Source organism: Spinacia oleracea, chromosome 3 (assembly GCF_020520425.1).
Source record: "Spinacia oleracea cultivar Varoflay chromosome 3, BTI_SOV_V1, whole genome shotgun sequence".
Classification (NCBI taxonomy): Eukaryota; Viridiplantae; Streptophyta; class Magnoliopsida; order Caryophyllales; family Amaranthaceae; genus Spinacia; species Spinacia oleracea.
In genome coordinates, this window is record NC_079489.1 from 98,004,049 (window position 1) to 98,076,137 (window position 72,089).

A 72,089-nucleotide genomic window follows, 5' to 3' on the forward strand; every position below is an offset into this window, starting at 1 on the left:
TGTGTGACTGAATTTTTCTCTCAAAAACTCACTTTGAATACTTTTAAACTTGTTATAAATTGTGAGCCCTAGCCTCATATTTATAGGGGTATGGAAAGGGAATCGAAATCCTACTCAGATACAAATTAATTAAACCTAGAATCCTACAAGAACTCTAATTTAATTAATTTATCAAATAGAATTAGGAATTTAATCATTAACCGAACTCTGCATGTTTTAGGAAACGTGCACGAACACAAACACTTGTACACACACGCACGGCAGCCACGATGAGCCCCCATGCGTGCGCGCGAGCAGCAGCCCACGCAGCGCCCGCGCGCGCTGCGCGTGCTGTGCGCGCTGTGCGCGCTGCGCAGCCTGCTGGGCCTGGCCTTGCGCTGGGCCTGGCGAGGCTGTTTGTGCGGCGCGCTTGGCTTGCTGGGCGATGGCCTGGCTTCGTGCTGGGCCTCGTCCGGCAGGCCTCGTCCGATGCTTATTCGTACGATGCGCTTCCGATTAAATTTTCCGATTCCGGAATTCATTTCCGATACGAACAATATTTAATATTTCCGATTCCGGAATAAATTCCGTTTCGAACAAATATTTAATATTTCCGTTTCCGGAATTATTTTCCGATTCCGGTAATATTTCCGATTCTGACAATATTTCCGTTTCCGGCAATATTTCCGATTCTGGCAATATTTCCATTTCCGATAATATTTTCCGATACGTACCATGTTTCCGTTTCCGGCAACATCTACGACTTGGATAATATTTATATTTCCGATACGATCCATATTTCCGTTTCCGGCAATATCATCGTTTCCGGAGTATTCATTTCTTGCCTGTGACGATCTTAGCTCCCACTGAAACCAAGATCCGTCGGTTCCGAATATTCATAGATGGAGTATTTAATGCCATTAAATACTTGATCCGTTTACGTACTATTTGTGTGACCCTACGGGTTCAGTCAAGAGTAAGCTGTGGATTAATATCATTAATTCCACTTGAACTGAAGCGGCCTCTAGCTAGGCATTCAGCTCACTTGATCTCACTGAATTATTAACTTGTTAATTAATACTGAACCGCATTTATTAGACTTAACATAGAATGCATACTTGGACCAAGGGCATTATTTCCTTCACCCCAAGGCATCTTTCTCGAAAGAACCTACAAAAATCGTACGCCAAAAGAAAGCATCCCAACATGCATACTTGGGGGCTCCAAGCTACGAAACAACCATAGCAAAATAAAAAAAATCTCGAAGCAAATGTTTGAACAATCAAAAGGGCACGATGTTTGAGCCCACTTCATGAATGGGCCTGAACCCTATTAAGCTTCTAAGCAAACTATTCAAAATCAGTCATTGCTCAAAAAAAAATGAAACAATTCAAGCAGTCTGATTAATGGACCTCACACAACGGCCATTCTATGAACGCTCGTTCGCACATACATATCATCATTCACGAACACGTTCAAAAAATATAAGAGCGATCAAAGTCTTACACCTCAAGGTATGTTCCTCGGGCCATATAGACTCGCCCAACTATCGCAATAATTGTACGCCTTAAGAGCAACAGTTCCTTAAAATAATCGCCCCAAAGCGACAAGCACCGTAGTCCACCAATCGGCTACGGCTTCTCAAGAAAATCATCACGTTCTAAAAACAAAGAAAAACAAAAGAAAAGAGAATACATAGAACTTCCAAGTGAAATAAACGAATGAACAAGAGGCCGATTGTGTCATCAAAAGACCACCCCAAACAACACTTTAAACGCCCCACCTGGGCGTGAATTATTTCAACGCCGAGGCCTGGGCGCCGAAAATGAATCCAGGCTCAAAAGGCCCTAACTTCTATTGGGCCCTGCCATATTTCGGCTTGAAAATTGCCGATTTCTTCACTGGAAGTCGCACCTCACGGCTTTGTCAAGAGTAGCACACTCCTATAGAAGGTCGCTCGCACATACGAGCGTGACCCCAAACATGATTACAAGACGCGAAAAACAACCGACGAGCCCCAACACTTGGGGGCTCGCGAAAAGTGGACTCCAACAAAGAGCGCGCAATCAAAATCACATTCCCAGACTGCGCCACGCACCATATCATGTTTGGATATCTCAAAAAAATATATTGTTAAATATACACAGTGTGGACCCACTTATAGGACACATCTAAGCAGGAAATATTACGACCCACCAACAGGTTGTAATCACCAAAAGCTCTTCTACATAGGCAAAATAAGAAATTCAAAATGGGCTCGCCCACCCTCAGCGGGCGGGGTCTGCGTCACTAGCCGCGCAGGTCCTCAGTTTTTCGAAGAATAAAGTCTTCAAATTTAAAATAGGCTCGCCATCTTCAGCCGGCGGGGTCTACGGCGCAAATCACGTAGGTCCTTATTTTCAAAAAAAAAAACAAAAATTTCAAAACAGATTCGTCCACTTCTATCGGACGGGGCGTCCACCCTCAGCGGACAAGGTTCGCCACCTTCAGCGGGCGGGGTCTACGTCACAAACCGCGTAGATCCTTATTTTCAAAAACATCAAACAGATTCGTCCACTTCTATCGGACGGGGTGTCCACCCTCAGCGGACAAGGTTCGCCACCTTCAGCGGGCGGGGTCTACGTCACAAACCGCGTAGATCCTTATTTTCAAAAACATCAAACAGATTCGTCCACTTCTATTGGACGGGGGGTCCCCCTCAGAGGACAGGCTCGCCATCTTCAGCCGGCGGGGTCTGCATCACTAAAAACGCAGGTCCTTAGTCGCTGCAGCGATAACTTATATTGGTTTTCCCTTTTTCCAAAAATTAAAGGATTGGTTTGTTGGATTTTCCTTCGTTTTACTTCCTATAAAAACAAGGGGGTTTTATCGTTTAGCTAGCCCTGAAAATGAGAATCTTTAAAAACGTTTTACCTCATGATTGGGCTTGGCCAGGCCCAATTACACTTTACAGTTTTAATTTCGAAAACATCTGTAGTTACTCCCAATGACAAAGTGAGGGAGTTTTCTACGCATCTTTAGATCCTTCCAATGACAAAGTGAGGAAGTTTCTATACTACCAGTTGACAAATCCCAATGACACGTGAGGGATATGTCGACACTTCAAGTGATGACCCTTAAGTCAAATGTTATCACTCGGGGGCTCGTGAGACCCTTCGCAAAATAGGTCACATACACCATGGCTTGTGTGACGCACTCCGTCTAATACTTTGACCATCGTTTTACTCCAAGACTCAGTCAAAGTGGGGGCTAACTGTAGACACCTACTTTTGTCCCCATTCCCGCAAGGGAAAGGTTCGATGATGAAAGCATAAAAACTCCACTTGACAACGCATCTCCTATAAAATAAACGAATCTCGATTCCCCGTTTCATTTCACCCGAAACCTGCTATTTATGGAAACCTGCTAAAAATAGTAACTGCCGTAAAAGGTAGCTTCTAAAAGTGGCAAATCATAAAAGATAGAAACCTGTCAGAATTAGGTGTTGCATTCCAACATAAATCCTAAATGAGATAGAAAACTGCGAGAATCCTATTCCTAATAGGATTCGGAAATAAGAGTTACGTATTAATTAAAATCCTAACGAGCCTAGAGTTCGTAACGGGCCCAGACGCATTCCGTCACAAATTGATACGCGCTAAAAGACTCAAATTAATCTCAAACTCTACGGATTTTAGAATCCGAATCTGACTAAACAAAAAACTGCCCAGACCCTATTTTCAACGCCTGGCTCTGGGCGCCGAAATCTTCGGCGCCCAGGCCTGGGCGCTGAAAATACCTGGGTACGTCTCTTTTCCTAATTCTTTGTGGATTAGAACTCTGCAATTCTATCTTTCCACGAACTCTTCCCTATAAATAGACCCCTAGTTTCGACGTGAAAGAACAGACAACAACACATAATGTACTCCGAGTACTGACTCTAAACCCCTTAGCCTAAGCCTTTCGTTGCGAAACTGTTCACGCGTTCTGTCGCAATCGATCCATAAATCGAACCGAACGTATCCTGTCCCATAATCGAGATTCGTTAAATAAAAAGGAGAAATAGCAAAGTCAAAGTGGTTAGTTTTCTAAGAACCGTGACGCACCTCTCAAGGGTGCGTCGTAATGTGTCCCTTTTTGATGATTTAACTGCTTTCCTCGCCCTTCTTATGAACTGTTAAACTAACCTAATATGATTGTTCTATCACGCCTAATAAATATAATATTTTTGGGAAATCGGATTATCATGCTAGGTCCCTTAATGCTATTTAAATCAGATAATCACGATCGAATTAGTATTATATGTTGCATATTGCTAAAATCAATACAGATTAGTTTAATAGTTAACGCATGTCCCTTCAATTATTTATGCTGAGCTAGTAAGGATATCCTGCCTCTGGAGTTATCGACGAGCGAATTACTCCTCTCGGTAGTTACAGTCCCCCGAACCCTCAATCTCTACCTTGCGGGTGTATATTGAGAGATCCCCACACCAGGGATCACAAGGGAACCTACGGCCGTCGTGGTCAAACACAATTGCACTCCCTTTATGTCACGATAACCGGGTTTTGTCAGTTTTTCTCATTGTCGTTAAAAACTGAATGGCGACTCCTATATTACTAGTCAATTGGGTGTATACTCACAGGAAATCCAATTACACTTGATTGAATAAAAATAATCGTCACACCCACGAGGGACAGGTCACGCATTAGCCTCGCGCTTTTTCGACCCCCTCACACCGTGTCACCATGAATGCATAAAAACGTATGCAAAGCATTATAGCACCAAGCCAATCCCGTAGCTACAATTGGGGGCTTGAGAAAAACACTCTAAAAATGCTCGAAATGACGATTTTATCGCAAATTCTCGACGCTAATGCTATACATATGTCATAGGGGCTCAACCCTAAGCTTTAATCGTGCAAAATGAACCTTAGAATGGCTACAACCCCTCCCAAATTCTAAATCACTACTTAGAATATATAAAGTCACCCCACTAACTAGGGTAACTGAAAATCGCGAGTCACCAAAACTCCGATCAAACCACTGCACATAACGCTCGCCCTATAAAGCGCCCGTTACACAGTCTACATCGTACCAAAGCAAAAGAGAAAGAAAAAAAACAAAAAAAAAAACTGTCAAAGTACTGCCCAGAAATCATTTTCAACGCCCAGAGCTGGGCGCCGATATCTTTAACGCCCCAGCCTGGGCGCTAAATATCTCTGCTTGCTAAATCTTGCCCTGATATAAAAACAAGAAAGAAACACCTATGAATCCTCGCATCGAACGAAGTAATAAGCCGTGCAAACCCACGCAGAAGGTGCTACACTTATTCGAGCACCTGAACAAGGCATGATGAAATACTCCAATGCAAATGATATCCCAACACCTGGAAGAATGTTCTAAGACACGCCGTTAGGCCACACAAGCCTACGTCGCACCATAAGTTCAACCGTCCCACGGTACAAGTCTAAAAGAAGAGTAAGGCATGTTGCACTAATGTAGGCACGACCAAGAGCATGTGTAAAAGAGGCAAAAAACTACTTATCGCCCAAATTCAAAATGCAAGCCACACGATTTCTACATTAAGGATTAAAGGTAGCAAAACATTACCCAGCACGGAAGGGATAGCTCGCACCTACACGAGCGGAACCACAGGGCATCTTTCTCGAAAGAACCTACAAAAATCGTACGCCAAAAGGAAACATCCCAACATGCATACTTGGGGGCTCCAACCTACGAAACGACCCTAGCAAAAAAAAATCTCGAAGCAAATGTTTGAACGATCGAAAGGGCACGATGCTGGAGTCCACTTCATGAATGGTCCTGAACCCTATCAAACTTCTAAGCAAACTATTCAAAATCAGTCATTGCTCAAAAAAAAAAAAAGTGATTCAAGCAAACTGATTAATGGACCGCACACAACGGCCATTCTATGAACACTCGTTCGCACATACATGTCATCATTCACGAACGCATTCAAAAGAAAAAAAATATATATACAAGAGTGATCAAAGTCTTACGCCTCAAGGTATGTTCCTCGAGCCATATAGACTCGCCCAACTGTTGCAATAACTGTACGCCTTAAAGAGCAACAGTTCCTTAAAATAATCGCCCCAAAGCGACAAGCACCGTACTCCACCAATCGGCTACGGCTTCTCAAGAAAATCATCACGTTCTAAAAATAAAGAAAAAACAAAAGAGAAGAGAATACATAGAACTTCCAAGTGAAGTAGACGAATGAACAAGAGGCCGACTGTGTCATCAAAAGACCAGCCCAAACAACACTTTCAACGCCCCACCTGGGCGTGAATTATTTCAACGCCCAGGCCTGGGCGCCGAAAATGAACCCAGGCTCAAAAAAGGCCCTAACTTCTATTGGGCCCTGCCATATTTATTCTACTTGAAAATTGCCGATTCCTTTACTGAAAGTCGCACCTCACGACTTTGTCAAAAAGTAGCACACCACTACAAAGATCGCTCGCACTTACGAGCACGATCCCAAACACGATCAAGGACATTACAAAATGCATATCCCCAAAGAATCTCTTTGACAAGAACTGACCGTCAAGCACGAGTGCTTGGGGGCTCGAAAGGAAAATATATCTTAAAAGAAAGTATGCAAAGTTAAAAACAATATTCCCAGACTAACGCTGTACGAAGTCCCGTGTTTGGATGTCTCAAAAAATAAAACCGGTTTACGACCTCAAGACAAAGGTCTCCATTGACACTTATACATAGTCCCCTAATCAAGGACCCAGGTAGTGGCAAGATTGAGCCATAAAGACTAGCTCAAAACCATGAAAGATGATGACCACAAGACAATGGTCCGTCTAAGCACGTTGTCAACCCACATTCAGGTTACAACTAAATCCGAGCATCCCTCGAAAGAATTCGCTCTTGCAAGAATGAATAAAAGAAATTCTCAAAAGAAATCACGACTTGCCCACCTCAATCGGGCAAGATCGCGCCACGAACCACGCGAGTTCCAAGTCGAAAAGACGAATTCAGGGGCGTCCACCCTTAGCGGACAGGGCTCGCCCACCTTCAGCGGGCGGGGTCTGCGTCACTAGCCGCGCAGGTCCTCAGTTTTCGAAAAATAAAGTCTTTAAATTCAAATAGGCTCGCCATCTTCAGCCGGCGGGGTCTACGTCACAAACCACGTAGGTCCTTATTTTCAAAAAGCACAAACAAATTTCAAAATAGATTCGTCCACTTCTATCGGACGGGGTGTCCACCCTTAGCGGACAGGCTCGCCATCTTTAGCCGGCGGGGTCTACGTCACAAGCCGCGTAGGTCCTTATTTTCAAATTTCAAAATATATTCGTCCACTTCTATCGGACGGGGTGTCCACCCTAAGCGGACAGGCTCGCCATCTTTAACCGACGGGGTCTACGTCACAAGCCGCGCAGGTCCTTATTTTCAAATTTCAAAAACAAGATTCGTCCACTTTTTCGGACGGGGCGTCCACCCTTAGCGGATAGGCTCGCCATCTTTAGCCGGCGGGGTCTACGTCACAAGTCACGTAGGTCCTTAGTCGCTGCAGCGATAACTTTTTCTGGTTTTTCCTTTTCCAAAAATTAAAAGGATTGGTTTTCCGTTTTTTCAAAAAAAGAGCGATGTGCTGGATTTTCCTTCGTTTTACGTCCCATAAAAACAAGGAGGTTTTCTCGTTTAGCTAGCCCTGAAAATGAGAATCTTTAAAAAAAAATTTACCTCGTGGTTGGGCTTGGCCAGGCCCAATTACACTTTACAGTTTTGATTTCAAAAACATCTGTAGCTACTCCCAATGACAAAGTGAGGGAGTTTCTACGCACCTTTAGATCCTTCCAATGACAAAGTGAGGAAGTTTCTATACTATCAGTTGACAAATCCCAATGACACGTGAGGGATATGTCGACATTTCAAAGTGATGACCCTTAAGTCAAATGTTATCACTCGGGGGCTTGTGAGACTCTCGCAAAACAGGTCACATACACCATGGCTTGTGTGACGCACTCCGTCTAAAACTTTGACCATCGTCTTACTCCAAGACTCAGTCAAAGTGGGGGCTAACTGTAGACACCTACTTTTGTCCCCATTCCCGAAAGGGAAGGTTCGATGATGAAAGTGTAAATCTCCACTTGACAACGCATCTCCTATAAAATAAACGAATCTCAATTCTCCTTTTCATTTCACCCGAAACCTGCTATTTATGGAAACCTGCTAAAAATAGTAACTGTCATAAAGGGTAGCTTCTAAAAGTGGCAAGTCATAAAAGATAGAAACCTGTCAGAATTAGGTGTTGCACTCCAACATAAATCCTAAAAGAGATAGAAATTGTAAAAGGAATTTTATTCCTATCGCAGTTCGATAAAAGAGTTAACGTATTAATTAAACTCATAACGAACCTAGAGTTCGTAAAGGGCCCAAACGCATTCCGTCGTAAATTGATACGCACCGAATAACTCGGATTAAGTCTCTTAATGAACTCCGTACTCTAGAGTCTAATCTGACAAAGAATTCTGCCAGACCCTATTTTCAACGCCCAGCCCTGGGCGCCGAAATCTTTGACGCCCAGAGCTGGGCGCCGAAAATACCTGGGACGGATTCTCTTCCTAATCCGTTTCGTATTCAAAATCTTGAAAAACTATCTTTCTACGCCACTCTTTCCTATAAATAGACCCCTAAAACCGACGTGAAGAGGACACAACACACAATTCATATTCTGAGTATTGACTCCAACCCTTAGCCTAAGCCTCACGCTGCGAAATTGTTCACGCGTTCTGTCGCGATCGATCCATAAATCGAATAGAACGTATCCTGTCCCATAATTTGAGATTCGTTAAATAAAAAGGAAAAATAGAAAAGTCAAAGTGGTTAGTTTTCTGAGAACCGTGACGCACCTCTTAAGGGTGCGTCGTAATGTGTCCCTTTTCGATGATTTAATCGCTTTCCTCGCCCTTTTTATGAACTGTTAAACTAACTAAATCTGATTGTTCTACCACGCCTAACAAATATAATATTTTTGGGAAATTGGATTATCATGCTAGGTCCCTTAATGCAATCTAAATCAGATAATCACGATCGATCTAGTATTATATGTTGCATATTCCTAAAATCAACTCAGATTAGTTTAATAGTTAACGCATGTCCCTTCAATTATTTATGCTGAGCTAGTAAGGATATCCTGCCTCTGGAGTTATCGACGAGCGAAGTACTCCTCTCGGTAGTTACAGTCCCCCGAACCCTCAATCTCTACCTTGCAGGTGTATGTTGAGAGATCCCCACACCAGGGATCACAAGGGAACCTACGGCCGTCGTGGTCAAACATAATTGCACTCCCTTTATGTCACGATAACCGGGTTTTGTCAGTTTTTCTCATTGTTGTTAAAAACTGAATCACTAGTAGAAAAAACCCCTGTTGCAGCCCCCTTGTTGCAGCGTACATGTATAAATACGCTTCAACAACCAGTCGGTCAACGCGGGTCAAACCCTTTAAAGGGTTATCGCAGCGTACATTTTAGTTGTTCGCAGCAAATGTGTTTGTTGCAGCGTACAAAATAAAAGCCCGCAGCAACAACCCGACTTTATTGCAGCGTACATGTTATTGCCCGCTGCAACAAGTCCGCGTTTCAAATTTTTTTACTTTCCTAGGTTGCAACAAACCGCGCTCAAACGAGCGGGCTCAAACGTACGTTGTTCCTTCTCTTCTAGCTCCAAGCTTTTTCCCTTAAACAAATATCCAATAAGCCGTCGAACTCAGCCCTGCGTCGCCGTCGAACTCAGCCCTGCGTCGCCGTCGAACCCAAGCGTTGCTCAGCCCTGCGTCGCTGTCTTCGCCGGTGTGTGGTGTTCTCGCCTCATCTCCCCCATCCCGTTCAATTCTCGCGCGGCCTATCACTGAAAGATATATTCTTGGTCGGCAGGGGGTTCAGCATCTCCCCGTCGCGTCGTGGTTCCGGTGGTTGCTCGGCGTCGTGGTTCCGGTGGTTTCGGTATGGTGTGTTCAATTTCTATTTTAGTTTTTTATTTTCGTTTTCAGATTAGGGTTCAATTTTAGTTTTTGATTTTCGTTTTCAGATTAGGGTTCAATTTTAGGTTTATGATTGACAAAATCACATAGTTTTGAGTTCGATGATTTATGGGTTTCTTAGGGTTTGTTCAAATGATGTTTATGGGTTTTTAATCATTCATTACTTCATACAAAATCTTGATTTGTGCGAAATGTTGGATATTTAGGGTTTAGTTTAAGAATAGTATTGGAATTTTGGATGTTTTTGTTGTTTACGCTTGTGAAATGAAGGAGAAGTTTTGAGTGGTCAAATGAGGGCTCTACAAGATTATAAGAAGGTGATTGTGTTTGAGTATAGTTTGTGTGAGTTGTTGACTTCTTTGTATGTTGCTATATTGGTATATAATTAACAAGTTTAATGTTCCGACTCTTCTGAGTATCTTAACATGCTTTTGAAGTCCTTGAGCTCGGGTAAATATTAATCATCTGCCATTTAGTTGTATGAACTGAGAATGGTTTCACTAGTGGAAAAAATACCTGTTGAGGGGGGCATTTTGGGTTTATTGAGGCGAACAAGGCCCGCTGCGACAGACGTAGCTTCAACAGCTCAGTGATCTGTTGAGGCGGGCTTTGTTCGCCTCAACAGGTGATCTGTTGTGGGGGGCTTTCAAAAGCCCGCCTCAACAACCTCTACAGAAATGCGAAAAATAAGGACCTGTTGAGGGGGGCATTTAAGAAGCCCGCCTCAACAGCCTCCTCTGTTGAGGCTCACTTCTTAAATGCCCCCCTCAACAGGTCCTTATTTTTGCGCCAAAAATTCATATGTTGTTGAGGCGTACATTAAAAGCCCCCTTCAACAACATTAATTTTTTTTTTTCCAAATTCTTTTAAAATATAAAATAGGCGGCAATAACCACAACTAGATATATACTCCATTGAGTATTGAAACCTGTACCCAATCAACACCAAAATAGCAAAGGTATGAATCTGCTTATCTTTGATAAATAAATCATTACATTAACTTCATTTATATTAACCCAACAGAGCAAAGCGTATATATAGTACGTATGTTTACAATTTTTAAACACCTAGCTAGTCTAACAAATTACAACTAATATTAACAACTAAAGACAAAAGGCTAGAGAGCTAATCTAACAAATGTCTCTAATCCAGCCACTTAGGTCCCTTTAGATCATGCATTACAAACCTTAAGTAAGGTCGTGTTGACTTTCTTCCAATCGACTCGATCCCTAGCCTGCAAGTTGCATGGAAGGAAAATATATATGAGTACCAAAGTTTACACTCACGATATTGTCTTTACATTCCATTGAAGCATAAAATTAAAAGATATAGTTGCAGACTATAGAGATAATTAAGTACGTTGTTGACCTATAACGACCCAATGAGCCTTAAATGTGCATACGTAGATTAGAATGAGTTTTAGAAAGTTAAAGCTATGTATATTAGTCATGTAATAAGAATCAAATGAGTCCTTAGGTTCTTTAGTTCAAAGTTGGGAGCGGAATCTTGACGGCCTCTAAGCCTAAGGGATTCGTCAATTTGTTGGCATAATAGGCAGAGGTGGGAATGTCATTGCCATCGGGAAACCAAAGACCTAGTCGTTTCAATAATTTCGTGAAACTTTCTTCGGTCCAACCACTCTCCGCTTTCAAGTTGGAAAGTGATGCCACACATTCTAACAATTTGAATTTTGTACACCCAGGGTACAAAGGCGTCTCAGCAGCCTTTAATACCTGCTCGAGTATGTGAGGTCGTCCATTCAAGTGATCTTTCACCGCATCCATCATTTCATTTATTTCATTATCTTCTTGCTCATCATCATCCATCTCATTATTCTCAGAAATATCAGAATCACTCTCATCACTCTCATCACTCTCTGCCAGAACATCAAATTCATTCACACTAGAACTTGGACGATCAAGTATTTTCTCACCATGCCAAAACCAGACATGGTAATCTTGCTTAAACCCACGACGAAATAAATGATCCTCAATTTCATCAATATCACCTAACCGCCTTACATTGTTACAATCACGGCAAGGACAATAGATCTTTGCGGCTTTCGTATTCCGTTGGTGTGCTAAAGCACATCTAAGGAACTCCTCAACCCCACTCAAGTATTCCACCGTAGTATGGTCACCGTACATCCAACGACGACTCATTTCTAATAACACAAGGTTTTACACAGAATTAGATAAATCAAGCCACAAATTCTTAATTTTGACACAAGAACTATACATCAGAAAAATGGTAAGACCTCATCTCAATTTTAAAACCAAACAAAACAGGAATATGTCTCAACATTAACATTTATTAGCTTCACATAAGATTTCACAGGAATAAACTAAAATCGATTTAAGTATAAACTAGCTTGGCATAAGATCTTTGTTCTCTAATGATGCAATCTTATCCAAAGATAAAATATCAGTAAAAACCATCCTCCAGTACTCAATCAATAGATCCCAGCGATGCTCATGTTTAGGTTTTAAATTAGTTACGAAACCCGCATTCAGTGTAAATAAACCCATTTGCACATTAGGTTAGCGGAATTGGGAGACTACACTTTGAAACACTAACAGGGTAGCAGAAAAAAGGCAACGTATTCACTTGGATTGGGTTCTGTTCGGGTTAATTCGGTTTACTTCATATTCATTCAGCTAAAATCAGATCAATCTAGCGATATCCTCAAACTCTGACTACCTTCTTTCAAGTACAATACAGGTCCAATAAGAAATCTTGAAGTAAATAATCCAGTGAAGGCCAAGTTTATTACCACCAAGTCATATACAAGTAACCTCGTAGATGTCATTTTAGCATAATATCAAGGCAATCTGGCAGACAGTCAGTCAGCTCTAAGTATCAGAGAATAGTGATATTACAAACTAACCAAAGCAACTAGCAGACTGATCACTAAATAGATACAAATAGGTGCAAGTATTTGGGACGAAAACACTGTTTAAGGTGCGAGATTTTTTGTAATTGAGCTATTTTCTTTCCTTCTTTATAAATTGGAGCCAAAATAAACAAAAGAAAGGTGCTACCTCATAAACAAAAGAAAGTATCAGAGAACCTCATAACCTACCTCTACAACGGGTGCTATAGCATTTGAGCCACTATTTCCTCCCTTCCCAACATCAAGTTGAATTGAGATGTTGGCCTGAGACAAATCCACCCCAAATTCAGTCGCTCCTGGGTAATTAAGTCTCTTTAGTAGTCTGTCCAATGCCAAAAGCCAGACATTAAATCAAATGGCATTTCACCAAAAGCCATGTAATCCAAAACAGAAAACTAACCTAGCACGAGAAATTCAAACAAAAATGAAATTCAAGCAGGAATTCAAACAAAAAACAGATGGAGTTAGGTCGAGCAGGAATTCAAACAACAAACAGGGGCAATTAGGTCGATGAACAAGGGAAATCAAACAAAAATGAAATGAAGTGGAAAATGCACGAGAAAAAAGAGGATTATTACCCAAATAATTGCAAATAAAAACTAACCTAGCTTCACAAATCGATTGTGTGAAACAGATGGAGTCGCGCGAAGGTAGAAAAGACGACGGTGGGGAAACTCTCCTTCAGATGGTGGTGGTGGAGCCGCACGGTGAGGAAGGTGGTGGTGGTGGTTATGGTGGTGGTGGAGTCGCGCGGTGAGGATAGGTATGCGTTGGAAGAGATGTGAAGTACGACGAGATGTGAAGAGAAGCTTATCTGTTTGGCGGTGGTTGTAATTGATTTAAATTTAATGTAGCCTATTGAGGCGGGCAATTAAAAGCCCCCTTCAACAGAAGGACCCTATTGAGGCGGGCAATTAAAAGCCCCCTTCAACAGCTTCTCTCTATTGAGGCGGGCAAGGAAAGCCCCCTTCAACAGCTTCTGTAGAAGCGAACACCAAAAAAGCCCGCCTCAATAGAATAGTAAAATATTTGACCCGCGTTGACTAAGTAGCTATTGAGGCGCGCTTATGTATGCCCCCCTCAACAAGGGGGCTACAACAGGGGTTTTTTCCACTAGTGTTTGTTTTTAATTTATGTATATCCATATGCCCTGTACCAGTTTCACTTTCAATTAGGAGATGAGATGTTCCAACCTCTTTGCCTGCAGAATTTTGAATGAAATAGTCTCACTCATCTTTGTGCATCCATTGAATAGGAAACTGTTATACCACAATCGACAAATTCAGGAGCTAGGCTCCTCTTTTCTGATGTATTAAAGCATCATTGTCAGAACGCGGTTACACACTCTCCTAAAAGACGGAGAACAAGGATGCCAAAGAAGGATTTAGAAACCGGAAATTTCGAGAATCTGATAGTGGAAGTGACTCAAGGGTTAAGTCCAAACATTGGAGAAAACACAAGCTTCATTCAGAACAATTTACAAGGCAAATATCTTTCTGGTTCAGATGCCGCTCAACCTGATATCCAGTTGTCTGCTGTACAGGTATGATTCAGGTGTTTAAGAAGATTTCCTACACTAGCAGAATAATGTTGAATTCCCTCGCCTTATTTGCTGCATTTTTCTAGGTTTGCAGCAAGTTACATTTTAATTGCCGCATTTAAGCAGTAATGTCTATGTCTATGTTGCTGTTACTTTACCCTGAATATGAAATATGGAGAATACATTAAATAATTTCCTGTATGAACTTTTGTTGCTAATATGGAACTTGTATCCCTTATATTTCAGCATTCAGAAGCAGTGAAGCTGAAAATGCAGTCTGCTGTAGAAAGAGAAGGAACTCCTGGTGATGCTGTCAATTTGCAAACTGTCGAGAATATATCACAGGGAGATGCTGATATAGATATGGAAATAGATGATACCAACAGCATAGAAGATACAATCTTTGCAATGAACAATCATAAAGACCAATCATCCACAAAGACCACAAGCTTAACTCTGACGGAGCTGGCTCAACAGATGGCTGTTGATGATAAAGATGATGATGACATTGTGAACTCTATATGTGATAGCAGTCATGTCTTCGTTGGGGGTTATAAGGTAAAATCTGAAGACTCGGGCCTCCTCGGCTCTATTCTTTCCAAGCATGGGGATATTGCTGATAACTGCAATTTCAAAACACCATCAGTTCGTTCTCTGTTCAAACAACATGTATGTGACATTGTTCAAACTTTGAAGAAGACTAGTATTGCATTCATCACTACGAGTGAGCTTGAAAAGATGGCAGCTGGCCTTAGTGATATTGAAGGAGCATGTATAGAAGTTGGATGGCTCAAAGAGAGGCTCGTTGAGATTTACGAAGCAAAGAAAGCTATCCCTATGCTTGGGCCATCATCCGAATTGAGAAAGACTCAAACTGAACGGAAATTCAAGATTCAGTGTACAAAAGCACTTGTGGAAGAGTACAAGAGAGAGATTGTTATTAGAGAGGAAGAACTTCGCAATTTAGAGGAAAAGTTGCGCATGGCTGAGAGTGTACTTTCTGTTGACGAAGAGGAGGCTACGACAGCAGAAATGGTGATTGGTGAGTACAAGGACAAGTTGAGGCGCATTGTGGAGTTAGGCTCCTTGCATTGTGGTCTAGTATGATTGTTACTTTCGACAAACAGTCACATTCGGGGTGAGTGACTTCTCTTAAAGTTTTATTTTTCTATTTTCCTTCTTCCTCTCTGAAATTTGGGTGGTTGCTCCTATTTGAACGTGTCATTGGTGATTTATTTGTATTATCTGGTGCTTGGAAACGTACGGTTATGTTTGTGTTTCTATTGTTGCCATTCAGAATCTTGGTTGCATTAAATTCTGTTCCTGTTTGTTAATGGCTTCAATAGGAACTATCTGCCATATGTTTGTGATAAAAAGATTATTACCGGATCAAAATGTCCATATGTTTGTTCTGTTTCCAATGGATTTGAAGTGTCAGTGGATTTTAGGATAAAATAAGGCATTTTCGATCCCAACTTTAAAATATGCTTTATATGCTTAGTTTTGACTTTCTAGAACTCATTCCAATCCATTTATGCATATTTAAGGCTCATTGTGTCGTTATAGGTCATATTTAGGCTAAAGTGCCATTTTCGCTCCCAACTTTGAACTTAAGAACCTAATGACTCATTTTAAACTTATTATATGATTAATATGTTTAGTTTTAAGTTTCTAAGACTTATTCTAATCTGTTTATGCACATTTAATGCTTGTTTGATAGTTATAGGTCATATTTAGGCTAAAATGAGGCATTTTCGCTCCTAACTTTAAAATAAAGAACCTAAGCACTCATTTTAAACTTAATACATGTTTAATATGCATAATTTTAACTTTATAAGACTCGTTCCAATCTATTTATGCACCTTTAAGGCTCATTAGGTCGTTGTAGGTCATATTTAGGCTAAAATGACATTTTCGCTCCCAACTATGAACTAAAGAACCTATACTCATTTTAAACCTACTAAATGTTTTATATTCTAGTTTTAACTTTCTAGGACTTATTCCAATCCATTTATGCACATTTAAGGCTCATTGTGTCGTTATAGGTCATATTTAGGCTAAAATGACATTTTCGCTCCCAACTTTGAACTTAAGAACCTAATGACTCATTTTAAACTTATTATATGATAAATATGCTTAGTTTAAGTTTCTAAGACTTATTCTAATCTATTTATGCACATTTAATGTTTGTTTTATCGTTATAGGTCATATTTAGGCTAAAATGAGGCATTTGCGCTCCTAACTTTGAACTAAAGAACCTAAGGACTCATTTTAAACTTATTACATGATTAATATGCTTAGTTTTAAGTTTCTAAGACTTATTCTAACTACTTATACACATTTAAGGCTTGTTTGGTCGTTATAGGTCATATTTAGGCTAAAATGACATTTTCGCTCCCAACTATGAACCAAAGAACCTAAGGACTCATTTTAAACTTACTAAATATTTTATATGCTTATTTTTAACTTTCTAGTACTCATTCCTATCCATTTATGCACATTTAAGGCTCATTGTGTCGTTATAGGTCATATTTAGGCTAAAATGACATTTTCGCTCCCAACTTTGAACTTAAGAACCTAATGACTCATTTTAAACTTATTATATGATAAATATGCTTAGTTTAAGTTTCTAAGACTTATTCTAATCTGTTTATGCACATTTAATGCTTGTTTGATAGTTATAGGTCATATTTAGGCTAAAATGAGGCATTTTCGCTCCTAACTTTAAAATAAAGAACCTAAGCACGCATTTTAAACTTAATACATGTTTAATATGCATAATTTTAACTTTATAAGACTCGTTCCAATCCATTTATGCATATTTAAGGCTCATTGTGTCGTTTTAGGTCATATTTAGGCTAAAATGACATTTTCGCTCCCAACTTTGAACTTAAGAACCTAAGGACTCATTTTTAAATTATTATATGATTAATAAGCTTAGTTTTGAGTTTCTAGGACTTATTCTAATCTACTTATACCCATTTAATGCTTGTTTGATCGTTATAGGTCATATCTAGGCTAAAATAAGGCATTTTCGCTCCCAACTTTAAAATAAAGAACCTAAGGACTCATTTAAAACTTATTACATCTTTAATATGCATAATTTTAACGATCTAAGACTCGTTCCAATCTATTTATGCACCTATAGGCTCATTGGGTCGTTATAGGTCATATTTAGGCTAAAATGACATTTTCGCTCCCAACTTTGAACTAAAGAACCTAAGGACTCATTTTAGACTATTAGGACATTGTCATTAGTTTCTTGAATGTTAAAATGTGATATTTAATTTGTATTTAATCTAATGTTTAATTTAAATTTCTGTTTTTGTAAAGGTCTACACTCCGAGGATTGCGCCTTATGCGAGGAATTTGATGTGGTTCGTGAGCAATGGACTAAGTTTTTTACCAACAAGTATTTATTATTGGCTTTAGCGCGCTTGATCGAGTTGGTTTAGTTGTTATAGAATAAATTTTATATTAAAATGTATGTTTATGTTGAAATTGGGACATATATTTAAATGTAATATGTGCACTTTGGTTTTGGGATATATAGTATACAAAACTCCAGTTGTTGTTTTTATATTTGTTATACAGGTTGCGTTATTCTATTATTGTTTTGACAGGTTTCTATATTTGGTGCAAGGCACTCTAGGTATCCCTAAACAAAATTAGAATTTTCCCGCCAAAAGTGCTTTTTTGCAGCGTACATATATGTTGTACGCTGCAACAAGGGAAAAAAATTTCGCAAAAATTCAGAATTGTTGCAGCGTACAAATAAATGTACGCTGCAAAAAATTGAGTAATTCAGACTTGTTGCAGCGTACAAATAAATGTACGCTGCAAAAAGTTGAGTCTTTTGCAGCGTACATATATATGTACGCTGCAACAAGTCCAAAATTTTGCCAATTTTTTGGCACTTGTTGCAGCGTACATCTAAAAGCCCGCTGCAACAAATCACTTTTTGCAGCGAACATTGTACGCTGCAACAAGTTCAGACTTGTTGCAGGCCCCCTAGTTGCAGCATACGATGTACGCTGCAACAGGGGTCTAAAAGCCCGCTGCAATAAGGGTTTTTTCTACTAGTGAATGGCGACTCCTATATTACTAGTCAATTGGGTGTATACTCACAGGAAATCCAATTACACTTGATTGAATAAAAGAATCGTCACACCCACGAGGGACGAGGTCACGCATTAGCCTCGTGCTTTTTCGACCCCCTCACAGCTGCCTGTGCCTGTTCTTTCTCATTGAAGAGGAAATTCTTCATGATAGTCATGGCTACGGCAAGCTATTCTCGAGAAGGGAGTGGAGGTCTGCTAGTTGTTGCGGCGGTAGCCCTTGTCGGCTGTGATCTAGCCACTGATTACAGTTTCTCCCCTTCGTCGGATCTTGAATCCGCTTGGACAAGGACGTCGTCCTGGTTGTCATTGTTGGGAATTTCCATTTTTCAAGTGAATAATGGGGTGTTTTTCAAGGCTTTGAAGTGTTCTTCCCCACAGACGGCGCCAAATTGTTCCGATGTTGAAGTGGATAGAACAATGGGTTTCGAATGAAGTCCCTTTCGAGTGTGTTGAAGATCTTGCTAGCTTGAATGAGTAGAGTCCGAATTCACCTGCACAAAGACAAAGTTACAAGCCTCGGGGGTGTTTCTGAGGAAAGCCCCTCCGATGCCTAAGTAAGAACAATGCTCGGATTCTAGAGAGAGAAGTTCTCTAGAGAGTAGTCTTAAGGCAATAAATTGGACGTACCTTGAGGTGTGAGCCTTGGCGGCTTATTTATAGTGTTTGCATAATAAATGCCCATAGGTCATTTATTGCTATTGGGCCTTGGGCCTTGGTTGATGGCTGAATAGCCTTTTGGTTGTGGCGGGTTTGATGTTGTTGTTTTGAGCCATTGGGCTTTGGACTTAGTGGCCCAATTGATATTCAATTGGGAGCCCAAACACTTATTACTCCCTTCGTATTTAATTAAAAGATACACTTTGATCGGTGACATAATTTAGGATAGTGAGTTGAATTTATTAAAATAAGATGAACGTCAGGTAGTGGATGAATTATTATTGTAGTAAAAAGAGGATGTGGGTAAGTGTAGGGACCACAAAGAAGAAGAAAAATATTAATATAATTGGAAGTGGTGACCATGATAGCCAAAAAAGGAAAATGTATCATTTAATTAAATACGGCCAGTTATAGAAAGTGTATCATTTAATTAAATATGGAGGGAGTACAAATTATATCAATCACTAAGTACTAACTTTATAATTACTTTCCATGCACCGCGATACTCTTATGGACTATGTTGCACGGAAACGGGTAGGGGGCGAGTACGGAAAACGGGAAAAACAAAATTGTAAAAAACGGGTACGACAAGGATTCGGCAAGAAAAGAAAATAGAATTTAACTAAATTAAACATCCATACATAAATAGTTCAAAGTTCAAAATACCAAAAAAACAACTAAATTTAATGTCTTAAAATAGATAAAGCTTAGACAAAGCACATCAATCTTCAAAGAGCAACTCATTTTCTAAATTCGACTCATCTAATGAGAGTTCCGCAAACTCTAGAAACCCAACATCCTCCAAAATCAAATGGATCTCCACCAATATCCCTCATCTTTGTATAAAGCTCCCGATATTCTTCGGAATTCCTTGATAAAAGGCGAAGATTGTTGTGGATGAAAATCAAATCTCGGGTACGACTTGGATTTAGCTTGTTCCTCCTAAGTGAGTGAATGAAGGAATATGTACTCTAATTTCGCTCACTACAAGATGATGAAGTAGGTTGCCCAATCACTTTAAATGCAAAAGATTGGAGGAGAGGAGTTTGTGCTCCAAAATTTTGCCCACCAACTCTTAGGATCCATAGAATGCATCCTTGAAATACAAGTTAAATCCTCAAAAGGACCACTCTTCATAGAGAATAAAGCATATTCATCCATCACTTTACCAACATCACTAGTAAGTGCAAATAATCTGCGAAAGCACTTCATTCTCTATGAGGAGCAACTCCAGATGGAGCTCCAAGTAGTCATTCATCACTACAGAACCATCAATATTTTAAAAAAGAAAAATTATAGATTTGTGTATTAATATAATAAGATAAAAAAAAATGTCAAAGAACATATACCTCGGGTTCAAGGAGTGGCTAGACTATGGAGAGGAGTATTTGTGAGGGGGTCGAAAAAGCACGAGGCTAATGCGTGACCTCGTCCCTCGTGGGTGTGACGCTTCTTTTTGTCAAATCAAGTGTAATTGGATTTCCTGTGAGTTTACACCCAATTGACTAGTAATATAGGAGTCGCCATTCAGTTTTTAACGACAATGAGAAAAACTGACAAAACCCGGTTATCGTGACATAAAGGGAGTGCAATTATGTTTGACCACGACGGCCGTAGGTTCCCTTGTGATCCCTGGTGTGGGGATCTCTCAACATACACCCGCAAGGTAGAGATTGAGGGTTCGGGGGACTGTAACTACCGAGAGGAGTACTCGCTCGTCGGTAACTCTAGAGGCAGGATATCCTTATTAGCTCAGCATAAATAATTGAAGGGACATGCGTTAACTATTAAACTAATCTGAGTTGATTTTAGCAATATGCAACATATAATACTAGATCGATCGCGATTATCTGATTTAAATAGCATTAAGGGACCTAGAATGATAATCCAATTTCCCAAAAATATTATATTTGTTAGGCGTGGTAGAACAATCAGATTTAGTTAGTTTAACAGTTCATAAAAAGGGCGAGGAAAGCAATTAAATCATAGAAAAGGGACACATTACGACGCACCCTTGAGAGGTGCGTCACGGTTCTTAGAAAACTAACCACTTTGACTTTGCTATTTCTCCTTTTTATTTAACGAATCTCAAATTATGGGACAGGATACGTTCTGTTCGATTTATGGATCGATTGCGACAGAATGCGTGAACAATTTCGCAGCGTGAGGCTTAGGCTAGGGGTTGGAGTCAATACTCAGAATATGAATTGTGTGTTGTGTGTTGTGTGTTTCACGTCGAACTTAAGGCCCTATTTATAGAAAAGAGTTCGTGGAAAGATAGAATTGCAGAACTCTAATCCACGAGGAATTAGGAAAAAACACGTACCAGGTATTTTCAGCGCCCAGGCCTGGGCGCCGAAGATTTCGGCGCCCAGAGCCAGGCGTTGAAAATAGGATCTGGGCTGTTTTTTCTTAGTCAGATTCGGATTCCTAGAATCCGGAGTATTTGAGATTTAATTGAGTCTTTTAGTGCGTATTAACCTTGTGACGGGATGCGTCTGGACCCGTTACGAACTCTAGGCTCGTCAGGATTTTAATTAATACGTAACTCTTATTTTCGAATCGTATTAGGAATAGGATTCTCTCGCAATTTCTATCTCATTTAGGATTTATGTTGGAGTGCAACACCTAATTCTGACAGGTTTCTATCTTTTATGACTTGCCACTTTTAACAACTACCCATTACGGCAGTTACTATTTTTAGCAGGTTTCTATAAATAGCAGGTTTTGGGTGAAATGAAAAGGGGAATTGAGATTCGTTATTTTATAGGAGATGCGTTGTCAAGTGGAGATTTACGCTTTCATCATCGAACCTTCCCTTTCGGAAATGGGGACAAAAGTAGGTGTCTACAGTATTACTTTTTGCCCAATGAGCTACCAAGATTTCATAAACCACATGAAAAAAGGGACTAAACTTCGGATGAAGACGACATTCTTTCTTGTAAATCTCAAGCTTCACTTGTTCAATTATAGAATACCACATCTCATACACTAAGTGAAGGCATGGTTTATCGGTGCCACAATACCTAATCTTGTCATAGATAAGCCTTGTGATATCAACAATGTAAGCTAGTTTGTCCCACCAATCATCATTCACAATCTTCTCTTTCACAAAGTTTTCCTTGCCCATGTCTTCTTCTCTATAAGAAGTCCATTCATCACTTATAACCATGGCTTGAATACCTCGTTTGATAAGCATAAATCTCTTAAGAATCTCAATAATGGAGGCAAAGCGAGTATCTACCACAGAAAGCAACTTAAGAGGAGAAAATCTTTGGAACATGGCCAATCTCATGTTATGGTTCACGATGAAATTTTAATTTGAATGGCATCCCCATAGATTTCAGTGATCAAACTACACTCTTCATAAGTTTCATGATTTCTATTCACATTCCTTGCCGCAAAAATATTCTTCAAAGCAAGATTAAGGGTATGAACAACACATGGTGTCTAATAAATGTGAGGAAACTCACTCTCAGTGAGCTCCCTAGCCCCTTTGCAATTTGCTGCATTATCAGTTATGATTTGCACAATATTTTGATGACCTGCTTCTTGAATGACTTCTTTCATGAGATTAGCAATGAAATACTTATCTTTCACTTCACCAAAACAATTCACATTTTTAAGAAAGATTGGACCATGACCAAAAGTAGCCATGAAATTAATGAGAGGTTTTTTTGTTGGATCAATCCATCCATCAGTGACAATTGTCACCCCTTTTTCTCCCCAAGTTGATTTTATTGGTATCATTAGCCTCTCTACAGTAGCTTTTTCTTGCACAAGTAATGTAGTTTTAAGCTTGTTGTAACCAGGGGGTTTGTAACTTGCTATATTATGAGTGGCAGCAAAAGTAAAGGCCCTCATATAGTGTGGATTACTAGCAAGATTAAATGGCAACTCTCCTGTGTAAAACATCCTTGTAATTTCTTGATCCAATTTATCCCTAGTTTCAATACTAAAACATCTAGTAATTGGTGATTTAACATAATTCCTTTTCTTGAATGTAGCATCGTAGTCCAAATGAAAAATATATTCACTAGGCAAAGGAACTTCTCTAGGGCCCGAATCAAGTTTCTTATTCTCAAATTCGTCATCAAGTTTTTGCATTTCAAGTTTATCAACACGATAAGCTTTCTTACAACATGCAATTCCTTGACCCATAATTTGAAGGAAATGGGCCCTAACTCTTGAATAACTAGATGTTCGGATTTCATTACAAAAGTTACATCGATATTTTCATGTTCCACCAACCACCCCTTATTTTTCAATTCTTGTTACTAACCTCTACAATGAAGGAGAACCCTCACTTTGCAATGATTCCGCACCAATGGACACACTACCCATGCTACTACCAATATCAGTACTTTGTTGTTTAGATTGAGATGACATATTTGTCCTAATAAAAGGAAAAATAAACATATTCAGCACAACAATTCAACACTCAACACTCAAGTTAACTTAATAATTAACTTACTGCCTAAATAACAAAATCAAAGCAAACAGAAAAAACGAAATATAGAAACGCAACACTCAATCAAATACATTTGAGAACCGAAGAAGTGAGGAAAGGGAGAAAAAATAAAATAGAAAAAAAAGAATAGTCGTAATGGTTGAACCGTGACATACAATAGTCAGATATGTGCCCTATTAATGTATCTTATATATATATATATATATATATATATATATATATATATATATATATATATATATATATATATGCAGTGAAATTAAAAGTGTTAGCAAACCCCTTTAATATGTTTTATACGTGAACAATTTGATGGAGGTGGTGTAAGCTGCCTTGATTTTTGAAATGACCTTACGCAAAAGTGCAAAATAATTGCTCATTGATGACTGGTTATCTATGTACAATCATACACACTCTCTATTAAAATATAAGTACTTAATATGTAACACACTTGGTCGGTAAGACATCTTAGGCAGGATCCCCTAAGGTGATGAACACATTGGTGGTATGACACATCGTGACTTAATATTTTAGTCGGAGCTAACTAGCACGACCTAGGCTTATTCTACTCCTTTGAGTTAAAACCACTCACTGGGGGTGTGCACACTTAAGGACTAAGACCTATTTTGGTGGTTACACCCATTAGGATGGTAGTCTTGAACTACATTTATGGTGGAAGTTATCTTGTTCGCTTACCTCTAAGTAATTAATTGACTGCTAATTATGGACTGGGTGCGTGTGCTTGTTACGTGCTATCTGTGCATGAAATGTTTTAAGATAAAATGTTTTCCAAAGTAAGAAACAGGTTTTCGAAAATGTTTTACAAGGTGAAGTAGTACTTACTCAATTTCTCCTGATTTGTGGTTTCTTTTCTGTATATGTTTTTCGAACTTACAGGTATGCATGGCAGGTCATGAGCGACCGTTTCACAACAACTACTAGCAAGTCATTAATAACGTAGATCACCTAAAGACAATTAGTTTGGGTTTTATTTAATTCTTTTTGTAATGACATTTTGGGTAGTTGGTTTAATTTATTTATTTACGACAATGTTGGTTAATTATAACGGTTGAATGGTTGATGGATAATATAGCCTTACATTTGGGTTGTAGCCTAAATGTGGCGGTAATACCCTTAATTTATTGTTTTATGCTTCCGCTATAAGTCATAAACAGGTATGGAAATTGGGGGTGTTACATAAATGATTAAAAATTAAAATGTATAAAACTTGAAAATGAATTAACGGTGAGCTTAAATAAAAAAATTTGACTCACTTTTATACATATAACTCGACTTTTATTCATTAAAACTCAATGTTTATTCATTTTCAAGTTTATACTTTTCAAATTTTATTTATTTAGTTCACTTTTTTTTCCCGCTTTTCTCACCAATTAATTTACGAAAATGCTAACATAATCTTAAATAAATTTACTTTTAAGTCCGACCAAATTATTCATTTAAACTCACATTTTATTCATTTAAGCAAACAAGCTATGGAAAATTAATAATCAATCAAAGTGATTTGTAAGTGGAAAATAACTTGTTTAATTGTAAATAGAATGACTTAAAAATTCTATTTATTGATTTCAACTCGTAGGTCTGCACAAGGAATACTAATATGATAAGGAAAACTACAAACTGAACTGAAATCATTGGTGAATATTGACCTTTAATTTATATTTTTATTTCCTTTTTGTAACTCGTATTTTTAATATTTTAATTTTCAAGTTTCTTGATTCTCCCCTTGGCTTCATCTCGTGCTCGAGATCCAAGTCACATGTTCGAATGTCAACTCAAACTCGTGATTTATGTTGATAAATTTTTCCAAATTGTACAGGTTTGGTCATGTCCAGTACTATGTATGATCATGTCCAGTAAATTGATGTTTGTTTGGTAATGTCAAACCTAATGTTTGGTAATGTCCACAATTCATAATTAATTATAAAATCATGAATTGTCATCATCTTCTTCCATCTTAACGCATGTACTATTCATCATCTTCTTCCTCATAATCCTAGTAGCTTCCATGGCCTGTAAAATTCCCGAGGATAAGTTGAATTTAAAAAAAAAAGTAAATTATATTATATCGAGAAGTCATCATATATGTAAAAAAGTGGGATAACAAAAATAAAATTAGAAGCATTTAAGAGAAAATTTAAGCAAAATTGTCATTGATGAGAATTGAACACAAGATCTCCCAACACTCAATCTCAAACAAGGATGGATCTAACACTGCTCCAACAACATATTTGTGAAACTTATTACAAAGTTTAATCTTTAACCATTTCATGTCTCTTATCTCCTCTTTGTGCTTCACTTCCCCGTTCTTGTCGCGACCAACTAAGACGCGTCTTCCCCCGACCACCCACCTTCAACCCCTAACCGCTGCCCCTCCACTCTCCCGTTTCCCCTTCCCTTTCCTAGGCCACTTTCTACTGCCAATATCCCACCTCCCCTTTCCCTTTCTACCGGCACTCCTCCCTCTCCCCTTCTACCGCCATCCCTCCTCTTCCATCTCTCCTCTCCGGCCACCATAGCCGACAACCACCACCCTGTTGGAATATATCGTTGCTTTGCTGCTCTATTTACTACTTGCTGTACTGCTTGCTGTTATAAGCATTTGATGACTCAGCAATGCCACGTCATTATTCTGTTATAACCAACTCTTGGTTGTTAGAAAGTTTGTTATCATTAGCATAGAAGCTTCTAGATTATAGCATCACTATATATATGTATTAGATTAGCTGCTGTAATTACTTCAATATTGTGAACTACAAAATTCTGTTTTGTTGTTTTCCCCAAAACTCTAACATGGTATCAGAGCAGGTTCTTACCTGATTCTCTTCTTCCTGAAAAATTCCGCATCAAAATCACGCAAAAATATTTCTGAAATTCGATTGATCGAGCTAAGTTCATTCTTCATTCTAATTCTTCTTTGTTCTAAAAGTGTTTGATTCCTGAATTCTGTAATCAGAAATGTGTTTCTGTTGCGATTTGTGTTGCAATTTATTCAAACTGAATCAATCTAAGCTGGTTCATAATCCTGGAAAATGGCTGAGATTATGGGAGATTCAAGAAGAAACCTACCACCAAACCAAGATCCTTCGAGCATTTACTATATCCATCCTTCAGATGCTAACTCAACTCAGCTGGTTTCTTTTAAATTTGATGGAGAAGGTTTCACTGGTTGGAGGAGATCTATGCTGCTTGCTCTCTCAGCTAAAAACAAAATCGGATTTGTGGATGGTAGCATTGCCAAACCTGATGTAGGAACTGCAGAATGCAAGGCATGGGAGAGATGCAATGATCTGGTTTGTTCTTTGGTTCTAGGAAATCTGAGTGAGGTGATTACCAAAAGTGTGATGTTTCTGAAATGAGCTAGAGATGTGTGGCTGGATTTGGAAGACAGATTTGGATATGCTTCTATGGCTCAGGTGTATTCATTAGAACAAAAACTGGCTGAGATAAGTCAAGGTGACAAATCTGTTTCTGAATTTTTTACTGAGATCAAGTCTGTGTGGGATGCTATTGAGGAAGCACATCCAATGCCATATTGCACCTGCAATAATTGTACATGTAATGTGACTAAAAAGTTTTTTCAGAGACAACAGGAAAAGATGGTCATGCAGTTTATGATGAAGTTAACAGACCAATATGCCACCATAAGAGGAAATGTGTTTATGATACCAACACTACCTAAGGTCTCAGAAGCCTATAGACTGTTTGCTCAAGAAGAGAGGCGCCAAGAAGTGTCCAAGAACATTCATCCACCAGAGTCAATGGCTTTTGTGGCAGAAAAAAGGAGGTTTGGTGGAGATCATTGGAACAACAGAACCTACAAAACTCAGGTCACTGGATCACAACAAACTGGTTTTCAAAACAACAGGCAAGGAAAAACAGGATCAAGCTACTTTTGCACTCACTGTAAGATACCAGGACACAATATTGAGAGATGTTTTAAGATCCATGGATGTCCATCTGGTTTCAAACATTTCAAAGATCAAAAGACAGCAGCTATGTCACATGGCAATGAAACAAACACAGAAATATCAGCACATCCTACTAGTGAACCCAACACTACTATCACAGTGGAACAATATCAACAATTGATGGAGTTGATGGGTAAACAACAACAGATCACTGGAGCTCATAATTCTGGAGCCAACAATTCTGTGCAACAACATAATTTGGCCATGATGGCAGGTAATATCTGTCTGCTTTCTGCTAAATCTAATTGGCTGCTTGACAGTGGTGCTTCAGATCATTTCTGTCATGATTTGTCTTTGTTTTCTAAATATAAATCTGTTGCAAATCAGTATATCACAATTCCTGATGGCAGTAAGGTAATGGTCAAACACATAGGTTCAATTACTTTGAATGACCAAATTACTTTACAAAATGTGTTATATGTCCCAGATTTTAAGTACAACTTAATTTCTGTCCACAAATTGTGTAAGGATTTACAGTGTGAGATGCATTTCACTCATAACAAGTGCTTTGTTTGTTGTCAGAACGGGACATTGATTCCTCTTGGTGATGTCAGTTCTGGATTATACAATGTGGGAGAACAACAACTGACAGGAGCAGTTTCAGTGCCTTCACATGTTTGCAATACAGCATGTTCTTTAGATATAAATAATGCCAAATTGTGGCACTTAAGACTAGGACACCTACCATTCAGTCAACTTAAGCTAGCACATCCTAGTTGTGAGGTCAATTCTTGTATACAGGATACAATTTGTCAAGTATGTCCTGCAGCTAAACAAGTTAGAAAAGCTTTTCCTAGCAGTAGCATTAAGACTACAACACCTTTTGAATTGATCCACATTGATGTTTAGGGACCTCACTCTGTAAAGACTACCACTGGTTGTAATCAATTCCTCACAATAGTTGATGATTTTAGTCGTTTTACTTGGATTCACATGTTAAGAAATAAGAAAGATACAATCCCTGTGATGACTGATTTCTTAACTATGATGCATAATCAATTTGGTGTTTTTGTCAAATGTGTCAGATCAGACAATGCCAAGGAGTTGTGTGAGGGTGATTTAAAGCAATTATATCTGAAACATGGGATTCAAACTCAAACAAGTTGTAGCCATACACCTCAACAAAATGGGGTGGTTGAGAGGAAACATAAACACTTGTTGGAGACAGCAAGAGCTCTCTATATTCAATCAAGGGTGCCTGCTAGGTTTTGGGGTGAATGTGTTATGTGTGAAGCATATTTCACTAGTGGAAAATGACTCATTTGCATCGCACATTTAAGGTCATTTGCGTCGCACATTGCGCGACGCAAAAGGTCGCGACGCAAATGACTAAAAGTCATTTGCCTCGCACAAAAGTGCGACGCAAATAACTCTCATTTGCCACGCACATTAGCTTAATGTGCGTGGCAAATGACCTTTTGGCGCCAAAAAAAAAAAGTCATTTGCGTCGCACATTAAGCTAATGTACGACGCAAATGACTTTGAATTTTGTAAAAAAAAATAGGTTTCATTTTAATATATACATATATATATATATATATATATATATATATATATATATATATATATATATATATATATATATATATATATATATATATATATATATAAATGAAACCTATTATATAGTGAGTTCAGCAAGGCAACGAGCAACAGAGCAAAAATGTGAGTTCTGAATACGACACACCAGTACGTTTTAGAGATGGAAAAGGCTTCCAAGTGGCTGAAAGTAGCACCAAACACTTGTAACAGACACAATATATTCTTTTGGGGAACAGGCAAACCGCCACATATGGCTGTCTTAACTCATTCGATACAAGCATAACTGTATAATCACCTTGACTCATACTCTAGTGTTAAGTGTTAACAGAATAACTGATCTAGGCAAGAACCTAGAATCAAAATTAATCACTTCAACAAGAAAGCAATCATGTAACCATGTGGGCAAACTGAAAATAAAAGACAAAAAGAAGAGCAGCTGCAGCTCAGCCCTGGAATAATCAGCTGCAGCTCCTAGAATGGAAAGAAGAGCAGCCATCCCAGCAATCTCCTTCTTGCTACGAGTCCCAACAGCAATAGCAGCTCCAACTATAGCACCTGCACCTGCAGCATTAACCTGCACAAGAAGACCTACTCAATTCGTATTGGATCAAGGGTCTCCAACTATTTTCAGTGTAGGCATATGCAGACATGCAGTACAGAATGCGCAGCTGATAAAATGAACAAGTAACAATAAGGAGTACTCCGTAATGTTAAGACTTAAGAGCATCTGAAATATTCTAAGGAGGCGGATCAGCAGGACAACTGATTGCCTAGCTTTCACTAATTTGTTAAAAGTTGCTGCCTTGCAGCTAAACAGACAATAATTCACGGTTAAGTGTCTTGATCACCCCCATGTAGATATTCACGGTTCTTATCTTTTAATGTTACAATCAATCCATTTTGGGACTTATCACTCGAGACACGGATGTAATTACCAACAAACTCAACCTCATAAGTTAGGGAACTCTTTGGGTGGGTGGGTTGGGTTGTGGACGAAGTGATTTATCCTACGAAGAAACTCACATCTGAAAAATCGGATGTCCTAAACAGCTCTCCTAAGGCAAGCAGGTCATACATAAACGCTTCCAGAACAATAATAGTTCACAAAGAATATAAATAATGAACTTCAAAGTATAGAAATATTAAATCTATGCATATCATAAACAATTCAACAACAATTTTTTTTGACTTCAGCTGCTTGGTACAATTTCTTTCAGAAGAAACTTATTCTGGTTTAAGATCCAAAAAGAAAAATTATAGTTACTAATCACAAGATAGCAATGGCTAATTACCTGATTCAGTACATGTTTATGGGTTTCATACTCAGCTGCAACAAATGCAAACACCTGCAGCAAAAATTACAGAAGCGCAAAAATCAAATTGAATTCAATTACCCCCCCTTTTCTCCTTTGAATCCAATTGCACAAAAATCAGCAGTTCAGAGGAACCAAATTACGAAAATGCATGAGTAATTACATGAAATAAATCAATCAGATTAATCTAATTAAAAGATGAAGAAATTACGTTGTGCCCATCTTCTAAGAGGATGCGAGGGAGGGCGAGAGGTTCTGGGTTGTCGAGCAAGGCTGCACAAGCCAGGAAAGCGCGCGGGATCGCGCAAGTGTTGCGGGGATGCTTCGTAGTTACCCTGCTTCGTGCTGGTGGCTGGCTGGGGTGCTGGGGCCGCTGACGAACAGAGATGAAAGAGCAGGCCGGTGGTCGACGGTGAGGGTATAAGCGATTACGCCGGCGCTGCAAGGGTTGATTGGTTGGGTTTTGCGTCACCGCCCAATTGATTTGGGGGTTTTCTGGTGCTGGGTTTTGTTTTTTCAATCCCGCACTATCTCTTTTGGGGTTTTTTGGTTTTATATTTCGAGATCGAGATGAAGATAGGTTGGTTAGAGGAGATTTCAGGTGAAGTCGCCGTTCAAAATGGAGTTTCTAGGAAGAGGATGAGAGAGAAAGTGAGGAGCTGAGTGGCGAAATTAATGTAGGGTTCTATCATATCTGAAATAATGTTGGAGGAATATGGCAGGCACTGCGTCGCACATTTGTTAATCTGCGAGGCAAATGACTTTGGGATGCCCCCAGAGTCATTTGCGTCGCAGATTAACAAATATGCGACGCACTTGATTGAGTTATTTGCCTCGCAGCTTTGTTAATCTGCGACGCAAATGACTCTGGGGGGCATCTTAGAGTCATTTGCCTCGCAGTTTAACAAAATTGCGACGCAAATGACTAAATTTTATTCTAAAATTTGTCATTTGCGTCACATGTTCAGAATGGCGTGGCAAATGCGGGGATGCAAATAAGCGTTTTTCTACTAGTGAATTTGATCAATAGAATGCCCTTGAAGGCCATTCAAAATGATACACCCTACCTCAGAATGTTTGGTACTACACCAAATCTGTCTCACCTCAGAACATTTGGTTGTCTGTGTTATGTTTCCACAAGCAAAATTGGGAGAACCAAGTTAGACAAGAGAGCCACTCCTTGTGTTTTCATGGGGTATTCCACCTCACAAAAGGGATACAAAGTGTTGGAAATTGACACTAATAAATTCTTTGTATCCAGAGATATCACTTTCCATGAGAACCACTTCCCTTTCCACCTTTTCACCAAACACAATACACCTACATCTAACTATACCAATGCTATATTCCTTCCTACTTTTGTGTCACCATCCACATTTGAGGTTCCTGATTTTTCCACTCCAGAAACTACATTCCATCCACATTCTCCACTTTCAGTTTCACCATTCATTGCCTCTCCATCAGATTCCACTACAGTTTCTGATTCTACACATCTCTTTCCATCACAAGAAAACTCTAGTGATACTCATTCTTCTTCTCACTCTCCTTCTATTGCATCCATCTCTGCTAAATCCATCTCTACAGAACCCCCTATGGTCACACACCCACCTAGAAAATCCACCAGAGTACCCAAAACTCCATCTTACCTGAATGATTATGTCTGTCATACAGCAACAACATCTCCCACTGAACACTGGCGTCACCTTGTCTCATACCAGACTTTTCCTAATCACTTTCAAGCTTTTCTTTCACATGTTTGTGATATCACTGAACCACTAAGCTATGCAGAAGCTGCCAAGCATCATCTGTGGGTGAAAGCAATGCAGAAAGAACTACAAGCACTAGATCAGAATTTAACATGGGAACTGGTGGAACTTCCTAAGGGGAAGAAAGCAATAGGATGTAAATGGGTGTTTAAGGTCAAACTGAAATCTAGTGGTGCTCTGGAAAGGTGCAAAGCTAGATTGGTAGCTAAGGGCTACAATCAGAAATATGGCATTGATTATGAAGAGACTTTTAGTCCTGTTGTTAAAATGAGTACAATCAGATGTTTACTTGCTGTTGCAGCTAGCAATCGTTGGCCATTATACCAATTGGATGTCAACAATGCATTCTTACATGGGGATTTGAAAGAAGAAGTGTATATGAAAGTTCTTGAAGGCATTCCTAATCCTACAAACAAGGTTTGCAGACTGCTTAAGTCACTTTATAGCCTTAAACAAGCATCTAGACAATGGCATGAGAAGTTAATGACAGCCCTGGAAAGTCAAGGCTTTTCACAATCCAAATATGACTACAGCTTATTCATTAATAAGGATGGTACTGACATCAACATTGCTGCAGTTTATGTGGATGATGTGATACTCACATGAACTAATACTCACAAACTTGAAGAATTGAAGTCTTTCTTGCACAAAGAATTCAGCATTAAAGACTTAGGACACTTAAATTATTTCCTTGGGATTGAGGTTGGCTATACATCAGATGGGATCATTCTTAGTCAAAAGAAGTTCACCAGAGAACTCTTACATGGTTCTGGTTTTGACTTAACAAAAAAGGTGGTCACACCTTTGCCTCTAAACATCAAGTTGTCAAACACTAATGGGGATCTTTACTTTGAAGCAGAAAAATACAGATCATTAGTTGGGAAACTCAACTTCTTAACTCATACAAGGCCTGATCTGTCCTATACAGTTCAAACTCTTAGCCAATTTCTGCATGCCCCTAGACAACCACATGTTGCTGCCCTACATCATACTTTGAGATATTTAGCACACACTGAGGGGCAAGGAATTTTGCTCAAAGCTTCTGACAAGATACATCTTCAAGCCTTTTCAGATTCAGACTGGGCTGCTTGTTCAGATTCTACTGGTTTTGTGTTGTTATTAGGTGGTTCACCTATATCATGGAAATCTAAGAAGCAAACTACTGTATCTAGGTCTTTTGCTGAGGCTGAATACAGGGCAATGGCAGCTGCTGCATCAGAAGTGACTTGGATTGTCAATCTTTTATCTGACTTGGGGGTCACTGGTTTGAAACCAATCACTCTCCACTGTGACAATCAATCAGCTATGCATATAGCTAAGAATCCTGTGTTCCATGAGCGCACAAAACACATTGAAATTGATTGCCACTTCACTAGGGACAAAATCCTTGAAGGTTTACTGCATCTTACTTATTTGCCTACACAAGAGCAGCTTGCTGATCTTTTCACCAAACCACTTCCTTATGCTCAGTTTCAGATGTTGCTTTCCAAGATGGGAGTGTTTGCTTCTCAACCCACTCCATCTTGAGAGGGGGTGTTGGAATATATCGTTGCTTTGCTGCTCTATTTACTACTTGCTGTACTGCTTGCTGTTATAAGCATTTGATGACTCAACAATGCCACGTCATCATTCTATAATAACCAACTCTTGGTTGTTAGAAAGTTTGTTATCATTAGCATAAAAGCTTCTAGATTATAGCATCACTATATATATGTATTAGATCAGCTGCTGTAATTACTTCAATATTGTGAAATACAAAATTCTGTTTTGCTGTTTTCCCCTAAACTCTAACACACCCTCTGTGTCTCTTCCATCTCCTCTTTCTCCCTCTCCCGACCACCACCACCATGTATGTTTCTCTCGATCTCCTTTCGAGTTGAATCGGAGTGGATGAATTATATGTTCGAAGGTGGATGGTGATTTCGAGCCTGTCGGACAAATTCATTTTGGCAGCCGTTGGTGTATATTTTCCGGCGGTCGGTGTGGTATTCCGGGCTCATATGAAAATTTAATTAGAGTATGGTTTAGTGTTTTAATTTTTTGGGAAATTATTTTTTTCAGAAATATATAAATTTAGAAAAAGTTTTAATAAATATGACAATCATTTAACAAAAATAAGAAGAAGAAAAAGTATTGAAATAAAAACAAAGCTAAAATAAAAAAAACACTAAGGTGGTCCTCAATTGGAGTATGACCTTAGAATTCTCAATGCAGTAAACTACTCTTTCTCTTTTTAGTGCATCACTTTAATAATTGATTGTTACTTTCAAGTGCAATACTTTACATCAACTAATCTACAATTGCACGTGTACATGGATGAGTTAAAAGTAACAAATTTTTTCAAGCTTTTATAGTTTTAAAATAAAATTTGTAAGACTTCTCATTTCAAACTCTATAAATAGATAGTCATTCTATTGTTTGACAAAAATGATAAATATTTAATTTATGTGAAATAGGGAAATGCACGAAAAATATGAATGAATTTTAATTTTAATTTTAATTTTAATTTCATGATTAAGAAACAATATAATAAATGGTTCATGGAGATGATGTAAAAAAGTGTGAAAGTGAAAGAAAGAACGTTAGATTGACGCTGGTGAGTAATGAACTAGATCTAAAAAATGGGTTGTTTAGATCGGATTCGGATTGAGTTCATTCGGATCTGGTCATTTCAGGTCATTTTTACTCCGGGTCTGATCCATTTGGGTTTCAAAGTTAATAGGGTTTTTTTTAATGTTCGGATCAGCTCGGAGTTAGGTCATGACTTTTAGTCAAAATCGGATCGGGTCAATACCGGTTCGGTTCATACCGGATTGGTTTTTGTCGAATTGGTTTTTTTAGGTTAGATCGTTGTTCGGGTTAGAAAGGATTTTTCAGGTTTCAATTTTTGATCAGTTTATTTTAAGCTTTAGATTTGGTCGTTATTCATAAAAATGTTCAATTATTTTCAATATTATATCATGGAACAATATTTCTTACAAGATATAAGGGGTAAGCGCATGTTGTGCAGAGTTTAATGATTTATGGTAAGGGAATTATAGCAAACGATAAATGCTACATTGTCACATTGTTCCATGATAAAAATATTCAATTATTTTTAATATTATTATCATAGAACAATATTTCTTACAAGTGTAAGGGGTAATCGTATATTGTTCAGATTTTAATGGTTTATGGTATGGGAGTTATAGTAAATGATAAAGGTTACATTTTCATATAATTACCAGTGATAACTTAGGCCATTCTAGTCTTCTACTAATGTATGATTAAGCAGACAATACATGAGACGACGACGACAATTAATGATATTATAATAATAATAAAGTTAAAATACTTGTGTTATTTAGTTGAACTATTGAAAAATTTAAATTGTTCTTCGGTTCAGATTGGTTTCAAGTCTTCAATTTCGATCGGTTTCGGATTTGATTCAAATTTGACAGTTATTTTCCGTGTCGAGTCTTCGTTTTTCAATCAGTTTCGAGTTGATTCAAATTTTATAGTTAGTTTCCATTACGGTTAATTTGGTTTCTAGTGAAGATCAGTTAAGGTTACTTCACTTCGAGTCGATTCAAATATCTGGTCATTTCGGTTTAAATCAACTTTGGATCGATTTTGGTTCAAATCAATTTGGATTTTAGGTTAATTTGGGATCATCAATTTTAGGTCAAAATTGAGTAATGAATTGGTTATCCGTGTTCGGTCAGTTTTGTCAGCTCTAGTAATGATGCTCTAAACAATACGAAATGTCTCGGAAAAGCATAGCCTTGGAGACCAAGTAAGAATTTGTACAGCAACAGAATTGACGACAATAGTTGACTGACCTTCTTCATTGAACCATTGACAATTCAATTGGGTTAGAAACTTGTATTATGGGCCCATCATGTTGAATTTTCTTGGAACCCAAGCCCATATATTTATCTATAAATAGAAGTTGGTTTTTGCTAGTTGACATAATCTTCCCCGTCTCCTCGAACTACCCAGCTCATTCATAATTTCATATTCATTTACAAATAAGAGCCGTGAGTCGAATTTAGTAACGCTACAGAAAAATGTCACAAATTGGTTCAAGTTTTGCCGAAATTTACGTGTTGCGAAAGCTTGAAAAGCAGAAAACGGAGGAAATCAGGAAGAGGGATATGCTGAAGAAAACTAATAATCCTGAGATTGAAGATGATGGTACACATAAAGACGAAAGTAGTAGTAAGTTGCAAAATGGTTGTTTCTCATGCTTCCAAAAGAAGATACATCCGTCTTCTTTGTCTCCCAAGTAGCAACCCCTAAGCTATGAGGCTTACACTACAATAATTTTGAATTTTTGATGTCATACTTTTTTTTTTCGAGTTTTGCTACGTTGATATTGAAGAAAATCAACTGAGTATTTGTGTGTTTATTTTGTTGTTGGTCTCCTGTAGAACAGAAATGCACAAACTAAAGGCTAAGAAGTTTACTTAAAACACTATTTACTAACAAGACAAAGATTATAGATCAATGTATTCCCTACCTAAGCACCTACCATTGGCTTGTAAAAATCTTCACCCTGATAAATTTTTAAAATATATAGGGACGAAACAGGGACTGGCGGTGAGTAAATAAATTAGTAATCAAGATCAAATTTGTATAAATATGAGGGTTAAAACAAAATCAAGGTTTCCCCTTAATAGCTTTTGAAATATCCCGAATAGTTCCAGGTGATGTCCTGCAACAACCGCCAATAAGTTTAGCACCTGAGTCGCGCCATCTTAAAGCTAATGATCCAAAATCACTGTCCTTTGAACATTGGGGTGGCTGCAATGTTGAAACAAACAACACAATGGAAATCATTTAGAAACGTCTTTGCGATGCAAATGCCAGTTTATGTCATCATTAAAGTTAAACAAAAACATCATGCATAAATTAGAGGAAGCTCAAGCTTGTGTCTCACCAGCCATATCTTTGCTTTGCCATCCCATATCTCGCCACTGTTTGGATAAACTGCTATCAACTTGTCTGTCAACTATAATTAGAAAAGGAAGCCAATTAAAATCCCATGTATAATTTTTAACTCAAGCAGGCTTTTCAATTAAATTGGGTGCAGTGTTCACCTTCTTAAATTTGCGAATTAGACCATCAACATAGAGTGGTGGTGCACAGTTTATTCCTACAATCGCAACCTTGGTACTCTTATTTATAACATTCAGACATTCTTCGAAGCATTCTCCTGATGAGGCGTGCTTACCATCAACAGAGCTAAAGCAGATCCATGAAGGAATGTGGACATTTTCTTCCTCAAGCAACTCAACAATAGCCTGCAAATTAATATTGCAATTAAGAGAATTCTATGAAATAAGTACATTTCCTCTCCTTTGCAGGAAGTCGAATAAAACAGTCTTGCAACCATATACTAGCATATATATAGACATATAGTAGTATGATGAAAATACCATCACTGGTAGTTTCTTCTGGAAACTATCTATTAACAAGAACATGTAATGTTTAAACTTTAAAGTAAACGTGGAGATCTGCCAAACGGGAGATTCTGTTGACAACTACAACTCAAGCCTTAAGATAGAACAATTCACATGAAGCTTTGAGTAAAGGGAGTGTATTGTCTCAATGACAAAGGCGGTGATTTCAAGCAGTTAATGCACCAACGTAAAGGGAGCAGGACCTCCTGTCTATGGAAATTCGCTTTGTGAACATCTCATGAACCCCATATTATATATAGCCAACATTGGGACTTTATCCCTTGGCCTTGATCTACAGGAGTTCCAGGTTATTTCTCTTAATTCTCACAGAATAACCCAGACCTTCACACATATTTCCCCTCACGAATTTCACCAAAGCACAAGTTTCATTCCGTAGCTTTCATTACATATTTTAATTTTTTCCTTAGTACCACATATCCGATTTTGGTCAGCCAATGATGTAAGACATTCCTTTGCGAATGATCTGCATGGAAAGAAAACAAACCAGAAACCAAAGAGAGAACAAGCCCTAGTCACAGGCTCATTCGGAATTTTTTGTCAGAGGCTACAGAAGCTAATACAAGGGAGCTAAACATGACTAGCTGGTTAGTGTCTCTGTTATATGAAACGATGACATAAAATCCGGTAAGTGATGCGGTACACAAGCGTGGTTCTTATTCACATAGTTATTTTGTCTTGTGTTTTAGCTAGCACATTTTTACCATTCACTTGAGTGGGTTTTTCGTGGTTTTAACTCGCCTTTATGTTAGGAATTGTTTTTCAATTCAGAGTAGATTTAATTTTAGTTTGGGACAATGTTTGACATGTGTCAACTTGTGATTCCAATCTATGTTAGGGTTGTTTTCCTGTGATGTTTAAGTGTCTTAGAACACTTTCTTAGGAGCGACTCTTGTGCCTATTAACGGGCTGTTCGTTCGTCACTAATATAACGTTTGGTTGAATTGAAATTGGCTTTATGCTTTTAAAAGGATCGGAATGTACTTTTCCAGATTTTCCATTGTGTTTGACAAGTGAAGTTACACATATCCTTAGTTTTAGGTGAGTGACACCTGATTCTAAGCGAGGTTAAACAGAATAGTAAGTGAAGCTACTTTGTTTCTCCTGATTTCACTTACTTGTTTCTCCTCAAAACTATCCCTAAATCGTGAGTATTTTGTGAGTGGAGCCATTATATCTTGTTTAGAATCTTAGGCTAAAACAAACGAGTGAAGCTTTTAAACACACCAAGAAACACATCACAAACTACTATCCGCAACATGTGAATTACCACAGCTCAACAAAGTTCGTGTACTGCACGAATTTGGTAACACTGTTTAATATAACATTCTCATGGAATTACCAAACAACCTCCATCAAAAACCTGTTTCCTTGGACAATTCCTAGCTGTGAGGCATGCTGCTCCAACAGCAAATTTAATGAAATAATCAGATGATATACATCTTAAATTCAAGAGGAATCATATCTAACGCCATGTGTCTTTTCCTAAAACCAGCTACGGAATACATGGATCAACCAGTGTTATAGTCGATTGACAATCAACAATCGACAGGCTTCAAAAGCTATTTTGACTAAGTCTTCTTAACTACTACTTCCGTTTCAAATTTATCTTTACAGTTACTATTTGCACAAATATTAAGAAAAATTAAGAAAAAAGTGTAAAAAGGTAGGTGAATATAATAAAATATGGATAAAGTAAAATTGATGTACAAAAAAGTGGGTGGGTGTAAGATATATATGAATAATGTAAGAGAAAGAATGAAAAGTTGTAAATATTATGGGGTAAGATAGTAAATTTTCATGTCCAATAATAGAATAAAGCACAATGTAAAGAACATTATGAAATAGAGTAAAATGGAAAGTGTAAAGATCATTTTGAAACGGAGGTAGTAGAAATTGATGACTAAGAATTCTTTCTGAAGACACTTGATTCACAAAATTTTGATGAAATTTTTGAGTATAAACCAGAAAATGACAATATGTATAAAATCCTAAAACCAGCTACGGAATACATGGAATGCTTTAACAAAGATATTTGGTCATGAACTGCAAACCTGAGTTTCAAGTCTGCTGGGAATTGTTTCAAATGCTAATATATCTGGACTAGCTCCTGCCAAAACTTGTAGTCTTCGCCTATGGAAATCCTTTAGCTTTGTCACGTCAATATTTTGTCCGTAAATCCCACTTCAAGAAAGACATGTTAAAACCAAATTATCACTAGTGTATAAACATAGCAAACACCCATCATGTGTCAAACATCAAAGCTAATCAGTTAGATTTTATAACAGAAAATAATATACAGAGTATATATTAATGCATAATTATAGTATTACTTCACGTAAAGATAACCTGTATTCTGAGCCATCAGCAAGATAAGCTCCATAACTTCCAACAGATGCTGCCACCAAAGCCCTATTATAACCATTTTCTGCATTCTTATTAACAGCACTCCAGAACTCATCACGGGCATCAATAGCTAATCTCACACTCTTCTCCAGCAATGCCTCTGCTTCTTGCATTGACAAACCCCTTGATAGAAATCCAGGAATGGTTGCCTATAAGACAAAACATCCTTAAGTTAAACACATTTATTTAAAGAATCATCCATTCAAAGTTAACCTTACATGGAACATACATACAATCCTTAACCATAGTACATTTAAAATTTGACAGGACTTCATAAGGTTCCATGGCACAAGAAAGTGGCCCTCTTAGAGGATGTGCATTGGTCATGACTCTTGATGAGTGACATTTATGTCGCTCTAAACCTTTATTTTCTTATCATTTTTTTATTTAGTTTTCGTTCTTATTTCTTCTTTTATTCTATGATTTTGCTTATATTTTTAGTTTTAGTTTAATTCTTAATAATTCGTAGTTTAGATCGTATTTCCTTAGTTTTACTTCGTTCGTATTCATTTATTTTAATTTCATAGGAACTTGGACGAATTCAAAGGAAAAGAAGGGGATTTAAGCAAATGGTGCGCCCGCACCCAATTGCAAGCGCTCGCACTTGCTCACAAAGGAGTTTCCTGAATAAATCAAAGTTGCTGAGCGGTGAGCCCGCACAAAGTGAAGAAAAGTTGCAGGAACTTCTGAAAATGTCAAATTTGAGCTTTCTAGCATAGGTGCGCCCGCACCCGAAAGTGGTGTGTCCGCACCGACCTCCGTAGCTGCACCCCAGCTTTGCCACTGCGCTTCCAAACGCATCAGCGCCTCGAAAGCATGCGCCCGCACCCCAGTTGGTGCGCCCGCACCTTTGTCGTGATTTTAAATTTTTGTTTTTCTCTCACTCATCGGTGCGTCCGCACCCGTTTTGGGTGCGCCCTTGAAGACTCACATTTGTGCGCCCGCACCCCTTTGACTTAGCAAGGGATTGTGAGTCTTTGCGTCGTACGATTTCGGTTGAATTTTTCTTAGTTTTCTGCCTAGCTTTGAATTGATGCGGGAGCATGATTTATGGCCTTGTGAGTAGCTTAAGAAACTGATTCCCTTTTGACTTGTGTTTGTAGTTCTAATTTGTTCGTAATTCCTTATTCCCTATTGCATATACCCCTTATTGAACCCGATTCCCTAGCGTTTTAAATCTTTGCATCTCATTTTAGTCATTTAGTTTTTACACTCCCTTCAACAAACAACCCTTCTCCGAACTAGCTTATGTTAGCACTTTTAGCTATGAAACCAGCAAGTCTCTGTGGATACTCTACTTGTTTCTAGTGGTTAGTTTAGGTATTCAGATTGATTTAGGTAAGATTACTAACGACCTAGTTTTTTCCTCGATCAACTCTCCAGCTAGTTCTCCACTCTCTCTACAAGACATTCTCAAGAGGTCCCTCCAAAAAACACCCTAACATTGGTAAGTGTCTCTCCATGTATACACACATAATAGTGGTCCCATAAAAAATAAGAATAAGGACACATGTCATGTTATAGTGAAGATAGAGCTAGCTCTCCGAATAAATGAAGTGGCTCTTGGGCCTCTTGGCCAAGAGCTACCTTGAAGTAGCTCTCCATGAAGAGCTACTCAAAAGTCACTCAAGAGCTAGTTCTTGTTGGAGACCAACTTGAAGAGCCACTCCTAGAGCCACTCTAGGTTCCGAGATTCACAAGTGCTGCATTTGAATCTCTAATACTTTGTATGTAATATGAAAGGATGTTCATTTAGTACTTGGGACATGGTAAAGGATGATACTAAAAGGGGAAGGAGAACTAAAGGGCTTCAGAGACATGTAAGACCATATCAAAGATAGAGAAGAGAAAAAAGAGTAAAGGGAGGCATAGCATAACAGAGGGGAAAACCCCATACAGTATCTGCAGCAATTATAAGCTCTAGCCTACGTAACAATAACAAGTTTTAACATCAATTTTATATTTTCTTCCTCGAAATGAACTCTTAGTTCTTGATCTTTGTCTCCCTGGCTTGGAAGGGCTGCCCTCTAGAAAGTTTAGCATCCATGAATTCATAAAGAATGTTTGGACCCGACTCTTAATTATGAATGCATAAATAATGCAAGGCAGGACCAACCTTCCAAGAGCACAATATCATATTGGTATCCTACACCAAGAGTACTAACAATATCATGAATAAGAATACAGCAAGAAATACTAGAAAATGAGCATTTGAATCAAGACATTATAACATGAAGATCTTGAAGCACGAACAAAAATGTTCTTAAAAAAGTATTCAAAAAAATTCACAATGATACTCGACAATCACATAATTACCTAAATTTAACTTTAGCTTCCTATAATGCACCTGTTTGTCTTACTAGTTAATCTGCATTACTTTGTACAAAATGCATGTCAAATGTCGACATGAAAGTAATAGGTCAAGATCAAATCAACAGTGATACAAGGTTAATAGAACGTTGAGGTCTCACGCAGTCTACAATTCAGAATACGGACTTACCCATGGACCTATTACTTTATTAGTGAAATTAATAAAAGAAAATCAGGCCATACGTATAATAAAGTCCCAAGTACAAGGTTTTTCTTTGTCACTCAAGACCATTGAATCTAATTTGGTTTCAGAAAAATGGGGTATCTTCGTGAACCTATCTAAAGTCTAAACATGACCTCAAAAAGTAAATGGAATGCCTAGGGAAAAAGTATCGTATTACAATAGGCACTAGGCAAGTAGGCAGCAATAGGCAAATGAATCTAATTTGGTTTCAGAAAAATGAGGTATCTTCGTGAACCTATCTAAAGTCTAAACATGACCTCAAACAGTAAATGGAATGCCTAGGGAAAAAGTATCGTATTACAATCGGCACTACATCATTTCCAAATATGAGTAGTTTAGACTTTAGAGTTCCCAGAATAAGAAATAGATTTTACCGATATTAACTTCTATTTTTATTGTTACATCTTTGGCCACTAACGCAAAAAACATGCTTAATTGAATTCACTCTTTCAGACCAATTAACACCGAATAAAAGATGCAATTTCTTACTATGAGCCATAGATGTGAAATGCTAGATGTTGTATTGATTTATGATGATCAAGTATAATGATCTAACATAAACTAGTGTAGTCCTCTCTTCATTAAGATAGGACACACAAATTCCATGTTCTATAATTAATGGCATTCTTGACATGGATTCAAGGACAGCCTATAAAGAAATGAGTTACATCAGCGGCCAAAATTTTACTCAATATCTTTTTAGAGTAAGCTCCTCATTAAAAGGAACTTGACGTCACTCTGCAAGTATCAAAGATGTTTAATCAACCAGAGAAACTATGATAAGGACAAGAATAAGGTTCAAATGTCAGATTGAGAAGTCTGACACATGGAACTACCACATTTATGATGATCTGAAGACTTTCACCACAACAGATTACCTAAGTCTAAAATTAGGCAGTCTTTCAACAACCACCTAGATACTAGAAGAGAAAGAGTACATTTTATGACATTCAGGTTACTCTTTCTCTCTCACTGTCACCATCTTCATTCTCACTGTCACCAGCTACGGTCTATAGGTGATTCAGTCTCACCTAATGAGTAAATTGAAGTGATGTAAAAGAACCGTATTATTGGAATTCACTATGTTGGTTATTGAGTTGGTCTATCAATCGCCCTTAGAAAAATGGATTAGGAGAATATATGGCTCCCGGAAGGTGCGAGCCATGCATCACTAAGGACCTTTGGCTATTCTCTATCTTTAAGGCTTTCTAGTGGACACAACTCAGCTAAAATGAATAAAAATATACATCACTTTCCAATAACGTAATTGGCACTTGCATACCTCTCGATGCCCCTCATAGCGTTTACGAGACGCTTTACATGCCGGTCCAAGCATATAAGTGTTCAAACGTTATTTGGTGATTCTCTTTCATCACATCATGTCCCATTTTATCTTATTAGTTTCTACAGAGTACTAACTACAACATCAGCATTAGAACCTTTTTCTCATTTAAATCTACTGATAACCATATTGAAGTTTCAATTATTGTGTATTGATAGATTGCAACTTATAAACTGGAGAGAACAAAGTACAAGGACAATGGTACGGGATCAAAACGACGATACTTTTTGGGCAACAGTAATAGATGCAAACAATTAATTAGGCTCTGAGACCAAACTGATGGAAAGGTAGCGTAAAATAGCGGGGAAGGACTCAGGTAATATCATCTGCTATCTTCTGTGCCTGACAAACCAATAAAAGACTATAAGCTAAATAATAGGAAACAGAAGACATTAAACTAAATGTATTTACAAACCTACGACCCCCATCATCCCACAACCTAGTACATAATGTCCATGATGTAGGCGACTGTACCATGCACATGGTACAACCTCACTCGTATTTTTGCTCAATTGCTTAAATGAAGCTACCTCAAATGTGGGAAAAAATAGGCTTGGCTGTAAAACAATTGTACAATAGAAATTAACCAATCTTGTCCATTATAAGGATACCATACAATTACTAAAACATCTTTACAGTAGTTGGGTCCAGCACTCAACTTAATTAGGGTCATCTTAAGAAATCCAATTCCTTACAATTTTATGAAAATGTTATAACTTTTTATGGGCATCCCAATAAAATAATGCCACTATATTTTTAATAGTTCAGAAAAACAATCCATTATCTACAATTCTTCATTCATTTTTCCCTACTAAATAATCTATAGTCTAAATCCTTAAAATCAATCCAAAGTCAAAAGATTTTTCCTCCAAATAGTAGTCAAAAGTTTTCGACACCAAAAATTATTTGATTATGACAAGCAATAGTCAACAACTTTCAACCATACGTCAATATGGCATTACTAGTTCAAATAACATTGCCAAGGTGTCGATATATTCTAAAGTGAACAAATAAATAATCTTTTTCGCCGCTACTTTATTAATATTAGCTCTCTCATGAATCATTCCTATGTAACCTGAACAAATTTCTGTTAAATCGCGATTTTAATAACCAATGTTCTTTCCAATCAATCACCTTAGTTCTCATAAACCCACCAACCTCAAACCCCATCTCACTCACCTACTCTAAAATTTCAAGCAACATCGACAAAATAAATTTACAAAGTAAATTAAATTAACACGATTTTAATCTCTATTCTATAAGGGAACTGGGAACTCCTGAGGTCATTTTCGTAAATGACCTTTTGGTGTCCCTACAAAATAGTCTAAAATACTATCCATAACTTTCTCATCAAATTGAATTAATTAAAAAGACTAATTTTTTTATGACATTGAATTCAATTAATTTAAAACCGATTATTTAATGCAAATCACCAATTAAAGAAGTCTAATGCAAATCGTGGATTGAATCATGCAATATCTAAAAAGACATAAAAAGAAATTAGTCGATCGAGTTTAATACTCGATCCGTCCCAAAATTATAGTCATGTTTTCCAAATCGGGCGTCCCATAATTATAGTCCTGTTTTCTTATTTGAACATGAAATATTTCCCATGTTTTTACCCTCACTTGGGACCGCACAAAAAAAAAAAAAAAAAAAAAAAAACATTAACTGAAAAATAAAATTAAAAGGCTTTAGAAAAATACGGAGTAGTTAATCAATCAGATTTAATCACAACATAATTGGTAAGGCAAAAATAGGAAAAGAAAGTCACAAACAAACTCTTAATCACAGCCAAGTATACCCCTTATTAATCACATAATTTATTTATTTTCCTTACTTTATTATGCCACATGTTTATATCATGACAAATAAATCATATTATAATTTAAATTTTTTAAACAAAATTTAATCGAAAAAATATATAAGGAGTACTCCATAATAAAAAAATACATCCCCTAATTAATTTGATCCTGTTTTTTCTGTACGGAAAGTTTGCGAAACTTTTTCTACATAAAATAATTTTTTTTAATATATCTCTATGCATCGCATGAATTTGAGAGGATATGTAAACTGATGTTGGTTGCTCACCTTTTAAGTTTAGGTTTTTTACCGATTGGAAGAAGATATTCAATATCATAATATTTGAAAAATATATGTGCATTAAAATTGTTAAAATGTGCTTTTAAACTGAAAAATGTGTTTTTTTTTTAGGGATTAGAAAATGCATAACGATCCGGTTGCATGTACCTAATAATTTGTGCTATACCAGTAACAATAACAAAATAGATAGGAATAGACTTTCAAGTAACATTGTGAAATAATGTAACCTGATAAGAAGAAGTAACCAAAATGTCTGAACCAGCTTCCAAATATTCCAAGTGAACCTACAAACAAATTCCAATAAAATTAAAAATTTGAGAAATTGATCTCTAATTGACCATAAATAAAAGAATAGTACCAAATAATTTCATTTAAATGAAAAAAAGGGTACCCGTTTGATGAGATTGGGATCATTAATTAAGCAGACGGCACTCCAAAGAGGATCGTCAAAAGAAGCGCCGTGAATTTCAAGCTGAGTAGCAAGACCACCGTCAATAACACCGCATCCTCCTGCTTTTTCTAGCGTTTCTTCTAACAACGTCGTCGCTGCTTCCTCCTCTTTCCCCATTATTTTTCTCTCTCTAAAATGTGTAGAATCTCAGACAGAGAAAGTGTGAGAATATGGGCTGTTTTTATCTTCGGATTTGAATATTTTTTATTTCCCACCTGGTCATAGATTTGTGCCGTATTCATTGCAAAATGGAAAACAGTCCAAATCCAGGTCCAAACATATCATCTGTCTTTCCTTAAAAACATTCTTTACATAACATTTTTCCTTTTTTTATAGAATGAAACGGAACGTGCACTTCAACTTGAAAAAAAACGTTTTAGGTCAAATAAATTGCAATCAGATTGTACCGGTACATAAGGATCTATTTTTTAGAACTGAACTGAACTGAAATTAATTATACTGAACTGAAATAAATGCTCCTAGACTTAAATGAACTGAACCTAACCTTATCGAACTGAACTTAACTTAACTGAACTAAATATTAGTGAAAAATAAATAATAAATATTAATTAATCTAATATATATATACGTAGTATAAAGGAGGCATATTTGCTGAATTATTAGAGCGCCACGTAGGATTACTATTGGTTTCAGCCAATGAAAAATAAGATTTCTGATTTAATTTTGAACTGAAAAATTCAGTGCCACGTAGATAATTAATTATGTGCCACGTAGATATTTTAATTATTTAATTGATAATATATACAACTCCAACCAAAATTAAACACTCTAATAATTAAAAAATAAATCTAAAATAAAAATCATTTAAAATCAAACACTAATCTAAAATAAAATTCAATCCAAAATCAAATATTAATCCAATATTAGAGCGCCACGTAGGAAATCTAATGGTATTGGCCAATGAAAAATAAGATTTCAAAATTATTTTTGAATTAAAAAAGTCGAGTGCCACATAGACAAATAATTAGGTGTCACATAGATATTTTAATTAATTAATTATTAATATTACGCATATACAATTTCATCCAAAATCAAACACTCTAATAATTAAAAAATAAATATATAATTAAATTCAATTTAAAATAAAAAAACTAATCTAATCTACTACGTAATACATAAAAATATAACAGTTGGTATATATAGGAGTTTGATTTTAACTTAACAATTTAATAGAAATCGTGCATCGCACGGGCTAAAATCTATTCCCTCCATTCCTTTTTTATGTTCCTGTTTCAATAAATAGTGTTCCTATTTGATTTTCCTGTTTCTATTTTAGGACATGATCACTTTTTACCATAAATTTCCCCACCATCCTTTATTTAATTCATTCACATTTCCCCATTCACCCACACAACCCTATTTTTATGATTTTATATTACTTTAATAAACATATCTTCTATTTCCTTTATTTCTTTATTACATTCCTTCATTTCTTTATTACTTTCTCTTACACCAAATCATTACTCTTACACACAATCATTACAAGATTCAATTTTCTTATTTTCCACCCCAAACTCCAAATAGGAACATAAAAGAAGGAATGGAGGGAGTAGTAAATAATAAATACATCATGTTTATAATGAAGGAAATAATGCCCTTGGTCCAAGTATGCATTCTATGTTAAGTCTAATAAATGCGGTTCAGTATTAATTAACAAGTTAATAATTCAGTGAGATCAAGTGAGCTGAATGCCTAGCTAGAGGCCGCTTCAGTTCAAGTGGAATTAATGATATTAATCCACAGCTTACTCTTGACTGAACCCGTAGGGTCACACAAATAGTACGTAAACGGATCAAGTATTTAATGGCATTAAATACTCTATCTATGGATATTCGGAATCGACGGATCTTGGTTTCAGTGGGAGCTGAGATCGTCACAAGCAAGAAATGAATACTCCGGAAACGATGATATTGCCGGAAACGGAAATATGGATCGTATCGGAAATATAAATATTATCCAAGTCGTAGATGTTGCCGGAAACAGAAACATGGTACGTATCGGAAAATATTATCGGAAATGGAAATATTGCCGAAATCGGAAATATTGCCGGAAACGGAAATATTGTCAGAATCAGAAATATTATCGGAATCGGAAAATAATTCCGGAAACGGAAATATTAAATATTTGTTCGAAACGGAAATTAATTCCGGAATCGGAAATATTAAATATTGTTCGTATCGGAAATGAATTCCGAAATCGGTAATTTAATCGGAAGCGTACGAATTAGCATCGGACGAGGCCCGCTAGACGAAGGCCCAGCACGAAGCCAGGCCATCGCCCAGCGAGCCGCACGCACCAACGCACGCCTCGACCAGGCCCAGCGCAAGGCCAGGCCCAGCCAAGGGCGCGCGCGCGCGAGAGCACATCGTGGGATGTGCGCCTGTCGTGGGCCGCAAGGCTTGCGCTGGTGCACGGCTTGTGCAATGCTTGTGCGGGAAATCCTAATCCTATTAGGATTTGTGCAAAGATTAAAATCCTAATCCTATTAGATTTGTTTTGTTATTTAGAGTCCTAATAAAGTTCTAACTAGCAAATCCACATCCTAGTAGGATTACAATTCCTTTTCCATACTCCTATAAATAGGTGCCTAGGGTCACAATTTATGGGTACGATTGAAGTATTCAAAGGGTAAGTTTTTGAAATAAAAATCAGCCATACACTTGCAAACACTAGCCGAAATTCCTAAGCACCTTAAGGGCGATTCTAGTTGGTCTAACTTGAGGCGGATCCGGACGTACTGTGGACTATCTACGGAGGGACGACATTTGGAGTCCTAAAGACTTGTTCTTGTTCGGTTTGGGCGCAGCTAGGGAAGGCACGCTACAACATGTATGCATCCATTCTATGCTAAATGATTATGTGTAAATAATATGCTTTCCTGGATTTATGGTTTTTCCGCATGATTTATGAATTGTCATATGTATCATAACCTAACAGTGGTATCACGAGCCTCTTATTATTTTCATAATCTAAATTGCATAAACATGGTTAAATATTACAAATTTGCAAGCATTAAAAGGTGTGATTAATTTTCGTAATTGTTAATTAATTGCAAATTGCGTTTATTTAATTATACGTACGCAGTTTTTCGGCAGTTTCTTTGTTACTCATCCAAATCGAGTGATTTTTGTGTCAATTCCGCATGTAAAAGGCATTCTAAAATTTTCTGCCGAACCCAGAATTCTCAAATTCGAAGCCTAACTATGACTTTTCGGAGGTTTTAGTTTTTCGCACGCAAAATTTCGTAAATTTAAGATGTTAAATTAAATATTTGCGATTCTTGTTGTTAAATCTTGAATTTTTGATTGACCTACTGTATATGTTTAACAAGTTTGAATGCCTAGCCTTGTTAATTATGCAATCTAATTTGTAATTATGATTAATTTGTTGAAAATTGGAATAATTTAGAATTAATTTGATTTTCATAATTAGTTATAATTTAATTAGATACCTATGATTAAAAACCACCATAAAAATTGTAAATTTATGTTAAATTTTAAATTTTTATGACCTAGACTTGAATCCATGTTAATCGGAAATCAATAAATTAATAAATTTTCGATTTTTCGCCCTAAAATTATGAAATTAATACGATTTATTAATTTGTTATTAATTTTGAAAATAAATTTTTTATTTTTATGCGATTCACTCATATAACTTGCACGCACAAAGCAATGGACGCTACGTGTTACCCTTAAGGGGTGTTGTATAGTGCGGGCATGCGACGACGAGCAAGGGAGCTCGTCGCCCATGCGGTACGAGTGCAGCGAGCAAGGGCATGGTGCACGAGCACAAGGCAGCAGCCCTGCCTTGTGTCGTCGGCTGTGTGCGATGGGCGCATGGGCAAGGGCGAGAGCAAGGCACGAGCAGTCGCGTGTGGGCAGCAAGCGAGCTGCGCCACAGCGCGCACTGCCTCGCGAACGCATGCGACGAGCGCTGCGCCCAGCGATGGTGAGTAGCATGCGCGTGCGACGAGCGCTGCGCCCAGCGATGGTGAGCAGCGTGCTTGTTGCGACGAGCGCTGGCGCGCGCCTTGCGATGGTGAGCAGCAGCGATGCGACGTAGCGCATGGGCTGCGCGCACATGGCCAGCGATGGTTGTGTGCGTGTGGCCTATGGCTGTGCGTTGCGTGGTGATGTTGCGTCACGATTAGATCGTTTTAAAATTTTAATTTGAAATTTTCAGTTTACGTAATTTTAATTAATTTTGAAATTAATAATTTAGATTGTTTTCTTGAATTTTAATTTTGAATTTTAATTTTGAATATTATAATTAAAATATATTTTATTTATTCTAATTATTTTACTAAAATTAAAATCATGAATTAATTTAAATACGACTGAAAAATAAATTAAATAAGCGGATTCAACTATAAATTTATATGAGCTTTAAATTTTAATTAAATTTGTATGTTTCCGGTTAGACTAGAAATTCATTTTTATGTTTAAAATTAGTAAAGCATATGAATTTATTGGTTTAAGTGGGAGCCCTTTTAGTCATAAACTCTTGATTAGGTCTACAAATCCTTAAGGTTAAAACAACTTGATTAGAATTAATAAGGACTGAATAATTTGTAGATTATTGGTGCCCTTGATTAATTGCTGCAAATGTTTATATGATGCATAACATGTTTTACTAACCAGCTATGTGGGCCATTCATGATAATGAATGGGTGAATGGTATATACTGTATATGTACTGTTTTGCAGGTTATGAAGTGACTAGTATGGCCCAAATAGGATAGAAAATATGGTCTGCGTACCATTAATTTGAATGTAATTGGTTTAAAGTACCAAAATTGTTTTTCAATTCAAATATGGTCTGCGTACCATCAAATAGTTGTAATTAGTTTTAATTATAGCTTGTCCTATTTGAAGAAAATGGTGCCTCCCACAGAGATTTTCAAGACGGACTTTGAAGTTGAAGCTTCAAGATGAAGTCGGGCCATACTAGATCACATTTATCTTATGCATGTTTTAAGTTATTTATTGCTTTTAAATTTGTCTTAAATATGCATGAGATCAAAGCTTGATTATGTTGCATGATTAAGGATTTTAGTTCACTTAAAATCTAACCAACATAGTAAGAGCCTTAAGTTCCAAACTTAAAAATTGAGTTAAAAGGTGCCATGCCAAAATATACACTTGCTTGGATATCCTTTACATCAATCTAGTAATAGTTTTCGCTCAGCGAGGTGTTACTTATTGGTCCTAAAGGGGCAAGGTACACAAATAATTGTGAGTACATGTTAGTTTTGGTGAAACTCAACGATATAAGTAAGGAGTCCTTTTATGTCGTGGCAAAATCGATAGGTTTACCTAATAAGTTCTTAGACGTACCTATCAACCAAGAGTAGTTTCTAGACTATTAGCAAAAGGTTTTTGCTTACCTAAGATGTTTTAGGATTATACTGTGCTTAATTCTTCAATGATTTTAGGATCTTGGAATCATTTTATTCACACCTGCCGGAACACATAACTTGAATAAAATGCTTAATGAACATTGAATTATGCATGTATGCTAGAATTTAAGTTTATTAAGAGAAACTGTGAATGGTTATTTATTTGTTTATTCTTTTCAATTGTAGTTTTAACTATGGAAAACAACAATCAAAACATCATCATGGGTTCTGAGCTTATGGTCATGCTGAACCTAGCAAATTTTCTTGAATGGGAAGCTAAGCTAGTTGAAATAGTCAGACTCAATGGACTTGAGTATGTACTGTTACATCCCATGCCAAGCTACTATGCCAGAGACATGACCCCTGAAAGATTTTTTGCGTGGGATGCGAATCTCAAAAAGGTTATGAGTCTCATGCTGAACAATATCCCTGATGAATGGGCTAGAAGGTTTGTAGCTTATGAACCTTTTACGCTCATCAAGAATCTGAGGGATATCTGTCGTGGAAGCACGGAGGACAGGGACCTAAACGTCCATGAGTTGATTGAATCAATGTCTGGTCTTAAGGTCAGTTCTCCCAACAGGTGTTATAGGATGGAAGTCCAAGAAACACATGTTCAGCTCCTTCGCACTAAACAGAGGGTAGGCGTCCCACTGAGGTTCCATGTGGATCTTATGCGTTCATACTTTGATCGCCTAAGTCTGCTAGGAACACCAATAAGCAAAAGGATGGCAGTCTCTATCTTGCTCAGTTCGCTACACAGTGGGTTTGGTCGCTTCAAGCAACTATACCTAAGTGAACCAAGAGAAGAAACAGTTGCAAAATTTGTTCACCTTGTCAGAAAGGCTGAGATAATACTGGAATGTGAAGCCAAAGATTTACTCAAGGCTAGAGGGAGACCGTTCAAGAAAAGTGGAAAGTCCAAGGGCAATGCTAAATCAAAGCAGGACAAGTCCACATCAAGCTGTCTTTATTGTAATGGAATAGGCCATTACAAAAGAGAATGTTCAAAGCTAAAGGAAGATCAGAAGAACGGAACAGTCGTTCCATCTTCAGGTATTTTCGTTATAGACTGTATACTTTCTAATTCAACTTCTTGGGTATTAGATACAGGTTGTGGCTCACACTTATGTTCCAATCCACAGGGACTAAGAAGATGTAGAAAGTTAAGCAAGGGTGAAGTCGACCTACGAGTGGGAAATGGAGCACGGATTGCTGCATTAGCTGTAGGAACTTATTATTTGTCGTTGCCCTCCGGGCTAGTTTTGGAACTGGAAGAATGTTTCCATGTTCCAAGTCTTACTAAAAACATCATTTTAGTTTCTTGCTTAGATGCTAAGGGATTTTCCTTTTTAATAAAAGACAATAGTTGTTCGTTTTATTTTAAAGAGATGTTTTATGGATCTGCTAGATTAGTCAATGGACTTTATTTATTAGATCACGACAAACAAGTTTATAACATAAATACCAAAAAGGCCAAAAAGGATGATTCAGATCTCACCCATCTGTGGCATTGTCGATTAGGCCATATTAACTTGAAACGCTTAGAAAGACTTCAAAAAGAAGGAATTCTAGAATCATTTGACTTAGAGGATTATGGTAAATGCGAATCATGTTTACTTGGCAAAATGACAAAGCAACCTTTCTCTAAAGTTAGAGAAAAAGCAAATGAACTATTGGGTTTAATCCATACAGATGTATGTGGACCAATGAGTACAAATGCTAGAGGTGGTTTCAGATACTTTATCACTTTCACTGATGACTTCAGTAGATATGGTTATGTCTACCTAATGAAGCATAAGTCTGAATCCTTTGACAAATTCAAGGAATTTCAGAGTGAAGTAGAGAATCAATTAGGCAAGAAGATTAAGGCACTGCGGTCTGATAGAGGCGGTGAATATCTGAGCTATGAATTTGATGACCATCTGAAAGAATGTGGAATTCTATCAGAATTGACTCCTCCTGGAACACCACAATGGAACGGTGTGTCAGAACGGAGGAACAGAACCTTGCTAGACATGGTCAGGTCAATGATGGGTCAGGCCGAACTTCCAATAGAATTTTGGGGACATGCACTAAATACAGCTGCACTCACTATAAATAGAGCTCCGTCTAAAGCTGTCGAAAAGACTCCATATGAGTTATGGTTTGGAATGCCTCCAAATGTGTCTTTTCTTAAGATTTGGGGATGTGAAGTATACGTCAAACGATTAATTTCAGACAAACTTCATCCAAAATCTGACAAATGTATCCTTGTGGGCTATCCAAAGGAAACAAAGGGGTATTACTTCTACAATACATCTGAGAACAAGGTGTTTGTTGCTCGAGATGGTGTCTTTTTGGAGAAAGATCATATTTCCAAAATGACAAGTGGGAGAAAAGTAGACCTCGAAGAAATTCGAGTCGAACAACAAACTCTAGAGAATGCTCAAAATGACATTCAGGATGAAACTCAGAGATCTTTAGAAGTATCTGGTGAGAATCATGGCCAATCTAGAAATGTTACCCCGCGTAGATCGCAAAGATATAGATCTCAACCGGAAAGGTACTTAGGTATTTTGATGAACGAGAGCTATGACGTTCTATTACTTGAAAGTGATGAACCTGCGACTTACAAACAAGCTATGACGAGCCCTAGCTCCAAGCAATGGCAAGAAGCCATGCAATCTGAATTAGACTCCATGTCTGAAAACCAAGTATGGGATTTGGTCGATTTTCCAGATGGCTACCAAGCCATTGGAAGCAAATGGGTTTTCAAACTGAAAAAGAACAAGGATGGGAAACTTGAAGTTTTCAAAGCTAGATTGGTTGCAAAAGGTTACAGGCAAGTCCACGGCGTGGATTACGATGAAACCTTTTCACCAGTTGCAATGCTAAAGTCTATTCGGATAATATTAGCAATCGCTGCATATTACGATTACGAAATATGGCAGATGGATGTCAAAACTGCTTTCTTAAACGGCGTTTTAACAGAAACTGTGTTTATGACACAGCCTGAAGGTTTTGAGGATCCAAAGAATGCTAAAAAGGTATGCAAGCTAAAGAAATCAATCTATGGATTGAAGCAGGCATCAAGGAGCTGGAATATACGTTTTGATGAAGCAGTCAGTGACTTTGATTTCATCAAAAACGCAGACGAATCTTGTGTATACAAGAAGGTCAGTGGGAGCAAAATTGCTTTCCTAGTATTATATGTCGACGACATATTACTTATCGGAAATGACATTCCTATGTTGAACTCTGTCAAGATTTGGCTTGGAAAATGTTTTTCGATGAAGGATCTAGGAGAAGCACAGTACATATTGGGCATCAAGATTTACAGAGATAGATCTAAAAAGATGATTGGACTTAGTCAAAGAACTTATATCAATAAGGTGCTTGATAGGTTCAAGATGGTAGACTCCAAGCGAGGCTACCTATCCATGTCTCATGGAATAACTCTAAGCAAGACTCAGTGCCCAAAAACACTTGATGAGCGTAGACGAATGAATGGGATTCCATATGCATCATTGATTGGTTCAATAATGTATGCTATGATATGTACACGCCCGGATGTTGCGTACGCACTCAGTGCTACGAGCAGATACCAGTCAGACCCAGGAGAGGCGCATTGGACTGCTGCCAAGAATATTCTGAAGTACCTGAAAAGGCACAAAGATGACTTCATGGTCTATGGTGGAGATGATGAATTAATTGTTAAAGGCTATACGGACGAAAGTTTCCAAACCGACAAAGATGATTTCAGATCACAGTCTGGGTTTGTCTTCTGCCTCAATGGAGGTGCAGTAAGCTGGAAAAGTGCTAAGCAAAGCACCATTGCGGATTCTACAACTGAAGCGGAGTACATTGCTGAACATGAAGCAGCAAAGTAAGTTATATGGCTAAGGAAGTTCATAGGAGAAGTTGGTGTAGTCCCCTCCATTAAAGGACCAATAGCCCTGTATTGTGATAATAACGGAGCTATTGCACAGGCAAAGGAGCCTAGACACCACCAAAGAGTCAAGCATGTACTTCGTAGATTTCACCTTCTACGAGAGTTCGTTGAAAGAAAAGAAGTCGAGATAAGCAAGATTGGAACTGATGACAACATATCAGATCCATTGACTAAACCTCTGCCGCAGGCGAAGCATAACTCGCACACTGCAGCTATGGGAATCAAGCATATTGGAGAATGGCTTTGAAATCCTTGTTTAATGTTTTAAAGTTTTAGAGTTTAAATCTTTGTAAAACATTATTGGTTAATCATTCACAATAAATGAATAGAATTCATTTTTCCATTTAATTTGTGGTTTATTAAATGATGAGTCCCTTCAATTTGACGATATATTCAAGATAGACTGTCAGGACCAGTCCTGTGACTAAGAAATGTCTATCAAGTGAACTTGAATGTCAAAGGTTGAAAATGGTCCCTAGTCGGAGTTCGCATAGAAAACGTTAGACGACCAGAATGCAAGATGACTAGTAGTTTTGTTTCTTGAATTATGTGGACATGGCAATGTCATAATCATTTGCATAGATACTTACTTTGGGAAGACTAGTATCGGACAGACCTATGAAACTTTACTGTAAGAGATGAAAATCTGTCATAAGTAAATTTCATTAAAATTATTAGACACTAAATCCTCAATACCTGAGTGATTTGAGATTACTTGTTTGAGAACTGGTTACTTTGACGTTGACCAACCGTCGCCCACCGTAAAAGGAGGCTATAAAGGCAACGCTCAGGTAATCACCTATCAAACGAAGTCTAATCTCAAGATCGCAAGATTGGGATTGTCCTCCCATAAATCGGGATGAGATGCTTAAAAGTTGTACAAGGCCACTCGGAGAGCTAGAAACTGTGAAATGCATGGCCGTGCTCGGATGAATCATAGGCTATGATTATCTGTTAATTTGATCAGTTGAACTCTGAAACCGAGAAACACCTCTGGACATAATAAGGATGATAACTCTTACCTTATGTTCAAGAGCAAGCATCGAGCGACAAAGGAATTAGGAAATGCACACTTGTCCCTAAGGACAAGTGGGAGACTGAAGGAAATAATGCCCTTGGTCCAAGTATGCATTCTATGTTAAGTCTAATAAATGCGGTTCAGTATTAATTAACAAGTTAATAATTCAGTGAGATCAAGTGAGCTGAATGCCTAGCTAGAGGCCGCTTCAGTTCAAGTGGAATTAATGATATTAATCCACAGCTTACTCTTGACTGAACCCGTAGGGTCACACAAATAGTACGTAAACGGATCAAGTATTTAATGGCATTAAATACTATATCTATGGATATTCGGAATCGACGGATCTTGGTTTAAGTGGGAGCTGAGATCGTCACAAGCAAGAAATGAATACTCCGGAAACGATGATATTGCCGGAAACGGAAATATGGGTCGTATCGGAAATATAAATATTGCCGAAATCGGAAATATTGCCGGAAACGGAAACATGGTACGTATCGGAAAATATTATCGGAAATGGAAATATTGCCGAAATCGGAAATATTGCCGGAAACGGAAATATTGTCAGAATCGGAAATATTATCGGAATCGGAAAATAATTCCGGAAACGGAAATATTAAATATTTGTTCGAAACGGAAATTAATTCCGGAATCGAAAATATTAAATATTGTTCGTATCGGAAATGAATTCCGGAATCGGGAATTTAATCGGAAGCGTATCATACGAATTAGCATCGGACGAGGCCCGCTAGAAGAAGGCCCAGCACGAAGCCAGGCCATCACCCAACGAGCCGCACGCACCAACGCACGCCTCGACCAGGCCCAGCGCAAGGCCAGGCCCAGCCAAGGGCGCGCGCGCGAGAGTATAGCAAGCGTGGGCTGTGCGCCTGTCGTGGGCCGCAAGGCTTGCGCGGGTGCACGGCTTGTGCAATGCTTGTGCGGGAAATCCTAATCCTATTAGGATTTGTGCAAAGATTAAAATCCTAATCCTATTAGATTTGTTTTGTTATTTAGAGTCCTAATAAAGTTCTAACTAGCAAATCCACATCCTAGTAGGATTACAATTCCTTTTCCATACTCCTATAAATAGGTGCCTAGGGTCACAATTTATGGGTACGATTGAAGTATTCAAAGGGTAAGTTTTTGAAATAAAAATCAGCCATACACTTGCAAACACTAGCCGAAATTCCTAGTAACCTTAAGGGCGATTCTAGTTGGTCTAACTTGAGGCGGATCCGGACGTACTGTGGACTATCTACGGAGGGACGACATTTGGAGTCCTAAAGACTTGTTCTTGTTCGGTTCGGGCGCAGCTAGGGAAGGCACGCTACAACATGTATGCATCCATTCTATGCTAAATGATTATGTGTAAATAATATGCTTTCCTGGCTTTATGGTTTTTCCGCATGATTTATGAATTGTCATATGTATCATAACCTAACATATAAAACACCTAAGATTTTGGTCTTCAACCTAATAAAATATACCTTTTTCTCTTCCCAACACCAATAACATTTAACAAAATTTATCAAACACCAAACATATCATATCTCTCCTACATTATCCATATCCCACCTACATTTATTTCTCATAACAAAAGCTTTTGTGTCAGACGGACTAACATTCACGCGCCTGTCAAGCGGGAAGCTACCCCGCGCGCGTGAAGTCACGCGCAGGTATTAAAAAAAAAATCTCTTTCCTCAAATTTCATTCTCACTCCCGTGAAACCCAGAAACCCTAAACTCCCTCCCCTTCTCTCCTTCAGCAAACCCTAGATTCGCTCTCCTCTCTCCTCCTCAACTCCATTTTACGCCAGAAGAGTGTAGCTGAGATGGACAGATGGTGGCGAAGCAAGATCTTGCGGCGGCGAGGAAAGATCTTGCGGCGGCGAGGCAAGAGACAGATCGAGAGTTGGTTATTTTTTGGTGATTTTCGCTTTTTTAACGGGAGTTGGTGGTAGTGGAGGTGCAGCTAGGTGCTGCTAGGGAGGGCGGTGGGTTTCGATTGGTCGGACGAGGCGGCACAAGCAGCTTCGCTGGTGGCTGCGCTATTGGTGGGGGATAATTAGGGTTAGGCTTTGCGGTAAATCGATCTTGTTCTTCTTGAATTTGTTAGTGCGATGGCTACCAAAATCTTGTTTAACATGAAATGGTAACAATTACGCTCGACAAGTCACGGATTAAAGGGAGTTTAAGGAGTTTAATTCTCATCCCAGTTTCTTCCGGCAGATAAATCCCGAAGCTGAAGGAAGTAATGCCCTTGGTCCAAGTATGCATTTAATGATAAGTCTAATAAATGCGGTTCAGTATTAATTATACAAGTTAATAATTCAGTGAGATCAAGTGAACTGTATGCCTAGCTAGAGGCCGCTTCAGTTCAAGTGGATTAATGATATTAATCCACCACTTACTCTTGACTGAACCCGCAGGGTCACACAAATAGTACGTAAACGGATCAAGTATTTAATGGCATTAAATACTCTATCTAATCAATATTCGGAATCGACGGATCTTGGTTTCAGTGGGAGCTGAGATCGTCAAAGGCAAGTAAATGAATACTCCGGAAACGATGATATTGCCGGAAACGGAAATATGGATCGTATCGGAAATATAAATATTATCCAAGTCGTAGATGTTGCCGGAAACGGAAACATGGTACGTATCGGAAAATATTATCGGAAATGGAAATATTGCCGGAATCGGAAATATTGTCGGAAACGGAAATATTGTCAGAATCGGAAATATTATCGGAATCGGAAAATAATTCCGGAAACGGAAATATTAAATATTTGTTCGAGACGGAAATTAATTCCAGAATCGAAAATGTTAAATATTGTTCGTATCGGAAATGAATTCCGGAATCGGGAAATTAATCGGAAGCGCATCGTACGAATTAGCATCGGACGAGCTTGCTAGACGAAGGCCCAACACGAAGCCAGGCCCGCGTCCAGCAAGGCAATAGCGCGCCACACACGCCCAGCCCAAGGCTGCGCCAGGCCCACCGCAAGGCAGGTCCAGCGCGCGCCAAAGGTGCAGGCAGCTCGTGGGCTTCGTGGCCGAGTGGGCTGCGTCGCTCGGGCTTCACGCGCGCGCGCATGGTGCCCCTCGTGGGCTGCTGTGCGTGCGAGTGTGTTTGTGTTCACATACGAAACCTAAAGCATATAGGATTCGTTTGATGATTAAATTTCCTAATCCTAAAAGATAAATTAATTAATTAAAGAGTTCTGCTAGGATTCTAATTTAATTAATTCGTATCCTAGTAGGATTCGATTGCTTATTCCATGGCCTATAAATATGAGATCTAGGCTCATAATTTATAACGAGTTTGAAGTATTCAAAGGTAAGAATTTGAGCAAAAATTCAGCCATACACTTTGCCATAATAGCCGAATATTTTAGTACCTTAAGGGTGATTCTAGTTGGTCAATCTTAAGGCGGATCCGGACGTGCTGTGGACTTTCTACGGAGGGACGACACTTGGAGTTCTAAAGACTTGTTCTTGTTCTGTTCGGGCGCAGCAAGGGAGGGCACGCTACAAAGAGTATGCATCCTAATTATGCTAATTGTTATGTGGCAATTAATTTGGAATCCTGGCATTTATGGGTTTTCCGCATGAATTATATTCGTTTATATGTATCATAACCTAACAATGGTATCACGAGCCTCTAATTAATTCCATAATAATTGCTTAACATGGTTAAATTTTACTAATTTGCAAAGAATTAAAAGGGGTGATTAATTTTCGTAATTGTTAATTAATTGCAAATTACGTTTATTTAATTATATGTACGCAGTTTTTCGGCAGTTTCTTCGTTACTCAACGAAATCGAGTGATTTTTGTGTCAATTCCGCATGTAAAAGGCATTCTAAAATTTTGACAAAAACATTATTTTTCGGCCGAAACCAGAATTCCCAAATTCGAAGCCTAACTATGACTTTTCGGAGGTTTTAGTTTTTCGAACGCAAAAGTTTGTAATTTTAAGATGTTAAATTGAATATTTGCGATTCTTGTTGTTAAATCTTGAATTTTTGATTGACCTACTGTATATGTTTAACAAATTTGAATGCCTAAGCTTGTTAATTATACAACCTAATTTGTAATTGTAATTAATTTGTTGAAATTCGAATAATTTAGAATTTGATTGGATTTTCATAATTAATTGACGATTTAATTAGGTATCCATGATTGAAAACCACCATAAAAATTGTTAATTTATGATAAATTTTAGATTTTTATGACCTAGATTTGAATCCATGATAATCAGAAATTAATTAATTAATAAATTTTCGATTTTTCGCCCTAAAATTATGAAATTAATATGATTTATTAATTAATCATTAATTTTGAAATAAAAGTTTTAATTTTTATGAAATTCGGTCATAAAACTTGCACGCACAAAGCAATGGACGCTACGTGTTACCCTTAAGGGATGTGTATAGTGCGGGCATGCGATGACGAGCAAGGAAGCTCATCGCCCATGCGGTACAATGCAGCGAGGAAGGGCCATGGCACACGAGCACAAGGCAGCACGATGCCCTTGTGTCGAGTGTTGTGTGCAGCGTGGGCGAGTGGGCAATGGGCGATGGGCATTGGCGTGAGCCAGGCGAGCAGTCGCGTGTGGGCAGCGAGCGTGCTGCGCCACAGCGCCCGCTGCCGCGCCCAGCGAAGCAACCAGACGCGTCGAGTGAGGCAGGCTGCGCGCAGCGTGGCCTGGGCTGGCTGCGATGTGTGTGGCCTGCTCGTGTGATGCCGTACGATCATTCGATGGGGAGCGCTTGCCTCATTACTCGACGGGGCTTGGGCGCAAGCCCAAGTGCCTCGTCTTGTTACGATTGACGCGTTTTGACTTTAATTTTAAATTTTCAGTTCGGAAACGATTTTAATTAATTTTAAAATTCGTAATTTAAATTGTTTTCTCGGAATTTAATTTTGAATCATCTAATTATTATAAATTTTAATTTATACTAATTATTTTACTAAAATTAAAACCTTGAATTAATTTAAATTAATTTTAATTTAACTGAAAATAAATTAAATGGGTTAAATTATAAATTTATACGAGCTTTAAATTTTAATTAAATTTGTATGTTTCCGGTTAGACTAGGAAATACATTTTTATGTTTAAAATTAGTAAAGCATGTGAATTTATTGGTTTATGTGTGAGCATTTTAATCATAAACTCTTGATTAGGTCTACATTCCTTTAAGGTTAAACAACTTGATTAGAATTATAAGGAGTGAATAATTGGTAGATTATTGGTGCCCTTGATTAATTGCTGCAAATATTTATGTGATGCATAACATGTTCTACTAACCAGCTATGTGGGCGATTCATGATAATGAATGGGTGAATGGTATATATTGTATATGTACTGTTTTGCAGGTTATTGAAAAGTGACTAGTATGGCCCAAATAGGATAGAAAATATGGTCTGCGTACCATTAATTTGAATGTAATATTGGTCTAAAGTACCAAACTTTATTGCTTTTAATATGGTCTGCGTACCATCAAATAGTTGTAATTAGTTTAATTATAGCTTATCCTATTGGAAGAAAATGGCGCCTCCCATGGTGAAATTCAAGACGGAGTTTCCAATCCATTTTCAAGACGGACTTTGAAGTTGAAGCTTCAAGATGAAGCCGGGCAATACTAGATCACATTTATATCTTATGTATGTTTTAAGTTATTTATTGCTTTAAATATGTCTTAATTATGCATGAGATTATAGCTTAATTATGTTGCATGATTAAGGATTTTAGTTCACTTAAAATCTAACCAACATAGTAAGAGCCTTAAGTTCCAAACTTTAAAATTGAGTTAAAAGGTGACATGCCAAAATAACACTTACTTGGATAACCTTTACATCAATCTTAGTAATAGTTTTCCGCCATAGCGAGGTGTTACTTATTGATTCTAAAGGGGTAAGGTACACAAATAATTGTGAGTACAAGTTAGTTTTGGTGAAACTTAACGATATAAGTAAGGAGTCCTTTTATGTCGTGGCAAATACGATAGGTTTACCTATTAAATTCTTAGACGTATCTATCAACCAAGAGTCATTTCTAGACTATTAGCAAAGGCTTTGCTTACCTAAAATATTTTAGAATTGAGTCTAAATACATAATGTGCTTAATTCTTCAATGATTTAAGGATCTTGGAATCATTTTATTCACACCTGCAGGAACATATAACTTGAATAAAATGCTTAATAAATGATAAATTATGCGTGTATGCTAGAATTTAAAGTTTATTAAGAGAAACTGTGAATGATTATTTATTTGTTTATTCTTTTTCAATTGTAGTTTTAACTATGGCAAACAACAACTCATTCAACATCCGATCAATTCTCGAAAAGGAGAAGTTGAACGGGAAGAACTTCCTTGACTGGCAAAGGAACTTGCAAATAGTTCTTATGCAGGAAGAAAAGGAGTATGTACTGGAAGAGGCGATGCCCGAAGCCGCTGGCGACGGGGTCACTCAGGCAGCCCTCAATCGTTGGATTGATGCCAAAAAGGATGTGAAATGTCTAATGCTTGCAACCATGAGTGCAGATCTACAATAAACGTTCATTAACTCAGATGCTTTCACGATCATCAGTGAGTTAAAGAACATGTTCCAAGATCTGGCTCGAGTCGAAAGATTCGAGACTCATAGGAAAATTCTTGAGACCAAGCTTAAGAAAGGCGAGCCCGTAAGTCCACATGTTCTCAAAATGATTGGACTCATTGAGAATATGAGTCGGCTGGATCAGCAATTCTCTCAGGAAATAGCTGTAGACACCATCCTCCATTCTCTTCATAACGGGTATGATCAGTTCAAGCTGAAATACAGTATGAATATTCTGGACAAAACGCTCACTGAGCTTCACGGTATGCTAAAGACCGCTGAAAAGACGCTCAAAAGTGATAAGCACGATGTGCTTATGGTGCGTGGGGGCAAGTTCAAGAAATCTGGTAAGAAGAGGAATGCTAAGAAAGGTGGCAACAAGGCCAGCCAGACTAAGCAACCAGGCGGCACCAAATCTGAAAAGAAGAAGGTGAGCCAACCCACTTTTGAATCTGAATGCTTCTACTGTAAGAAGAAGGGGCATTGGAAGAGAGATTGCTTGAAGCTTAAGGAAGATCAGAAGAACGGAACAGTCGTTTCATCTTCAGGTATTTTTGTTATAGACTGTATACTTGCAAATTCAACTTCTTTGGTATTAGATAAAGGTTGTGGCTCACACTTATGTTCCAATTTGCAGGGACTAAGAAGAAGTAGAAGGTTAAGCAAGGGTGAAGTCGACCTACGAGTGGGAAATGGAGCACGGATTGCTGCATTAGCTGTAGGAACTTATTATTTGTCTTGCCCTCTGGGCTAGTTTTGGAACTGGAAGACTGTTTCCATGTTCCAAGTCTTACTAAAAACATCATTTCTGTTTCTTGCTTAGATGCTAAGGGATTTTCCTTTTTAATAAAAGACAATAGTTGTTCGTTTTATTTTAAAGAGATGTTTTATGGATCTACTAAATTAGTCAATGGACTTTATTTATTAGATCACGACAAACAAGTTTATAACATAAATACCAAAATGGCCAAAAAGAATGATTCAGATCTAACCTATCTGTGGCATTGTCGATTAGGCCATATTAACTTGAAACGCATAGAAAGACTTCAAAAGGAAGGAATTCTAGAACCATTTGACTTAGAGGATTATCGTAAGTGTGAATCATGTTTACTTGGCAAAATGACAAAGCAACCTTTCTCTAAAGTTGGAGAAAGAGCAACTGAACTATTGGGTTTAATCCATACAGATGTATGTGGACCACTGAGTATAAATGCTAGGGGTGGTTTCAACTACTTTATCACTTTCACTGATGACTTCAGTAGATATGGTTATGTCTACCTAATGAAACATAAGTCTGAATCCTTTGACAAATTCAAGGAATTTCAGAGTGAAGTAGGGAATCAATTAGGCAAGAAGATTAAGGCACTGCGGTCTGACAGAGGCGGTGAATATCTGAGCTATGAATTTGATGACCATCTGAAAGAATGTGGAATTCTATCAGAATTGACTCCTCCTGGAACACCACAATGGAACGGTGTGTCGGAACGGAGGAACAGAACCTTGCTAGACATGGTTAGATCAATGATGGGTCAGGACGAACTTCCAAAAGAATTTTGGGGACATGCACTAAATACAGCTGCACTCACTATAAATAGAGCTCAGTCTAAAGCTATTGAAAAGACTCCATATGAGTTATGGTTTGGAAAGCCTCCAAAAGTGTCTTTTCTTAAGATTTGGGGTTGTTAAGTACAAACGATTAATTTCAGACAAACTTCATCCAAAATCTGACAAATGTATCCTTGTGGGCTATCCAAAGGAAACAAAGGGGTATTACTTCTACAACACATCTTAGAACAAGGTGTTTGTTGCTCGAGATGGTGTCTTTTTGGAGAAAGATCACATTTCCAAAATGACAAGTGGGAGAAAAGTAGACCTTGAAGAAATTCGAGTCGAACAACAAACTCCAGAGAATGCTCAAAATGACATTCAGGATGAAACTCAGAGATCTTTAGAAGTATCTGGTGAGAATCATGGCCAATCTAGAAATGTTACCCCGCGTAGATCGCAAAGATATAGATCTCAACCGGAAAGGTACTTAGGTATTTTGACGAACGAGAGCTATGACGTTCTATTACTTGAAAGTGATGAACCTGCGACTTACAAACAAGCTATGACGAGCCCTAGCTCCAAGCAATGGCAAGAAGCCATGCAATCTGAATTAGACTCCATGTTTGAAAACCAAGTATGGGATTTGGTCGATTTGCCAAATGGCTACCAAGCCATTGGAAGCAAATGGTCAGAGATCTTTAGAAGTATCTGGTGAGAATCATGGCCAATCTAGAAATGTTACCCCGCGTAGATCGCAAAGATATAGATCTCAACCGGAAAGGTACTTAGGTATTTTGACGAACGAGAGCTATGACGTTCTATTACTTGAAAGTGATGAACCTGCGACTTACAAACAAGCTATGACGAGCCCTAGCTCCAAGCAATGGCAAGAAGCCATGCAATCTGAATTAGACTCCATGTTTGAAAACCAAGTATGGGATTTGGTCGATTTGCCAGATGGCTACCAAGCCATTGGAAGCAAATGGGTTTTCAAACTGAAAAAGGACAAGGATGGGAAACTTGAAGTTTTAAAAGCTAGATTGGTTGCAAAAAGGTTACAGGCAAGTCCACGGCGTGGATTACGATGAAACCTTTTCACCAGTTGCAATGCTAAAGTCTATTCGGATAATGTTAGCAATCGCTGCATATTACGATTACGAAATATGGCAGATGGATGTCAAAATTGCTTTCTTAAACGGCGTTTTAACAGAAACTGTGTTTATGACACAGCCTGAAGGTTTTGAGGATCCAAAGAATGCTAAAAAGGTATGCAAGCTAAAGAAATCAATCTATGGATTGAAGCAGGCATCAAGGAGCTGGAATATACGTTTTGATGAAGCAGTCAGTGACTTTGGTTTCATCAAGAACGCAGACGAATCTTGTGTATACAAGAAGTTCAGTGGGAGCAAAATTGGGTTTCTAGTATTATATGTCGACGACATATTACTTATCGGAAATGACATTTCTATGTTGAACTCTGTTAAGATTTGGCTTGGGAAATTGTTTTCGATGAAGGATCTAGGAGAAGCACAGTACTTACTGGGCATCAAGATTTACAGAGATAGATCTAAAAAGATGATTGGACTTAGTCAAAGCACTTATATAAATAAGGTGCTTGATAGGTTCAAGATGGCAGACCCCAAGCGAGGCTACCTACCCATGTCTCATGGAATGACTCTATGAAAGACTCAGTGCCCAAAAACACTAGATGAGCGTAGACGAATGAATGGGATTCCATATGCATCATTGATTGGTTCAATAATGTATACTATGATATGTACACGCCCGGATGTTGCGCATGCACTCAGTGCTACGAGCAGATACCAGTCAGACCCAGGAGAGGCACATTGGACTGCTGCCAAGAACATTCTGAAGTACCTGAAAAGGAACAAAGATGATTTCCTGGTCTATGGTGGAGATGATGAATTAATTGTTAAAGGCTATACGAACGCAAGTTTCCAAACCGACAAAGATAATTTCATATCACAGTCCGGGTTTGTCTTCTGCCTCAACGGAGGTGCAGTAAGCTGGAAAAGTGCTTAAGCAAAGCAGCATTGCGGATTCTACAACTGAAGCGGAGTACATTGCTGCACATGAAGCAGCAAAGGAAGCTATATGGCTAAGGAAGTTCATAGGTGAACTTGGTGTAGTCCCCTCCATTAAAGGACCAATAGCTCTGTATTGTGATAATAATGGAGCTATTGCACAGGTAAAGGAGCCTAGACACCACTAGAGAGTCAAGCATGTACTTCGTAGATTTCACCTTCTACGAGAGTTTGTTGAAAGAAAAGAAGTCGAGATAAGCAAGATTGGAACTGATGACAACATCTTAATCCATTAACTAAACCTCTGCCACAGGCGAAGCACAACTCGCACACTGTAGCTATGGGAATCAAGCATGTTGGAGAATGGCTTTGAACTCCTTATCTAATGTTTTAAAGTTTTAGAGTTTAATACTTTGTAAAACATTATTGGTTAATCATTCACATTAATGAATAGAATTCATTTTTTCCATTTAATTTGTGGTTTATTAAATGATGAGTCCCTTCAATTTGACGATATATTCAAGATAGACTGTTAGGACCAGTCCCGTGACTAAGAAATGTCTATCAAGTGAACTTGAATGTCAAAAGTTGAAAATGGTCCCTGGTCGGAGTTTTCTATAAAGATGGACGCATAGAAAACGTTAGACGACTAGAATGCAAGATGACTAGTAGTTCTGTTTCTTGAACTATGTGGACATGGCAATGTCGTAATCATTTGCATAGATACTTACTTTGGGAAGACTAGTATCGGACAGACCTATGAAACTTTACTGTAAGAGATGAAAATCTGTCATAAGTAAATTTCATTAAAATTATTAGACACTAAATCCTCAATACCTGAGTGATTTGAGATTACTTGTTTGAGAACTGGTTACTTTGACGTTGTCAACCGTCGCACTGTAAAGGAGGCTATAAAGGCAACGCTCAGGTAATCACCTATCAAACGAAGTCTAATCTCAAGATCGCAAGATTGGGATTGTCCTCCCATAAATCGGGATGAGATGCTGAAAGTTGTATAAGGCCACTCGGAGAGCTAGAAACTGTAAAATGCATGGCCGTGCTCAGATGATTCATAGGCTATGATTATCTGTTTATTTGATCAGTTGAACTCTGAAATCGAGAAATACCACTGGACATAATAAGGATGACAACTCTTACCTTATGTTCAAGAGCAAGCATCGAGTGACAAAGGAATTAGGAAATACACACTTGTCCCTAAGGACAAGTGGGAGACTGAAGGAAATAATGCCCTTGGTCCAAGTATGCATTTAATGATAAGTCTAATAAATGTGATTCAGTATTAATTATACAAGTTAATAATTCAGTGAGATCAAGTGAGCTGTATGCCTAGCTAGAGGCCGCTTCAGTTCAAGTGGATTAATGATATTAATCCACAGCTTACTCTTGACTGAACCCGTAGGGTCACACAAATAGTACGTAAACAGATCAAGTATTTCATGGCATTAAATACTCTATCTAATCAATATTCGGAATCGACAGATCTTGGTTTCAGTGGGAGCTGAGATCGTCAAAGGCAAGTAAATGAATACTCCAGAAACGATGATATTGTCGGAAATGGAAATATGGATCGTATCGGAAATATAAATATTATCCAAGTCGTAGATGTTGCCGGAAACGGAAACATGGTACGTATCGGAAAATATTATCGGAAATGGAAATATTGCCGGAATCGGAAATATTGCCGGAAACGGAAATATTGTCAGAATATTATCGGAATCGGAAAATAATTCCGGAAACGGAAATATTAAATATTTGTTCGAGACGGAAATTAATTCCGGAATCGGAAATGTTAAATATTGTTCGTATCGGGAAATGAATTCCGAAATCGGGAAATTAATCGGAAGCGCAACGAGCTTGCTAGACGAAGGCCCAGGACGAAGCCAGGCCTGCGTCCTGCAAGGCAATAGCGCGCCACACACGCCCATCCCAAGGCTGCGCCAGGCCCAGCGCGCGCCAAAGTTCCAGGCAGCTCGTGGGCTTCGTGGCTGAGTGGGCTGCGTCGCTCGGGCTTCGCGCGCGCGCGCATGGCGCCCCTCGTGGGCTGCTGTGCGTGCGTGTGTGTTTGTGTTCACATACGAAACCTAAAGCATATAGGATTCGTTTGATGATTAAATTTCCTAATCCTAAAAGATAAATTAATTAATTAAAGAGTTATGCTAGGATTCTAATTTAATTAATTCGTATCCTAGTAGGATTCGATTGCTTATTCCATGGCCTATAAATATGAGATCTAGGCTCATAATTTATAACGAGTTTGAAGTATTTAAAGGTAAGAATTTGAGCAAAATTTCAGCCATACACTTTGCCCATAATAGCCGAATATTTTAGTACCTTAAGGGCGATTCTAGTTGGTCAATCTTAAGGCGGATCCGGACGTTCTTGTTCGGTTCGGGCGCAGCAAGGGAGGGCACGCTACAAAGAGTATGCATCCTAATTATGCTAATTGTTATGTGACAATTAATTTGGAATCCTGGCATTTATGGTTTTTCCGCATGATTTATATTCGTTTATGTGTATCATAACCTAACAGAAGCAACGTTCCTTTTCCGGCCATTTTGAAGGAGCAGTAGTGTATACTTCGTATTTGATTTATTTGTAATGATTATTGGTTTTAGTTAAAAATAATTTTATTTTAGTTACCCTTTTATTGTATTTAGTTATGAAATAAAATGGTTTAGTTAAATCTTTTCTTAGTTATGATTATATTTGTTTTAGTTAAGAATGGTTCATTGTTTTAACTATTTCGTTTTGTTGCTTAACTAATTGGTTTCATTGATTAACTAGTTGGTTCTAATGTTTAACTAATTGAATTTCAGATTTAACTATTTGAATTTAAGGCTTAACAAATACTTTTTTAATATATGTAAACTTATTGGTTCCGTTGCTAACTAATTAGTTTCGTTGCTTAACTAATTAGTTTCATTTCTTAACTAATTGAATTTTAGGATTAACTAATTAGTTTCAGTGCTTACTAATCAGTTTCATTGCTTAACTAATTAGTTTCAATGCTTAACTAATTGAATTTCACGCTTAAAAAATACTTATAAAAATCACTTTAACGAGAATAGGAACAACATGAGTCAAAACCATTTTCCAAGGAAGTCAAAACCATTTTCCAAGGAAATGATGGGTCAAACCCCAAAAATATTACACCTAGCCCATTATAATATCACTTTAGGGTCGCTAGTAAAGAATCTTCATTAACGATTTAATCTTACCAAAAATACGATTATTCTTAACTAAATCTAAGAAAATCATAACTAAAACTTATAAAATCTTAACTAAACTTAGAAACATATAACTAAAACTTCTGAAATCATAACTAAAACTCCGAAAAGCATAACTAAAACTTCTAAAATCATAACTAAAACTCAAAAAATCTTAACTAATTAGTTCTAACACTTAACTAATAGGTTTCAGTGCTTAACTAATTTGTTCGGTTTCTTAACTAATTAGTTTCATCGTTTAACTAATTGGTCTAAATTCTTAACTAGTTGATCAATTGTTTAACTAATTGGTTTCATTGCATAATTAATTGAATTTCAGGCTTAACAACTAGTATATTTATAGTTGTAAATTGATTAGTTTCATTACTAAACAAATTAGTTCCACTGCTTAACTAATTGGATTAATTGCTTAACTAATTGGATTTGTTTCTTAAATAATTCGTTTTAGTGCTTAACTAATTGGTTTCATTGCTTAACTAATTAGTTGCATTGCTTAACTAATTCGTTAGTTAAAAATTATTTTGTTTTAATTAAGGTTAATTATTAAATTTATGTAATTTGACGTTGTTAATGATTGCTTATCTTGTATCATTGCATCCAGTTCTTCTGAACTGCAATAGATGCAGCGCAATAGGGGAAAATCTTTTGTTATTGAGCCGTACATCGACAAATACTACGAACTATTACATATATATGTAACTTTGTTTTAAAACCATCATGAATGTGATAAATATAGTGCAATGTGATTAAAGTTAAGAATAAGATTTAATCATGTTTTGATAGGTAGATGGGTCCTAATGATCTGCCTATGATATACATGGTCCATTATGAGATTGATTGTGTTTCATACTTTCATAACTTTCATAATTTGATTGATAATACAATATAGTTTTGGAGTGGACTACTCGAGTTATAGAAAATATTATGCATAAAAGTACATACTCGCGATAATGATAAGACGCTTCAATATTAATTAAGATAAAGTCCCTAACCATGGTTTCATTGCTTAACTAATTGGTTTCATTTCTTAACTAATTGGTTTCATTGCTTTACTAATCGAATTTCAGGCATAACTAATTGATTTCATTGTTTTAACTAATTTGTTCATTTATTTAACTAATTGGTTTTATTACTTAACTAATTGAATTCCAGGCTTTACTAATTAGTTCTAGTGCTTAACAAATTGAATTTCAGGCATAACTAATTGATTCCATTGTTTTAACTAACTCGTCCCATTGCTTAACTAATTAGTTCCATCGTTTAACTAATTGTTTTATTGCTTAACTAATTGGTTTCATTGCTTAACTAACTAGCTTTTGAGCCCGTTCAAAGAACTGGCGGTTGAAGAGTGGTTATTTAGTGTATCTTTTTAAGCTATAATTTTATTGAGTTTGTGATTTTAGGGAGAATAGAGGTAAAATTTGAAGGTTGAAAGCATATATATAAATTAAATAGTGTATTAATATTGAGTGTTAATCGGGAAAATGGAGTGGAAGATGTAGAATTAATAGATTGGTGAATTGATGTTGTATGAGGAAGATGAAGTGAAAGAGGTGGTTGGAGTTGCATAATATAACAAAAAAAAACCCCAAATTGATGTAGGAAAGAATGAATGACACGTGTCATGTAATCAAATGTGGTGACACGTGTCATCTAATCAAATGTGGTTTTCCTTTTTAAATACTAGGTATA

At 37.7% G+C, this 72,089-nt stretch overlaps 2 protein-coding genes across 2 annotated transcripts; one reads left to right on the plus strand and one right to left on the minus strand.

Moving 5' to 3' along the window:
- The first annotated feature begins 15,089 nt into the window (after positions 1 to 15,089).
- On the plus strand, positions 15,090 to 17,943 carry LOC110783433 (uncharacterized). The gene is made up of 2 exons (XM_021987772.2): positions 15,090 to 15,543; positions 17,739 to 17,943. The coding sequence occupies exon 1, from the start codon at positions 15,144 to 15,146 to the stop codon at positions 15,510 to 15,512; it is 369 nt and encodes a 122-aa protein (XP_021843464.2). The 5' UTR covers positions 15,090 to 15,143; the 3' UTR covers positions 15,513 to 15,543; positions 17,739 to 17,943.
- An 18,747-nt stretch (positions 17,944 to 36,690) lies between these two features.
- Positions 36,691 to 46,843, minus strand: LOC110783451 (homocysteine S-methyltransferase 1). Its single transcript, XM_021987791.2, has 7 exons — positions 46,520 to 46,843; positions 46,356 to 46,412; positions 40,073 to 40,278; positions 39,778 to 39,907; positions 37,343 to 37,546; positions 37,183 to 37,254; positions 36,691 to 37,046 (listed from the first exon to the last, which is right to left on the minus strand). Exons 1-7 carry the CDS (start codon positions 46,694 to 46,696, stop codon positions 36,903 to 36,905), a joined length of 990 nt encoding a protein of 329 aa, XP_021843483.1. The 5' UTR covers positions 46,697 to 46,843; the 3' UTR covers positions 36,691 to 36,902.
- Positions 46,844 to 72,089: the final 25,246 nt, after the last annotated feature.

What these genes read in the sequence shown, in the direction of transcription:
- LOC110783433 (XM_021987772.2), top strand. Translation starts at nt 15,144, where the DNA reads ATGGCAGCTGGCCTTAGTGATATTGAAGGAGCATGTATAGAAGTTGGA.
- LOC110783451 (XM_021987791.2), bottom strand. Translation starts at nt 46,696, where the DNA reads ATGGGGAAAGAGGAGGAAGCAGCGACGACGTTGTTAGAAGAAACGCTA. An exon ending in GCTGATGGCTCAGAATACAG is followed by an intron (nt 39,908 to 40,072) that starts GTTATCTTTACG and finishes TCTTTCTTGAAG; the next exon opens with TGGGATTTACGGACAAAATA. An exon ending in CCAGCAGACTTGAAACTCAG is followed by an intron (nt 37,547 to 39,777) that starts GTTTGCAGTTCA and finishes ATTAATTTGCAG; the next exon opens with GCTATTGTTGAGTTGCTTGA.